At 36.0% G+C, this 72,089-nt stretch overlaps 1 pseudogene; it reads left to right on the forward strand.

Moving 5' to 3' along the window:
* The first annotated feature begins 21,971 nt into the window (after positions 1-21,971).
* On the forward strand, positions 21,972-55,695 carry LOC123000736 (60S ribosomal protein L28-like; annotated as a pseudogene).
* The last annotated feature ends 16,394 nt before the right edge of the window (positions 55,696-72,089 follow it).

Here is a 72,089-nt window from a genome sequence, read left to right on the forward strand (position 1 = left end):
TTTAAATCTACAGCAGGGCTGCAAGAGCACTTGGCTCAGGGTCCCAAACACACCCCGTTCGGGCCTCTCACCACAGATAAAAGGGCAAAATCCAAAAGCAGAGAAAGGACTGGTAGTGAAACAAGAAAGGAATTTATTTCAGTGAGGCCAACACAGGGAAGACAATGGACTAATGTCTCAAAGACTGCCTCCAAAGTGCCAAAAATACTTTCAGGTTGATACAAGCAAAATGTGGGACAAAGGTGAGTGGGTGCATGAGGCCGGCACTGAGGGGCAAAAGATTCCTGTCTTGGAGTCAAGCAGGGGCAGGGTCTTGCTGGCTCAGGGCAGCCTTTTTGGCTGAGGGGATAGTTTCAGTTCCTAGAAGGGGATGCTCTGCCCTCGGGGTCTTCCGTCTGGCCCAGAGACAGGCCCGGAACAAGAATCCATCTAGAAAGTTTGAGGTCCAAATGGAGGCAACTGAAGTCCTCTTTCAAATCTACAAGAAAATTCAAATGCACAATGACAATAATATATGGCTTAAAAGTATAAGAAAATTAAATTCCTCCCCTATTATCCAACTTTGCCCCAATAATCATCCATGTTGGCCTAATCTGAAAACAAAAACAAACAAAACCTTTTCTGAGGCTCTTGGGTGAAAGGAGAATACTAGTTTTTCTCAAAAGATTAAAATAATATTATTTTAAAAAGTAGGAAGGAGAATTTTAATTATACAATGGCACAGACATTGGAAAAGAAACAGAACGGTTACCTATGATGTTGATAAGTACATATGAAATGGTGTGGGAGAAGAATTTTTAAAGAAACAGATTTCACATAATTTTCTTTCTTTCTTTTCTTTCTTTCTTTCTTTCTTTCTTTCTTTCTTTCTTTCTTTCTTTCTTTCTTTCTTTCTCTCTCTCTCTCTCTCTCTCTTTCTTTCTTTCTTTCTTTCAAGATTTTATTTATTTACTTGAGAGAGAGAGATGAGAGCACAGGCAGGGGGAGCAGCAGAGGGAGAGGGAGAAGCAGGCTCCCCGCCTGAGCAGGGAGCCCGATGCAGGACTTGACCCCAGGCCCCTGGAATCATGACCTGAGCTGAAGGCAGATGCTTACTGAGTCATCTAGCCACCCCTTCACATAGTTTTCTAAAACAATCCACACAACTTACAGGTTTCAGCTTGGAGAACAGGGAGCTGGAAAGGGTACTGTTGACACTCTGACAATTCACAAAAAGCTGAACAAACTGAAAATTAGGTATTTCTCCTGAAAATATTAGAAAACTGAAATTTCAGAGTATGGAGTAATCTGAAACCTGGGGAGAGAGAAGGCCAAGATTTTGCTGACCTGGGGCTGAGCTTTGAAGACCATAGAAGCCATTAAGAAGATAAAGCTTTCAAATTTTAAATTGATAAAAGTTGGCTGGCAGACAAATGAGAAACCACTTAGGGCCGGATGGGAGGGAGGGGCGCTGTCTTGCCAGGAGCTCACAGGGAAGATCAGAGAGCCTAAGGACACTTTTCTTGTGGTGCTGACTATAGCAGGGAAAGAGAAGCCACTGGGGAAACTCCACTCCTTCACCTCTACTATCTGCCCCAAGGGAGCCAAACCCTTAATCCACAAAAGTAAGAACCAGGAACACTCTCCCTTCAGAGCACTAGTGGAAAACCATTGCAGGTGGTGGAAATGAACTACCCCTGAGAGGGGCAGGTATGCTTTATGTAATTGTTAGTGGGGAGACTTGGTGGCCATATCCAAATGCAGAGATTTCCAGATTGTAGGTCACAATGAATGTGGAAATTAGTGTATTATAAAATGTGAAATATGATAATGAGTAGGGGTAATCAGATGAAATATGGGAAGGCAGGGATTTGAGTATCTGTATTAGAAGTAAATGGAGCAGAATGATCAAAAACATGGAAGCAGGTAAATCAGGCTTATGATTTATTTATTATTTGTTAGAACTTTAACAAGGCCGTACTAGAGGGCACCCGGTAGGAAACAGGTAAGGACCTTTAGAGCAGCAACAGTGAGAATTCTAGCATACCAGAGTAAATTGGATCAGATTGTCTTTGAATAATGGCCAATGGACCTTCTGGGGAATGCAGTGGCCGAAAATATGGAGTTGACACTTAGCTCCCTGTCATGAGATTAAAACAAGTGGTGAGACTGAGTCTTCATTATCTCTAAACCTGTTGAGAAATGTGATGGTGGTGGGGGATCTCACCATGAAAATGGATATATATTCTAGATGCAACTTTCTGCACCATGGAAAGAGGTGCGCTAAAGAGAAGTACTTGGCCTACTAAGGTACATCTTTGTGGGGCATGGCATAGTATCTAAAATGCATTTATCACATTACAAAAGGGGTCTGGGCATTAGGAAAATGTAAAAGAATAAGTCAGAAGAACGATTTGTTACATAGGTAGAAAGCTCATCTTTTTCTTCCTTGTTAGACCATTTGGGATACAAATGCTTCAGGCGAAGCAAAGTTCAGAGACAGATGAACAACATTCAGTGACAAGTCTACTCTACTCCTTTTGTAGGGATGCGATAATAAAGTTCTACAAACTGCGTGGCTTAACAGAACAGAAATTTAATCTCTCACAGTTCTGGAGACTAGAAATCAGGAATCAAGTTGTTGGCGGGGACATGCTCCTCTAAAACCTCTAGGGAAGGGTATTTCCTTTCCTCTTCCAGCTTGCAGAGGCACTCAGCATTTCCTGGTTATGACACTCCAATCTCTCCTCCATCTTCATGTGACTGTGTTCCTTTTGTACCTGTGTATCTCTGTGTCTTCTCATGCCATTCTCTCTGTGGAGTCTAAACTTCCCCTTTCTTATAAGGATACTAGTCATATTGGAATAAGGCCCACCATAGTAATGACTTTATTTTAACTTGATTAAATCTACAAAACCCTATTTTCAAATAAGGCCACGTTCACAGGTATTGAGAGTTAGGACTTGTACATATCTTTTAGGAAGGGGTCACAATTCAACCCGTACCAACTACAAGCTCCAAAGTAATTTTAAAATTTTTATATTATTAGGAAAGGCAATAATAATAATAACTAACAAAAGGCAAAATGATACTAGTTAATCTTTCTTTAGTCTTTTACGTGTTCTAACTACTGTCCTAAGCAATCTAGACAAGTGTTAATTTAATTACTCCTTCAAGAAATCTTTTGAAGTAGGTACTATTTTTTGGCTCAAGACCACGTATCTGATAGGTGATAAGACCGTATTATCACATAGGCTGTATTACTATGTTGTTAGTGGTAGTGAGTTATTTGGTCATATGAATACAGGAAAGAAAATCCATAAGTAGACCTTTGGCATTAGCATGGTCAGAAATAATTAGAAACTAAGATCAAACAGAGTAACATCAGCGTGACAGCTTTTACTTAGAGTGAAGGACACATGTTTTTTATAGTTGGGAGAACAACTCAGACGTTTGTAGTGAGACACTTTAGGAGTCTAAAGAGAGAAGAACTCATTCCTCCTAAGATCTTGAATGAGAATTTATAAACTTGAGAATTTAATGTTTCAGAGATCTCAACTTATAAGATTAGCTTAAAGACTATTTGGAAGACTTTTTTTTTTTATTGTTACTTATATCCTTATACCAGCTTGATGCGGCCAGGAAAATTATCATTACAAATCATTATATTATTTATTCAAAAAGAAATGGAAGAAAAATAAAGAAAAAGCTTGGAAAGAACACAGAGAAATAGAATTCATAAGAGCAGACTGTTCTTACAAAATTAAACAGACCTTAACCTATCATCCAACAATCACTTCTTTGTGTTTACCCAAAGTAGTTGAAAACTGATGTTCAGGCGATAACCTGCACATGGATGTTTATAGCAGCTTTACTTATTGTTATCAAAACTCAGAATCAAACAAAGTGTCCTTCAAAAGGTGAATGGATCAATGTAATGTGGCAATTTGGACACTGGAATATTATTTAGTGCTAAAAAGCAATGTTCTATCAAGCCATGCAAAGACTCAGAGGAACCTTAAATACATATTGCTAAGTGAAAGAAGCCAAATTGGAAATGATTCCAAATATCCAAATTATGATTCCAGTAACATGACATTCTGGAAAAGGCAAAGCTATGGAGACAGTACAGAGATGAATGGTTGCTAGGGGTTGGGGAAGGAAAGCTGTGTATAGGCAAAGAACAGAGGATTTTTAGGGCAGTGAAAACACTCTATATGCTACTCTAATGGTGGATACATGTCATCATTATACATTTGTCCATACCCATAGAATGTACAACACCAAGAGTGAACCCATTTTATTTTCCTGGATTATCTGATGAACAGTCTGAAAGGAAATTACTTTGTTTGAAACACAAAATGTACATTAAAAAGAAACAAATAAGCAAAAGAAACTAATAGTTTGATTCAATTTAGTTTTATGTTATGTTTAAAACAACAGGAATTTGAAAACTGTTTCTTATTTGATAAATTAATTTACTTGCCAAATCAATTCCTCATGTGACAGAAAATAAATTTATTTATGTTATATGTAAATTTATTTATGTTTTGTACTGTAAATTATGGTAAATTACTGAAGGCCAAGAGGCAAACCAACCCACTCCTTTGTAGCCATGCCTAATTCACTTGCAGTAGAACTAAAGAGAAGGCCAGACATGCTTTAAATTCACCATGACCCTTTCACTCCTGCGCTGTCCATGGTCCTAGGACACAGCCTATTAATCTTGGGAGTTATAAAATAATTAAACATGTTTGGTTATTCAGAAAACCCACCTTTGGTTGGAATTCTACAAAGTAATATAACCTCATATGGCTGAGGGTCTTTTTGATTTGTAATTCATTAAATATCATACTTTCAAGTAGACCCTCTTTTGTTGTCATTCTTAGAACACTTACTTTTCAGAGCATTTTTCAGAATGTTCTCTTATTTTCCTAATTGCAGCTGAAATAACATTTTCAAGCATCAACAGTTGTGTTGTTCCTTACACATTACACTATACTCTTCCAGGAATTAGATTTTATTCCTGAACATAAAAAAAAAGGAAACAATTTTATCTTTTTTTTTTCCTCTCCCATATGTATCTTTACTCAAGAAATGAATTTCAATATATTTCTCTGGAAGCATGGGTTTTAATTATTTTCTCAGGGACTGACAATTCCAATTTCCCAGATGATAAGTTAAATGTGTAATGTTCGATTATATATCACATTTCATTATATGCAACTGGATAATACCCATGAGAAAGTTATTCCCTGGAAACAGACCACTGAAGTACCATTTAGTACACTGTTGATTTAGGACACAACATGGCACTTCAGTGTACAGAAATAGTTAACAAAACATCGAAAATTATGACATTTACTTTCTTGAAATATTTTAATAATGCCAAATTCTTTATAGTTTGCAAAGCAATTGTAAAAGTGTTCTCATTTTGTACTCATAGTAAACCCTAGAGATAACTATTGCTGTCTCCATTTTCCAAATGAAGATATTACAGCTCCAAAGGATTTTCTGTTCCTAAAGTATCTGTGGTTGTTATATGGCAGGGCTGGAAATTTTACACAGACCTTCTGACAGTGAGTCCTGGCTGGTTCCTATCATACAGCTTCCTCTAGTTCTGGATATATGAGGGTATTTAAATCCTCTTCTGAGAGAAGGAAATAGTCTCAATATACAATATGAAGCTACCAGCTTTTAGTGCATCATTTGCGGAATGCATCACACAATACCTTGAAGAGCCCAAAACTCACGTTTTTAAATAAGATAGTGATTGAATGAAAATAAAATACATGTGCTCAAATAGGGTATAAATTATATTTTTCTGTGTCTAGGCCCTCTGAAAAAATGATTGTTAGTTAGCAGAACAAGTATTTCTCTAGCAGTGCAAGCAGACGTTTTCTTCCTGGTGACATGTGAGAGTGGGTGGTGAGTATTTCAGATCAGAACATTGAGTTCTCGTGAACAAAAAAATGTATAATGGCTGGATTTACTTTTTTTCCCTTTTTCCCCTTAGATTGGCCATCATACAGCCTTTTAAAATTAAATGCCAGGCCTTCTTCAAAAAAGAAAACAAAAAGCAATACTAGCTATCTTGACTACAGATAACCTTTATAACAGATTTCTTTATGCTTTATTTTCTCTGAAGAATAATTCAAAATGTTTAATCAGACAATTTTGAAATTACAATTTAATTATAAATAAATTATCACATAATTAAGATAAATTAAATTATAATGTCTCCATTCTGAAGATAAGGTAAAATTAAATTATTGTTGGTTATCATTAAATGCATTTATCACAGCCTCAGGAAATATTTCTTCTCTTAGATTCTACTTAGAAGAAAGCACATGTAAGAGCATGGAAAAGGTCATCTCTAAAGTCAGGAACAGTTGCACATCTTCAAAGAAGACAAGATTCAATATATAAGTAAAAAAAAAATTGGTTCAATGTTTTTCATTTGTATGAGTAACGTGTATAGTAAAACAAGAATTCACTTTGAGACCACATGATTTTTAAGCAAACAAGGCATATATATGTGTATATATATGTGTAAATATATATGTATACATATATATATATTTAACACAGGTCTTCATATTTCAGAGATATTACATTAATGTTTCAATCCAAGTTTGTAGAATTCTGAGTTAGTATCTTCTTGTCAGGAAATCTGAATAGTTTGTTTTTATCCTTGCTGTAGTACAACATGTTAGGTATGTAAATATGCTTAAGTAATTCACATTTCCTGCATCATTTTTCCCTTCTGAAAAATAGGAAAAATAAACCTAAATTATAGAGTTAATTTGGGGATTAAATGATGATACTAAATAGCTTTTCAGCTATTTCTGATAATTTTATTGTTTCTCCAAACTAAGAGGATAAGTGCTAATGAATGAGCATTGTTCTTTGTTTTTTTTTAATAAAGAAATGTAAATTTTTTTAAGATTTTATTTATTCATTTGACAGAGAGAGAGACAGCCAGTGAGAGAAGGAACACAAGCAGGAGGAGTGGGAGAGGAAGAAGCAGGCTCCCAGCGGAAGAGCCTGACATGGGGCTCGATTCCAGAACTCCACGATCACGCCCTGAGCCGAAGGCAGATGCTTAACGACTGAGCCACCCAGGCGCCCCTTGTTTTTTTTAAAGAGCAAAAAGGTGTTAGAAGAAATACATAGTCAGTATTTGCTAAAAGGTGCTCAAAATCCAGGCCTGCCATCCTGACCTCCACACACACCTCTAAGTTTATGTAGTAAAGACTAAAGATCCAATGGACTGAGCGAGGAGGATGTCTTGGACTTAAAAAAGATCGTCAGTCTTTGGCTTTTTACCTCCCGTTGCGTTCTATGAGGGTGGAGATTTTTCCTTATTTCAAGACTAGCTCAGGGAGTTTCAAGAGGTTTGATGAGGTCCGAAGGGGCAGCAGTGTCCAAGGACACAACCTTGCCATCTCCTTGCCAGCCAGATGCTTTCTTAGCCAAAAATGTTTGGCTTGTTTAGGTTATTGTAGAAGAGAAGTGTACTGAGAGTGGTTTTGTGAGCATATGGTCTGTTCCTCTGGAGAATCTGATCAAGGCAAATACACATTTGTGTCTTCTTTTGTCTGGAAAAGTCTCAAGGTATTAGACTGGTTTGGCTGGATTCCATCCGTGGGGCAGAGCAGAGGGACCTGTTGCAGGTGGGAGGCTCTGGTACATTTCTGTGCTCCAGAGAAGAAACAAAATCTGTGTATTCAGTGGTTAACTTGAACGGCTACATCTTTACAAGGAAATGGTAGTGTGAGCGGTCTCCATGACGGAAGAAGCTTGCATCCCAAAAGCCACAATGTACTCCATGAAAGAATAAAAATAATAATAATTTGAGTATATTTGCCATTCAGAAGATGCCAATGGTGGATTACAAAAACACTAGTCCAATTCCCCCTTCTCCCCCAACTGTCTCATCTCCTTCTCTGTTCTCTAGCCGGGGGAGCCGGAGGCAGCCCAGTCAAGAGGGGAAAAGCAGTGCCAGGAAGTTAATAGTGACCTATTTCACTAATGCCTTGCAGAATTCTCAGGCCAGACTTGAGCCAGAGAAGGGGACATGCTTATATTGGATAATAGGTCATAACGTTGACACTAATCTTAGCTAGGGTTTTTTTCAATGTTTGAAAATGGGTTTTCTTTTTCTTTTTTTGAAAATGGGGTTTCTAATACATGAAAGTAACCAGGAATGATTTTGCATCTAAATATACTATCCAGGGGCAAGAAGGCAATATCTGACAGACTATTTAAAGTGAAGGATGACAAGGGGGAAAAATTTTTATACACCGCACACCACTGAGTCCAGCTTTGTAATAATACGAGTTCTGTCTTATCAATGATATTTTAAAAATGTTACCCGAATCTGCCCTTTTAGCCTTGTCTCTATTGATATCACCTTAGTTCAAAGCACCATCTGTCTCACCTGAGTAATGACACCAGCCTCCTCTTTGTGCTCCCACTCCTAAGGTTTCTCCTCCCCTATTCATTTCTGCAGAAGAGGAAACATGGTTTTCTCAGAACATAACATAGGTTATGTTTACCTTCCTTGCTTAAACATTTCAATGGCTGTATTGCTTTATGACAAAATCTAAACTCCCTCCCTTGTCCTACAAAATCTTGTTTCTGCCTATTTCTCCATCTTCTTTTGGAGCCATTTTCAAAACCCCAGTTTAACTCTGCTGTAGGCTTCAATCTCTTATGATCGTCTTCTGGCTCATGAAGGCTCTTCTGTGCCCGGTGCCAGCAGGACCTGCCCCTTCCCTCCATCCCTTCCCACAGCCACGCCAACTCACCACATCTCTCCAAAGAACTGCTTGACCTTCCTACCTAAACAAAGTGTCCTATGCATCTCTCCATCTCCACAAATCATTTTCTCCTTTATAGCATTGATTTATCACTCACTACAACACTAACTAAAATAGCACTCATATGTTCAATGTTTTAGTGTTCGTTTCTTCTCTCAAAAACATCGTGTCCCCACATCTCAAACAAGATCTACACTTGGTGGGTGTTTGAATATTCATGAAATGAATTATTATGTTATTGTTGTTGGTCCTATTGTGTCATTATCAAGTCAAAAAATAGGAAAAATGTACAGAGTAAAAAGAAAAGTGGGAGAAAGAAAATAATAAGAATCAGACATTAATAAAACAAAAATGTTACATTTTGTGAGGCGGGGACTCTAGAGATAATAATACAAAAAGTTGATTCTTTAGAAGAGTGAAAACACAACATGATCTATCCAGGCAAACTAGGAAAAAAGAAAAAGCACAGAGAAGGAAAATTAGCTTTAGAAAATAGAATAATTACATTAGTAGAAGCTATTTAAATCTTTTAAGACAATGAAAATGTTAATGACAATGTATTTGAAAAGGAATAATATATTTTATTTTATTTTATTTTTTAAATATTTTATTTTATTTATTTGACAGAGAGAGAGATAGCCAGCGAGAGAGGGAATACAAGCAGGGGGAGTGGGAGAGGAAGAAGCAGGCTCATAGCAGAGGAGCCTGATGCGGGGCTCAATCCCAGAACTCTGGGATCACGCCCTGAGCTGAAGGCAGACGCTTAACGACTGAGCCACCCAGGCGCCCCATGAAAAAGAATAATATATTTTAGAAAATATATTCTCAACTAACATAAATGAAATATGTAAGTATTAGTGTAAAATATGAATCAATGGCCAAAATATCCTTCCTACAAAAGTTTTAGGAAAGAAAATGATGGCCAATAGTTTTGGAGATGTTTTAACAAGCCTTTGAAGAAACACACAATCCTCATCTTACAAAAGCTGTTCAGAGAGTAGGAAAAGAGGACTGACTCCCGAGCACATTTTATTAGACCCGTATAACCTCAATTATAAAATTGGACAAGAATAGTACAAGAAAATAAAATTGCAGAGCAAACTCATTTATGAACATTGATACAGAAAGCATGAATACACTCTTACCAAATTGAAACCTGCAATGTATGTATATAAAATATATTACATTTAAATTTGTTTTGTTCCAGCCATAGAAAAGAACTTAGTATCAGGAAGTGTAACGGTGTGTTTATACATTTTAACAAATAAATTAATCTCAGTTGTTGCATGGAAATATTTGACAAAAATTCAGCCCCTGTTCATGAATAAAAATAAAAACAGAAACAAAACACTTAGCAAATCCTAAGTCGAAGGTTCCTTCACCTGATGAAAGGGTATTTGTTAAAACCTGTATCAAGCATTATCTTTATTGACGTAACTTTAAAAATATTATAAAGGCCTGTAGTAGTCCTCAACTCAAACTCAAAGTGATCTGTACTAAGCACTGTGAGATGTGTCTGGTGATAAAGTAGAGGTGGTCAGAATCCACAGAGCTCATCCACAAGGTGAGCTGGTCGGCCACGTGCATTTACTGAATATGCAATGTTTCTGGGGTAGCCTTAATGTTTCTAGGATAGCCTCTCCATAAATGTAGTGTTGTGCATATTGTGAGAGAGGGAACACGCACGCAGTTCGAAAATTAATTGGAATGGGAATGCACAGGGAAATACCCAAACATCTTTTGTTGCATTCAATTGAGCCCAAGAAAAATGAGTCTAATTCGTGAAGGCTATTACTTCCCCAACACGAATGCTGCTTCTATTTTATCTTGACAGGAACGCCTCATTTTATAGCCCTTCGCAGATGCTGCATGTTTTACAAGTTGAAGGTTTGTGGGCACCCCACATCAAGCAGATCTATCGGAGCCAGTTTTCCAACAGCATTTGCTCACTTCATGTCATCGGGTCACATTTTGGTAATTCTCATAACATTTCAAATGTTTTCATTGTTATTATATTTGTTCTGGTGATTTGTGCTCAGTGACTAGGACTGGCTGAAAGTTTGGATAATGGCTAGCATTTTTTAGCAATACGGTATTTTTTAATTAAGGCATATACATGTTTTTAGACATAAGGTTTTTGCCCACTTCATAGACTACAGTATAGGGTAAACATAGCCTTGCGTGCACTGGGAAACCAAAAAAATCATTTGACTTGCTTTATTGCAACATTTGCTTTATCTGAGGTGGTCTGGAAATTAACCCACAATATCTCTGAGATATGCCTCTATGTCAGATAGTAATTGTTCAGGTTCAATAAGTTATATTTGATGTTACTTTTTAATTTCCATACAGCCGAAGGATTTCCTTCACTCCATAACAGGAAGTTCCACTAGTTACTATTTCAATATTCTTTCAAATTATTGTTTAAAAAATGGACACCCATGCTAACGACTTCCTAGGCATTTGCAGATTTATATTTGCACTTATGTAAAATTTCCTGGAATTTCCATGGCAGTTAAAACTTTCCAATGTATAAATATTCGAATAGCTGCTAGATACTCTAGATATAAACAGATCTCACCCGAGGGGAACAAGGCAAAATGGTGGACTAAGTACATTATCGGGGCATAAAAGTTTTGTGAACAAATCAAACCTCCTTTTACATGAAGGACCATATTATAAGTGCACCTAATCACTTAGCAAAATATTGATTTTAAATATTAAAAGGGGGACAATGTCTTATTTAAATAAGAATGTTGATTAAAATTTAGAAGAAATAATAGAAATAGAAAAATCACTATTTAATAGTCATTATAGTAATAACTGATTCAGGCAAAAACTGTAAGTTAAGGAAAAATCACTAGATTATAAATGTTGGGATATTCAAAGTGTCTGAAATTATTACATTACAGATTAATAATGACAAAAGGAACAAAAGCTGATCTTAACCAACCAAACTTAATATTAACAATATGGGACCTTAGAGAATTACTAATGTTAAGTATTTATGTTTCCCCTGCTTTCCTGAGATAAAACTGACATATAATATTGTATCAGTACAATGTGTCCAAACATGATGCTCAGGCTTATGTCTAAGATGATTGCCACCGATAAGTTTAATTAACATCCATCACCTCACAGAGTTATTTCTCTTCTTCTTATGGGAACTTTTAAGATCTAATCTTTTAGCAACTTCTAAGTATACAAAACAATATTAACTTTAGTCACCATGCTGTACACTACTTACCTAGCCCTATTTATCTTATAACTGCAAGTTTTTACCTTTTGAACACCTTCACTCATTTCCCCCAACCCGCACCCACTGTGCCTGTCAGCCATTTGTATCTTTTCTTTGGAAAAATGCCTATATTTCTCTGCCTATTAGCTATTTATTCTATTCAAGTAGTATATTTTTGTTGCATTAAAGAATGATGACTTTTTCTCTATATATGATTGATTTTCATGGATCTATACCAAAACTAAAGCAAGGCATAAAAAATTTCAAAAGAGTGTTTTTTTTTTTTAACCAGTGGAATATTTTTTCTTCAACAATATCCATAGGTTCTTAAAAAGAACATCCAGCAAGAACCTCCAGCAAATAAGCATTTTTTTCTTTTTATGTAATTGTTTGTTTTATCTCCTGGTAAAGAAAGATTGGGAATTACGATACCATGTACTACTACTAATATTTTAGACTTTGGTGGGGAAAGGTAATTATTCTTAGATCAACTATGTAACATATTTATAAATAGACATTGATAATACGTCTGGTTTTCGAATGAAAGTCTCTGAACTTTTCACACTAAAAGACACTTTGTGGACTTGAATTCTCAGTCCTGTGGAGTTCATGTGGCTCTAAACTAACACTACTATAATTAAAATTAAATTAACAGATTTAAAAAATTTTAACCTAACATCCAGAAGACCCAATGTTAGAAAACTTCCCTTTATATTTAAAAATTTGTAATCTAGTAGCTTGGCTAAGACAAAACCCCAAATTTACACAGAAGATCAGAGTTAATGAAAATGTTGGTTTCCCCCCTCCAGCTCCACTGACCCACAGTATCTGCTTTTATTAGAGTATCTCAATCTTTGTATGGGAAGATGGTGCTTGATCTTAGATTTTGGTTTAACCCAAAGTGGCAGAAGCAGTTACTTTGAAAATCCCAACTTACTGTAACCAATTGGTGGGTTAAAAAAAGGAAAAAAAATTAGCACGACTCTGCCAAGTGACATAGCATGAAAACATCCATAAACAAAGGGGAAAACTTTGACATTTTTCTGACAATAAATTGGCATCATATCCCCAGAGCAGGAACTTTGGACGGATAGGAAAATATTTCTCTCGTGATTTTATATGTCAGCTCATCTGAGGCTCTGTGTGCTCTAATGCTTGTGTATATGGTTAGTGGATCTAATTGTTATCTAATCTCGAGAAATGTCAGGAAGCACTTGAGCTATCAAGCCAACAGAGAAAGCTTTAAAGAGATGGGGCTTAGATTGCCCTCCTAAAATGTCCTGTGCGTCTTGAAGTGCCAAGCCCAGCCTAGGGCTATCAGATCCCTTAATATGTTATTCTTGAGTATATATTTCAGATCTGCGGAAATGGGCTAATGAGGGCAAGGGCCTAGAGCCTGGCTTAAAATAAAGCTATGTAGGTAGGGTTATATTTCTTCTTAAAGAATCAACATTAAGAGCTGTATGTTTGGAAAACAATGCATTCAGCTGGGAAGGAGGGGATTCTTGTCAACATGGTGGAGTGAACTAATGAGAGTAGTTGCATTAAAAAAATATAAAAATTCTAGTTAATAATTAAAGAAGAAAGAAATTAATTTCAAGTTACAAGTAGAAAGAGGATGAAGTAGAACTGTGAGTGGGAATTAAGGCTACACATTTCCATGGGTATCAAAAGGCGATATGCACATAAATTCCAGTGAGAAAACTGGCCGTGCCATAGACCGTCACATTCAGCAAATCTCACCGAGAGATGACGCTGGGCTTCATACGTTAGATCAGCATTGAGGAAGGGCTGGTTTATCTTGAAAATGAGACTATGAAGTCTTACCACAGTGTCTCAGACATGAGATGATGAAACAGGATGTTTATAAGTCATGAATGAACTGTACCAACTCCAGATCAAAAATTAATTTTGAGAAGTGTTTAGAATTTAGACAAACCATATGGATTACAAAGTATAAATAAAGTACTTTATAGAAAGACTTCATTCCAGGGCTCTCAGATACAATAGAAAACAATGATACGCAAAAAAAAAAATATATTATTTGTAAATAATTTACAAAGAACTAGACATAATAGGAAATATGAAAGGGATTTTAAAATAAACATGTTTAAACTGAAAAATGGACTAGAAACTGTGAGAAGAAAGGAGATCATACAAAAAGAGCAGGAATACTAAAAGCTCTGTAAAATGAAAAAAAAATTCTGTAAACAAAAATGTAGTCATTGAATTAAACAAAAAAGCTAAAAAATAGACAAAATCAAATGGATGATGACTCATCACCTAAGAGAGAATACATAAATTGGACATAAGATATGGAACCGAAGGGAGAGAAAGCAAGTCTTGAAACTGGGGTTTGACAGCACAAGCAATCATATTTAATGTTTTAGTCTGTGTGCATTTTTATGATCTATGAAAGCAACTTAGAAAAATTCTAATTTTTTCTCTTTCAATTTAATTTTTCTGAATTATGAAACCACTGCAAAATTTGTACAGATGACAAACTTGCACATTGCTGTTGTGCACACTGAGATTGCAGGGTCATAAAGGAAAGTGAACCGGCCACCTCTAAGTCTCCACTGGTGTCTTCTCGGAGATGCTTGTATCACTTTGGGAAGGCTCAGGAAGCGTTTGCTCTGAATAGACTTGCTCATCATGGAGTTAGAAACAGGGAACAGAAGCATGATTTGCAAAATAGCAGGTGCCTGGAATGATGTCAGACAAATGCTAGTACGGCACATTCCTTTTTATGGGAGGATGACCTTTGAAGAGGGGAATAGGGCCAAGAACTTTGGTTAATGTCTGAGTCCCAAAAGAAGACGTGGAGTTGTATGGAAGCTTAAAGGATGGAATCTTCATACGACACTGAGTTTCTATGGACATTTTACTTTTTAAAGATTTTATTTAGTTATTTGACAGAGAGAAAGCAGCACAAGCAGGGAGAAGCAGAGGAAGAAGGAGAAGCAGACTCCCTGCTGAGCAGGGAGCTGGACATGGGACTGGATCCCAGGACCCTAGGATCATGACCTGAGCCAAAGGCAGACGCTTAACCGACTGAGCCACCCAGGTGCCCCATGAGTATTTGACAGAAACATGGCATAATATGTCAATGTGTTGACAAAAAAAATAGCAAAACAAAGATATTATGCAAAATGAAGAAGGAGATACCATGAGGAATGGCACAGTCTGGACTAGAAAGAATAGACCGTTTCCTTTAGTTGACTCTGGAGGAAAAATGGAAAATTAAACTAGGGAAGTGGAGATCTTATGTAGAGACATCTTGCAGGCAATCCAAAATTGGGAGTGGAGTTTTAAAGAGAAATCTAGGTGGTAGAGATAAAAATTAAAAATTGACTACACAACACCGAGTAAGAAAAACAGACAGCCAAAGAGATCTAGAGCTTGCGAAAGTGAGGGCAAAAACTGGAAAAGAGAGGAAGAGTTAAAGAGTTGAATCTGTGATAAATAAAGAGAGAACAGATGCTCAAGATATGAGGGTTATTGTCTAATGCAGAGGTGTAAGAAAGAGGAATGAAAGAGTAGGAAACGAGTTCAGGGAAAGAGGATTTGGGCAAAAGGATATTATTGATTTTAATCATTAGGTGACCATCATTGACCTTTGCAGAGTACTTTTTTGCAGTGACAGTGGCATTTCAGTTTTTAAAGTTAAAGTGTTATGCCAGTTATTATCCCCAAATACACTCCCCCAGTTTTCCTGGGCATATGGTTGCACCTAGCTGCTGGCGAGACTAGAAATTTTAGTTCTTTTATTTATGTTATTATATTTGGAGACTTCTTGCTACTGCCTAAACTTTAGTCAAAACAAAACAGACATTAAAATCCCAAGTGGGTTGCTGCTATAACAGAAACCTAAAATATGTGTGGACCCATGAAGATTGGAAAGGTCATGACCCTCGTGATGCCGTCATCATTGGTAACCTGCTGTCTTTGGTAACTTGTGAAGCAGAACACATGGGTATCGAGCCTCAGCTCCCCAACCTCTGGGGAAATGGTTGTAAAGAGCCATAAAGTGATTGTATATTGTCTGAATCTTGCTGCTTTATGCAAATTATTACAATCAAGAAAACACCTCAGGCAAGATTTGACTTACTTTCAAAACAAGAAGAAAGGGAAAGTCCAGAAATATGAGGCTTTGCAGAGTTTGAAAATATAACTTATTTTGTATTCCTCAAACACAGGAGAATAAAAATGTTATTCAGAACATTTATCAAAGCCTCTGTTTATGATTCCTCAGCCAAGAAAAGTTACCTAAACTCGGGGTGATGGTAAGAAATTGAATGTTGCCTTTACTCTAGCCCTATTGTATCAAGAAGTCTTCAAGGTACCTTCATTCAGACAAGTTAGGAAGAAATGGTCCCACAAAATAAAATCTCAAGCCAGACCTGGAACAATATTCATAAATAAACACTGTGGTTTGTTCCTCAAATGCTGTACTAGGGGGGAGGTAATAAATCAGAAGCCCAATAACTTTTGAGAGAATAATTACAAAGGAGTTACAAGTCTGGCCTACAAAAATCTGATTGTTTATTTCTAAAAGAGTTTTCAGCCTCCTAGAATTGCAACAGCAAGGCGTTTGTGAAATTGCATCTCCCGGAAGTATAGACACTTTCTTCAGATCAGGCCACAGGAGATTATGGACACAATGAAGAACCTCCCAGAAATCAGAGTCAAGTGCCAAGGAAGACTGAAAACAAGGTGGTTTTTCTCACAGATCAGAAAGAATCTAACCAATGAATTTCTGCAACATTCAGCAAAACCAGCCTTTACCGTTTCTGCCCAGGATCTCAGCATTGTCATGGACTGATGGACTTGTTTTTCATTCTCTTTTCTCGGTGGACTTTTTTTTTTTTTTTTCAGTAGCATTTGTTTGTTCCTGTTCATCATCATATATTATTCTCACTGTCAGTTTTGGACCCAGGCAAGAGGGAGTGCTGCCTTGGGCTCCATGCACTGGTGGGCCTGACTCCTTCATCCTTCAGCCTTGCTCCAATCATCAGGGTGAGAAGTCTACAGGCCGAGTGGCAACGATGCTCAGCGGGAACCGTGTTCCATCCTAGACTACGTCTCGCATACCTGGGACTCCAGGATACCCCGTCCAAACAGTCTCACACGGGCCTCCAGATTTTTCACAGACATTTTATCCACATCCTGTTCCTGGGAGCTGCCCGCCCCACTGTGGGCCTAGCTTAAGCCCAAGAACTGGCTAACGGGCAGCTCTTCAGGGGAGTTTGATTGTACTCTGGACTTGCGGGCCGAGGGTCATGCAATTGACCAAAAAAGAGGGATGTGAAAAGATGGAATGGAAAAAAGGGTTAGGAGGTGGGGGCATGTATGTCTGTGTTACCACACTCGGGATGGACAAATGAGTCTGAGAATCCTGAATTTCTCAAAGGTGGATAAAAGTTATTTAATAATCCATTTGCTTGATTTATAATTTTTAAGGATTTTGGCACATGCTATGTAAGCTGTTTATATTCGTGCTTCTGTCCCCAGGAAGGCTGGGGTGTGTACAAATGTGTGTGTGGCGGGTGAGGATGAGTAGAGAGGGCAGATCATTCTTCTGTTAGTTTGCAAGTCGCCAGGTAGGAGAGAATCCACAACTGGTCATAATGGACAGCAATGTCCGTTGGCCACGTGGTAGAGGCTTTGAGCTGAATGTGGCCGTTGGACAGGACCTTGGGTTTTGTCCCTCAGCTGGAGAGTGAGTTAAATTTGTTGGAAGAAATGTGCTCAGGTATTCGGTGGCCACAGGAAGGAAGGACCCTGGCAGTCTGCAGGCTGTGCCACCAAATCCGTTCCCTTCTTTCTGGGCACAAGGCTGCGCAGCTGTAAACTGCTTCTCTCATCCTCATACAGCTTCTGTACTCCAGTTCTCATCGGTAAAATATGAACACAAATGAGAGGCATTTAGAAGATCTTACCCTGTTCCTCCTCTTTTTTTCCTGCCTAGGGACCGAAACGTGGATGTGGCAGAAGTTCGTCATCAACCGTCCTGAGGAAGGCAACTTCTGGGAGAAAGGTGGAGTATTCCACGGGGAGAAAACGAAGCCGTAGGAAACAAATCACAGAGCAAAGCCTCACTTGCCTAGGCTCTTTGGACTTTTAATTGTTCCATGTGCATGAGCTAAACTTCCATTAACCGAAGGCATTTGTTTGTTTGTTTGTTTGTTTGTTTTTGTTTTCCAGCAGTTCAGTCTATCGTAATAAAACTGCTTGGGAAAATATGGGTTGATTGTTATTTTTTTTATTGCTATTCTTTTCAAGTGAATGGGTCAACAGAATTGTAATGGTAAAAAAAAAATCTGCCTTACACTGGATAAGAGATGGAGTGCGTAGAAATAATTAATTTATAACATTGTCTTTTTGTCACATGGTTTCTATATGCTTAAGAAGTATGATATTAATCACAATTCTAAGAGGCAGGTTTACATGGTCCATATATGAAGTCTTATCACGCGTATCTTCTCTGTCAGAAAAATATTATATTATATATATAATATCTATAACAATGTATAGAGTATAGATAATATAGATAGTATAGATTATAGGGTAAATCGATTATACAGTAAAGAGTATATAAAGTGCACAGCATGTACAGTAGAAAGGATAATATTATATACTACTCTCCATGTGTTCACAAATAGATTTATGTATATATCACTTTCCACACATTCACAGAAAGTATGTTTTCTGAAAGTATAAGAATATTGAATTTTCACAAGTCACAAAATAACAGAACTTCCAAGGTGTTCTAAAATTAGGTAGAAAATAGTTACTTATAAGAAAACATCCAGAATGCATCATTAACTCTCTGAATGTGTAAATAAATCTGACATTTGCTACAAGCTAATGAGATACATGGTTGCTGTCTAACTTGTCAAGCATTCTTTTTTTGAAATCTTAAAAAGAGAAGCCTTCTAAATCTGAGTCATTAAGGTGAGACTCAGTCAAAACATACCAAAAATCAGAATCACATTCCTGTCCTCTAAGAGTATTTCAGAGGGAAAAGCAAGGACTCCACTGTTGGCTAGATTTGATTTCAAAGCCTCATCCTGTAAATTACTGGCTGCCTCTTAAGCAGTTTACTCCATTTCCTGGAGCCCTGTGCACGGTAGGAACTTAAAAGTCAGAACCAACTATAGTTTGGGGTTAGCTATTGGCAACGCTGTAAATGTACTTGCCCTTTCTGCTTCCCCCTGCATTTTCCCATTTATTTTGACTGCTGTCTTCCTTCCGAATGCAAAACCCAGTGTCCCAATCATCAGTTTAGATTTAGACCGCTTGTGTCCTAATGCCTGATAAAGCAGTTTGGTCTATACTCCATACAACCAAAGTGGATGGATTCTGGATTCAACTCCATCTCAGATCTGTGCCTTTAAGGAAATATACTTGAATTTTGGTATGTGCACAGAAAACCATGCTGTTTGCACTACTTCGATCCAGAAGGTTGGGTTGAAGGGAAGAATATATATAAAGCACGGATGGAAGAACACAAACTGTTATTGTCGCTTATGTGTCCAAAGGAATATTCGCAGAAAAATAATTCGACAATGACATTATAAAATTGCTGTTCGCAAACACTGATTTATAAAGAGCAGTCTTTGGCTTTGTTGATCATTCCCATTATGTATTTGTTTTCTATTTCAGCTACTTTCAGTAATTTACTTACAGTTTCCTTCTTTAGGTATAGTTTATCTTTTTCTAGCTATTTAAATCAGATTTCTATTTCATGAATATATTAGCCTATTTGTTTTTCAAATGTAATCACTTAAGTGCAATAAATTGTCCTTTTTTATAGAGGCTTTTAAAAGTATAAATATTTGTCTAAGTACCATTTGGGCTGCATCCCATAATCTACAACAGTAGTATTTGCATTATTATTCAGTATTAAGTAATCCTGCATTTTCATTGATATGAAAATATTATGTACTAAGATTTATTTCTCCCATGATATTTTTCATTTCCATGTTATTCTATTTTTTTCTGCATGCAGATTACATGTTCATTACATGATTTTCTTGGCATCATGGAAACTATATCCTCTATTTCTACCTTTTATGTGGCTATTATTGAAATTATCAAATCCATTTCACTAAAAGTTTAAGTGAATAAATTTCTCCACCTTCTCTTCAAACAATTTGATGTCCTCATAATACTGCATCTAAGAATGTCCCTCTCCTGTCTCTTACTAACGGATATTATCGTCTACTCTTCTGATTTTAATCTTCTAGTTATCACTAATGGGAACATTCCAGTTTTATAGTGTCAACATGGGTTTAGATTTACCCACATACTTACAGATTGTTTTTGGTCACAGACGACACATTTTCAATCCTTTTTGTGGGTAATTTTCTTTCTTTGTGAATTACATATAAAAATATATTAGAAAGAATTAATGGATGGCACAGTCACTATGTTTTTGTATATATGTATGTATATATATACATATATATATAGGGAAAAAATGATCTTATTTTGGTTTCATTCTGGAGTGAGAATAAAGATAATTAACTCATGTTGTGTCCAATCTAGATTGAATTCTGTGCCTATAATACTTTAAATTTGCATAAAGCTAATTGGGCATCATAAATTTATATACTTCCTTACATCTAAGTTTAGTATAATTTGCAACCTGAAACTACTTTTAACCATAGTTTAAAAAAAAGAGCTGTGCATTTTCACAGTAGCTTGTTTCATGGCCCTTGTGCTGTAGAGAATAGCTTGATGAACTGACAAAGTACGGAAGACAGTGACTACATGGTTTGCAATGATTGTTGTAGGATTTATATTTAACATTTGTCAATGGCAATAGAGGGTATTTAGCTTTAAGAATGCAAATGAAAGACATAGATTTGAGGGAGGTGTAAAGGAAACAATGTAGCTTCTTACATTATAGACTTAGCATCCGCTTCCCTTTTGCCACTTAACTCAGTTTTAGAAGTTGCAGGAGTAATTGGCCTGCTTCAGAAGTTGTGAATAATCAGCTACATTGATTTTAATGTATTAATAATTTAATAATAAAAATACATGCTTTAAAAAATGTGTCTAAGGAAATATAAGAAGGGTTCCATCTGAGTGTGGCATTATCAAGTCCAGATTCTTCACTCAGCATTCATGAGCTGTTTCAAATGAGCCTTTGGGGTCAGTCAAGATTACCTAATAGAAGCAAAATGTTCATAGCTTTGTTTATAGATGAGATGGTACTTTGACTTTGTTTATTTTTTTAAATAATCCTCTAGATAATGGTCCTACTTCAATATTTTTGCCAATGATATCTTTACAACTTAACCCACAATTTTCGCAATGTTGAACTGCTGTTTTGGTGATCATAATAATTTTCCTTTAAGTTACTTAATCGCTCAATATGGATTTCTATTAGTGAATTTATTCTCAAACTTTACTTCCAGCCACCACTGGATATACTAGGAGGCAATTTAAAGGCTTAAAATCCAATTTTGACTTCAACTCTCTGAGAGTCAATTCATTCATTACTAATAATAAAATGACTACTCTCTAAAGCTAAATACTTCAGCGAACATATACGAAGGGTTGGGCACACAGTAGATCAAGAGAGAAGTCCCCCGTTATCTGCAGCGGATATATTCCATGACCCCCAGGAGATGCCTGAGTACTGTATATACTATAAATTTTTTCCTACATACACATACCTATGATAAAGTTTAATCTATAAATTAAGCTCAATAAAATATTAAGAACAGTAAGTTATAGTAAAATAGGACAATTATAATAATAACTTGAAATAAAAATTATGTGAATGTCGTCTGTCTCTCTTGTACTGTATTCACTCTTCTTGTAAGGTTGTGAGATGATGCAATGCCTACATACTGAGATAAAGTGAGGTGAATGATGTAGGCATCGTGACCTAGAATTAGGTTACTATTGACCTGATGATTCATCAGAAGGAGGATTATCTGCTTCTGGATCACAGTTATCTGCAGGTAACCAAAACTGTGGAAAGCAAAGCCATGGGTAAGAAGGGAGTATTGTATGTTACATTTGTTCACATTCCCCTGCCTTTGTACTCCTGAATTTACATTTATTATTTTACTTGTAGGCCTAAATTCTTGGGATACCAGCAAACCTCTAAGATGTCTTGTGGCAGGTAGGTTTCTGCCTAGGATAATATTTGTGAGAAGAGGGGTGCCTGACTGGCTTACTTGTGACTATTGCTCTTGGGGTTGTGAGTTTGAGCCCCACGTTGGGGGTAGAATTTATTTTAAAAAATATTGTTAATATTGTCAAGCTTGTTAAATGCTTGAACGTGTTTTGATTATTTAATCGAATTGCAAACGTTGACCCTCTTTGAGAAAGAAGACTCACTGATCTCGAGGAGCACACAACACAGTGAAGACAGGGGATGAGTGCTCCATACATTGTGTAATCCAGATAATAAAGTATGGTAAAGTCCCAGGCAGGCCTAATCACTAGGCTCTAAGAAAATCATGGGTGCTTCCAGGAAGGCTCTTCATATAGAGTAAATTATAGGAAATCATTATACTAAATGGTAGACTTGCTTCTGTGGCTAGAAACTGAGAAGGGAGATTCAGCAATTCTGTTGTACAGCTTTTTCTATTCCTTATTTGTTCCAAGAAATGAGCATATAATTTGGTGTTGTAGCAAGCACGTGTCTACACGATCCTTTAGTGCATGATAGCTTCTTATGCCAACAAACAAATAAACCAATGAAACAAACAAATAAAGAACACACAAAAACCCCAACCTTGCTATTCTTTGGTCAAGAAACTGAATATGAGTGAATGGGGAGAAGAAACTTTTGACTCTTCGGTTTTCGCCTCCCTGTCCCCAGGCTTGGACAAAGTAATTAGAACAATTTTACTCTGAGGCTCCATCTTAGAGCAAGGCTTAAGATTGTTGAGAGAAATCCAATCTTGTTAGAGAATGGAAAAAAATCATACTTCGACTTTAAAGTGTGAATCAATAATGACAGCGAAGGTATCTGGAGAGAGGAGAGGACAGAAAATGTGAGCCACTGACTAGGGAAAGGACAGGAAAAGAAGAGTCTGGAGCCCGAGGTGGCAATTTTATGCAATATGAAATTGTGCTGGCCCTTAATTCAGAGTCTAGGGGAAATAACCAAGCTTCCTAAAATGTGCTTTAAGGCTCATATATTCCAGGAATAGCATATAAAAAGAGTCTGCAAGACAGAACTTCAATTCTAGTCTTGCAGCATCCATGAGAAAGCTGGATATCATGTGGCGTTAGCCTCTCTGTCATCTTCATCTTTTCTCCTCCTCCTCCTCTTTTTTCTTCTACTCTTCCTTCTCCCTTTTTTTCTTCTTCAGTGACGCTCACAACACTAGCCTCTGGAGGGACCCTGTGCCGAGCACACGGCGCTAAATGTACTTAGTCTCCGTGATTGCACTTGAAGTGTCTCATCTAAAACAAGGGATTGGGGAGAAATGAAAAATTAGGTTAATCAACTTGCTGAGATAAATGGTAGTTAACAATCAGATCAAACAATGAGAACCAAATCCGACGCCTGGCAGGCTCATAAAGTGTTAAACATACAAAGAGGAGGATTTTAATCTGGTGTGAGAGATGCATCCAAATGTTTTATTTTTACCTTTGAAAATGCTGTGCTGCTTCAGGTAATTCAGTAAAATCCAAATGGAAATTCTTTCAAGAAAAGTAAATACAACTTCTTTTATCAGGTGCCAATTTTCTGTTTAACGATAAGCAAAATGGAAGGCGTCTGTTTTAAAACTCTTGGCATAGGAAAATAATCCCTTCTCTTTTTTTTAACAAAAAAAAATTAGACTTTATTCACCTACAGGTAGGAGTCAATTTTTAGCATATTATAATAAAATAGATTTTCAAGAATAAATTAGGTTATTAATTTGTCCAACAAAAGAAAAAAAATTCCATTTAAAGCTTATCCCATTCAGGTTGAATGTATACTGACTTGCAATAGATTATACGCTGAGATAACATGACGTTTCAGATCGTCAAATCACACACAAGAATCTGAGATCTTACACAATACTGTAACTATAATTTCAAAGACAGGAGTAGTCGTGAGGCACCAGGTTCAGCAGCAGTATATCTGGACTACAGACCTAGTTTCCCATTTTCATACTTACCTCATTAGGAAATACTGAGTTCCATATATAATATATCCGTTTTCTAGGTGATACACGCCATCATTGATTACAGAATCTGGAGAGCTACAGTAGCTCTTTTCATAATGAGGCATATTCAATTTATATGTCAGTAGTTTCTGTGGCAAAATCCAGGGAGCTATACACAGCCCTCATCTATGGATTATAGGTTTGCATGTCATTCATTAGCGATAGAAGCCAAACCGGGCACATTCTGTTAGGAAACACCATTGATGCATTTGTTAAATTTACCTGTCATTAGCATATTTTCAAAGAGATTTGACCAGAATGAGTTGTAGATCTCTGGGTAATTCTTTTCTTCTCAATACACCCTCTGACTTCTGTCAATATACCCTTGACACAGGGGCGCCTGGGTGGCTCAGTTGGTTAAGTGTCTGCCTTCAGCTCAGGTCATGATCCCAGGGTCCTGGGATAAAGCCTGGTGTCATGCTTTCTGCTCAGTGGGCAGCCTGCTTCTTCTTCTCCCTCTGCTGCTCCCCTTGCATGTGCTCTCTCTCTCTGTCAGATAAATAAATAAAATCTTTAATATATATATCCTTTTATCTATCTATCTATCTATCTATCTATCTATCTATCTATCTATCTCCTTGACACATATGTCTCAGTTGTCTTTTTATAATTTGTCTTAAAACACTTTCTGCAATATTTCTTTCAAAAGAATAAGCCTCTTAACATCTGGATTCGAAGCATATAATGGGCATCAGGAATTATTACTACTAAGAATGGTGATAGTAGCTGTATTCTTTCTGAGGACTTTCACAGTTTATTTAAAGCTCAATTTCTTTGTTTTTATTTTTTGTCATCCAAAGTTGTTTGAACATTTGTAAGATTGTACTAGATTAGGTAACTTTTCTATAGTCACTTTTAATTTTTTTTGTGACCAATAATTCTCTATAGGTTTTATATTCATTAGAGGCTTCAAATGAGCTTCCAGAAATATTCTTTCATCCTATGAGTCATTTCTACATAAGTTTGATTTTCATTCAATTCTAAGCAATAAACTTATAACCCTTTTGTTACAATATATACATACTGCAGAATGATGAAAAGTATTATTTCATGCATTAATCTTCAATTAAAATTACAATATCATTCTTATTTTTTTCTAGCAGAAGTGACCTTTGGCCATTAACTACATATTTTTAGTGACTGGGTAGAAACTAGATGCCATTGATGAGTAATTCTACATTGTAACAGTTTGTGAACATGTCCATATTCCAGATGTCTAGAACATGCTTTATAAATGGTGACTTCATGTGATATAATATCGCTACTCATCAACTTTCACAATAACATGAAATTATTCCTTTCTCTGCCCGATTCCAACCAGCTGCTCCATAGAGAAGACAAACTCCCTTTTCAGTCTGTGTTGCCAGTGCCACTTGAGAATAAAGGTAAAGACCACACTGTCCAGGGATGTCCTTCACTGAGGGACCATAAATGACCACTTTTACCTCTTAGCAATTCTAACCTTTGAAAGCATTCTGTTCGACACTATTTAGAATAGCAATAGTCTTTCCTGGGTGAAGGTTTAAGCACACTTCTGGCATTATCAAAGGGTATGATGTTCCATTAGAGTAATCCCATTGGTTTATTTACTCATAGCCTATAGATGAGAACTTAACGGCAGCTGTAGTCAGACACTGGTAGTTAAGATCATGGAGGATGGCGGGGGCGGGGGGTAGTGAAGCTGTTTCTTTTTGTTGAATCATCCAGTGAAATTTTTAGTTGTAAATATCTCTGAGAGTTAGAAATTTTACTCTACTTGCAACAAACATATTTGCCATAATTTCATGGATTCCAGTAAAAGATAAGAGACTCCTTGGTCAGAGATAAAGGAAAGGTTATTGTTCACAGCAAAGGCAATAGCTTGAGCATCAGGAGTTTTGCTTTTATTCCTTGAGCCCCAGTTCCTACAGGGTGATGGAAGGACAGCCAGATGACACATGTCCTTGCAGAGGGGTTTGTTTTAGAGAAGAGAAATTCTGATCTCAGAGAATCAGAATATTTTATTATGAATATGATTATCCTTAACCTTTGCTCCAAACGGTTACATTATCTCCATCTCCAAGCCTATAAGCAAATATCTCCCTGGTTACTGAGGGAGATGCTATCTTCCAAAAGAGTCCACTATACGAATGTTCTTGAACGGGTTTTGCAGAACAGAAGGCAGCTGGTACCTTACTTGTAAAACATGCAGACGTGGGTAAGGTCTATGGAAAATTTTCTCTCCCAAACTTCACTTTTGTTGCTATACTGTCTTGCCTTCTGGAGAATTTTTCATTTTGTCGGCTGCTCTAATTTGTATGGCAGAGATGGAACAAAATCCATTCAGTTTGTCCATAAAGTATTTAATTAAGTCTACTACCAAAAGGTCTCCCAAAAGCATAAGGTCAACTTGCATTTTTTACTTCAATCATGCATTTCAGGGTCTCAGAGCAAACTACCCGAACAAATCTCCTTTTAGATCATATGGATTTACCTTAGAAAGCCAGATGCCTTTCTTCCTCTTTCTGTGTTGACCTTTCTGTGGACAGAAAGGCATTAATCCATGTATAGCAAGATGTATTAACAACCAGACAGACTCTGCCTTGGCTGATAGGGAGGAAGTCTAAGACCATTCTTTCATCCATAACAACCTTATAAACTAAGCTGAGTATGAGCTAAATGTCTCCCAGGGCCAAAGTGGTGTCATTTATCATTTCATTTAAAGTCAGAAGTAAAGGTCTACTTGGGTGACTTCTGTTGTAAAGATAGGGTGCACATCAGTAAATCAGTAATCTCTATAGGAAACTCTGCCAATTAACCAAGTGTAGCCTTTGTAAATATCTTTGTAATCATTTGTAGGCTACATAATCTATTAATGCTGTTTCTTTAAATAACTGAATCTCTCTTATAATCATACTTAAGAATAAGTCATCACGTTTCGGGGAAGGAAGGAAGTTAATACTTGGCTTCCACATGAGAGGTACAACCCAGGGTCACACATAGTACCCCTGGAAAGAAGCTATCATTTAAAATCGCTGGAGCTCCCCAAAAGGAACCTTTGTAAGTTTGGGTCACTGCTTATGACCATCTTCAACTCAGCCTTCTAGCTAGATGGTAAGCCTTAGAATCCTGGTTGGGTTCGAACAGATTCCAGTCTTTGTTTATTGTGAGTCTGCCTAAATGCTGTCGGTCCAACTTATTCTGTTTATTCACTCCACCAGTAGGTCCCATTCCTTCTGATTACCAAAAATCAATGTGATTTCCAATAAAGACACTCTTGCTAGTTAAATAAACAGCTTTTTGCCTTAACTAACAACAAAATATAAGGTTCAGACCACATATAGTAATGGGGGCAGCGAGGTTTGTGGTTGGCCCTATATTTGGTCCCATGGACAATAAAGCAATTTGCTTGTGTATGTTTTGATCCCTTTTACCAACTTTGCCTTATTAGAGATTTTTGACTATACTACTTTTACTTTACAAGGAAACTTTTTTGATATTCTTTCTCCCTGATTTAATACCTAACATCACACAAAATGCGATTAGTATCCCTGGCCTCAGAATTATCTGATGCCTTTACTCAATGGGAGCGATTTTGACCATGTCTAGTAACAAACTACCCATGCATGGTCTTTCAAATGGACTATAATTAGCTATATCAGCCAGCTTATAGTAAAAAAACTATCAAGTTAACATACTGGTGAGAAGACTGTTAAAAATAGTTTGTGGAAAAAAATAGTTACTATAACCATTTCCTTAATCAGAGCAGTGATCCTGGAATCAAGCCAAATATCTAACTTTTCAAAATTTGAAGACCATTTCACCCCAGCTACTCCCATTGGTTTTGTAGGCAAGACTGAATTTTGCTATACAATTCTCTAGTTATATATGAATCTTCCAATCTGTTGGTGGTCGTCCTGAACTTCTTCCCACTCTGCCATTGCATCTCGACTACTTGTGAGGTGAAGGCAAAGCAGGATAAGTTTGATACTGATTCCTGTGAATCAGGTTTGGCAATTTGACTATGTGTTATTTTCAGTTATCATTGTGTCCCAGATTTTCTTTCAGAAACATAAAACATGACAGCTAAAGCACTTTTGGGGGCAAGAAAAAAAAAAGGAATGGGAAAACAGAATGAGAACTTGATGCCAAGATGGCTTCCTTCCCATCTTTGGTAGAAAATAGCAAAAGGTATGGAGCAAATTATGAGTGACAAATCTTATCAATAGAAATTGGAAGAAATAGATACAAGAAAACTTCTAAGTAGATGTATATGCAACACATAACAAAAGGGAGATTCGTGAAAAATTATTTTCTCTGGTTGCTCTTGGTAGAACTGGTAAAAATTAGATCCCTAAAAAAAGAGACGAGAGTAGTAGAAGAAAAGCATATGTTATATTCACCTAAGCAGATGTTATATTTACTCCAAAAGTTACTCCATTATGACCACTGATTATTTTTTTAAAGTGCTCAGGTAGTTGAGGACCAAAGACATGTGCCCCCTGAATCTTGAGTGCACTCTATTAAATAGTTAAGACATTTCAGAGGAGTACTCGCAAAAGCCTGGTGAACAATCATTAACATAGATTCTTAGGATTAATGATCATGAGAAACCATCGATAATTCTAGATACTACTCAATTAATTAGATTATTTGACTTGAGATCTGACCTCCAAGTAGCTACAATTTTTTTGGGAACAGATACTTTCTGGTGGAATGATAACTGATGGGCTATATTGAGGAAATAGAGGGATTTGGCAAACTTAGTTTTAGACGGTAGCAGCTACACACACTTGTAATCTCACAAATGAAGTGTACCTGATGTCCCAAGACTGCCTTTGAGATGGTCACATGGACATATTTCATTCCGTGTAATTGATGGAGACTGCTATAAATGCTGTGATAAGGCCTCCCAAGTCTGCGGATATTTATGTATCTTTGTTATAGGAATGACATTTTTAGGAAGTAGTAACTGACCTAACTGACCCTGCTACTACCATGGGGCTGACAGATAGAAACAAGATTCATGGAATTTGAAGAAAGGGGTGAAAAAAAGGAAATGGGCGGGATTTCTACTGAGGACTTGCAAGTCTACTACCAAAATTTATAGGATGGAGTGGCTACACTGGCACCATGCCCACATTTTAAAATATCAAGACAACTTTTGGGGGTGCCTGGGTGGCTCATTTAAGTGGCTGACTCTTGATCTCAGCTCAGGTCTTGATCTCAAGGTCGTGAGTTCAAGCCCCACATTGGGCTTCGTGCTGGGAGTGGAGCCTACTTAAAATAAGTAAATAAATGTCAAGACAACTTTTTAAAAATCTATCATAATCTAGAGAAACCCAAATCAAATTAAGAGAATCATGATTTGGAACAGAATTATGTTAACAGTGGCTGAATTTATCCCCCCACTTAAAATCACAGTATCTGAAACAAATTGACAGAGGAGTCAAAATCCATTCTTCCAACCCTAATGGGACATCATAAGCTAAATTCAAAGGTTTAGGTCAAATAACCTTACAAAACTTGGAGCAGGTGTTATGCACAACTACTTAGGTTTGCTAAATATTGGAGCTCAATATACAGTAAGATCTATTTGTGGGTGACAGAGATGGTGTGAGTTTGAAACTGGAAGTTTACGCAGTTACAGAGTTAAAGAGGTTTAAGAGTAGGTAAAGTTTTTAATTACAAAATGTGACTAGAGATATTGGTCTGTAGGCCCATTGGCTTTATCTAATTTTATAGATTTTATTTATTTATTTATTTGAGAGAGAGAGAGAACACAAACAGGGGGAGTGGCAGAGGGAGAGGGAGAAGCAGACTCCCACAGAGCAGGAACCTCACGTGGGGCTCAATCCCAGGACCCTGGGATCATGACCTAAGTCGGAGGCAGAAGCTTAACTGAATGAGCCACCCAGGTGCTCTGCCTTTATCTGATTTCATAACTGCAGTGGATATTATGTAAAACTGGATCAGTGATGTCCCAGTCATTTTCATGGAGATTATTGACCAAATCTGCTCACCACCTAGTTCCAATTGGCCATGCTCTTAGGAATCTTTCCAATTGTTCAAGTCATCTACAATAACAATGACTAAACAATACAGAATTACAGGAAAGAAAAGACTTTTCATTATTAGAAGTATTCTTGTGTTCTAAGATCTCTAGTAAGTACCATCTATAAATGTTTCTTTTTTAAATTTGGATGTTTTCTTCAGGAAGAATTTTTTTTAAATTACAGAATTCCTGCATTTGTATAGATGGATTATTTATGTTGGAGTAAAGGGCAGTTGATGTTACATCTTTGTATGTGATATAGTCTAATCACGGAGAAGACTCCAATTTAATAACACAAATTCTGTGCATATTAACTAAAGACGTGGAGGACAGTTAATTTCTTAGCATCATGCCATAGCAGTTTTAGCAGTTTACTTATCAATAAGGTAAATATATATATATATATATATGTTTTCTCATTTACTATTTACAACTATGTTAAGAGCTGTTGTCATTACTCTTAAAATTCAAAGGAAGAAATTGATCTCATGAGGTAAATTGACCTTATAAGGTAAATCTTACACGAATTTTTAGAGTAGAGGCAGGAATCAAAATTTTCTGGCCCATGATCTTTTTATGGCATGATGCTAAGAAATAAAGACAAGAAATGAATCAAATAGGGGCGCTTGTGTGGCTCAGTCGTTAAGCGTCTGCCTTCGGCTCAGGGTGTGATCCTGGAGTTCTGGGATGGAGCCCCGAGTCGGACTCCTCCGCTGGGAGCCTGCTTTCCTCTCCCACTCCCCCTGCTTGTGTTCCCTCTCTCCCTGGCCGGCTCTCTCTCTGTCAAAAAATAAATAAAATCTTAAAAAAATAAAAAAGAAATGAGTCAAATAGGTTAGAAGAATTAACATACCAAAACCATTTAAAAATTTAAATTTTATACATTGGAAACAAGGCATCCCTTAAACTTCAAACTGATTGTAATCTGGAAATGTTCAAATGTTACCATAGATAAACAACCCATATTTTTCACAATTATTCAGAAAACAAAATTTCATAGTATATGTGATTTGAAGATTTTAAATGATAAAAATAGCAATTACCATAACTATTCTCTCTGAAATTGAGGTGACACTGCAAGGATTACACTAACAACACGTAATTTTGTATGGTCAGTGAGATATATTTGTGTATTTTATATGCCCACAACTTTCTGACATACTTAGCTCATTTTGAAACTGCCATCTAAACTCATATGGATGTGAAAAATGTTTGATCAGTATTTTATTTCCTCTGGCCATATAAAACTTTTAAAATGAAGGAGTGGTAACCATTGTGATTCCACACTGCATTCGGAAATCTCATATTTTTAAAAGAAGATGCCAAATTACTCTGTAAGATCCATTTTCATTTATTCATGATTACAGGACCTCCTTCTGTTCTGAAATTCCTAGGGCTGGTATAGCATAAGCATAAGTGGAAAAGGAATATACATCTCTTATGGATGGAAAGAATCATTTATGGATCTTTTGTTGGTATACAGATCCAACATCCTCCAGGGAGAGTCACAAATCCCGATAATGTCCCTCTGTGTACAATTTTGCATTTGATGTTCAGATTTAACTGACAGATGTGTAAAATCACAAATAATTGAATGACTCCCTACTGACTTCACAGCTGTATTATAGAGGCTGGAGAACGTGAATTACTGCAGGGACGGTCAGCAAGAAGCCACACAACATTGCCCATATCCATGAGTAAGACACTCATTTGTAAATATGAGCTTGGATTTATGCATATAAAACAACTTTTTTTTCATGAAATGTAATTTTAAGATATAATCTTTAGTTTAGAAAACTGGTCATAAAATTTTTAGTGGTTATGTTACGACTATTATGGAATTGAACTAACAGCATCAAATTAACATAAATATGCTTTTTTCATTGCTTTCAGATTTTATTCTCTTAATTGCTTATGTTTTTTTATAATACTCCACATATTCATTTTGAAATTAAATGGTGTATGACTTTTGTTTGAATTATACTAATAATTCATTTTGTGTATGTTTTTAAATTCCTATTTATTCAAAACTGCAAATCACCAATAACTGAAATTAAATCAGAATTAAATTTGGTTGAAAACTTTCCGAATTTTGCCTGATAACTTAAGTGAACGTTGGAAATTTTGCATACCAGTTTCTCTTCCTAGTCTCTGTATTTTGTATCTGAAGGTTGCAGATGGGTTCCTTTCCTATTGTGCTTATCATTTGGGGAGAAGTAGGGAACATGACACTGTTTCTCTTACTACCTCATGAGGCAAGCTAAGTAGTGTTAGTTTTTTGCTTTAACAATAGTATTTTGTATACATGAATAAAAACATGATCCAAAGAATATCATGTTTATCAATTTGATTAGCTAGTCCATAAAAAGGGAGACAAAGGAGTTAAAAAGAAAGACGAAACAGATTTTTCCTGCTCCGAGAAATGTCCCAAGAAGGCAGAAGGTCTTAGCTTTATAGCTCAAGGAAAGAATATGGAGATGGCCATAAAGAGGTTCCTGCTAATCTCCCTCAACCTATTGCTCTGTGAAACTATGTGGTCTGTAAACAGTGGTGGAGACTGATAGTTGCCTACCCTAAGTTATTTTCTCTCTCTTTTCCTTAATAACACACCTCATTTTTATTTTTATTTAATTAAAAAAAGATTTATTTATCTATTTTAGAGAGAAAGAGAATGTGCGTGTGCACGCAAGCAGGGGGAGGGACAGAGAGAGAATCCTCAAGCCGACTCCATGCTGAGTGAGGAGCCCAACATGGGGCTTGATCACAGGGCCCTGAGATCATGACCTGAGCTGAAACCAGAAGTTGGCTCCTTAACTGACTGAGCCACCCAGCTGGTGGCTGGAGGTCGCCCCTACACTTCTTCTTTAAAAGGGTAAATGACTACTTGTTGCGTAGATAAGATTTTCTAGCCTTCTTCTCTTGAAGGTGTGACCAAGCTCTAGTCAAAGAGATGGATGGAAGTGTCATGTGCTCATTAAAAATATTTGGTGTCACTCATGACCCGCTGCTCCTTTCCTTTCTCCACCTATTTCCTGGTATGCAGATGAAATCATAGAATCCCCAGCAGCCATCCTAGATCATGATAATCAAGCTCGGAGATGTCAAGTCAGGATGATGAACTGGAAGGAACTGGTGTTCTTGAGTGCTGAGGAACTACAATCTCAGCCTCATTCTGCCAATTTCTACCCTTCAATTACATGAGAGAAAAATAGCTTCTATTTTGTTAAAACTTATTTTGGACTTCACTATTTCTTGCATCCAAGTTTAGTACTAATGAAGTCAACATCAAAGCCTGCAGTCATCTCTTGGGAAAGCAACATATTAAAGGAGCCCTACTCTCACCTTCATAAAATTGTTAACTGTGGCCAAAAAAAAAAGAAAAAAAAATGCTCTGGGGACTGGTTGTGCAAACTTCATTTTGCCCTCAAAATGGTCTTAAGATGGTCATAATAGAATCTACTTAAAACCAAGAATGCACAACTATACCAGAGGGGGCTGCAAAATGACCAGCATGAACCATATAAAATATCCTGAAACAATGTAAGCAACATAAAAATATGCCAAATATAAATACAGAGTACTCTGCTTTAAATCCCACAAAAAATTGAAGTACAAATGTCTGCCCTTGTTAAATTTTTAATCCTGGTTTGACTGAGATTGATTCCAAGTTTCTTTTGCAATAGTTGCATTTACATTTAGCTCTTAAGAAAGGGAAGTAACTTCATTACTATATCCAAATATGAACTAATGCATTCCCATTTTGATTATTTGTTGCAACACTTTTAATGCAATTGAAAACATACCAACTATCACTGCATTAACAATATAAAACAAATTAGAAAATCCCAAGATTTTTTAATGTTTTTAATCCATATGATAATTGTTAAAAAAAAAAACTCCTATACCATGCAAGTAATTGAGTTCATTCTCCGCTCTTATTATTAGTCAGCCAGACACTTAGCATAGCCTTAATGTTCTCCTCAAGGAAAGAGAGCAGAAAACAAAGGAAAGAAAACAGAACATCTCAAGTTCAGCCTTGCCGGTATGCAAAATAGTCTATGTAGGTAACCAGAAATGAAAAGTGATGCTATTAATAATAATTAAATAATTACACTTGGGACACCTCGGATTTATGGTCACTCTAAAAGGTACCTGCCCTCTGAAACAAACCTGTGAAATTAAACTCAATCACTCACTCATTCATTGAATAATGATTTTAATGCCAACTGTATGCTTCAAATAGCTCTAGGTCCAGGGATAAAATGATGATCAAGCCGGGCAAGGTAAATACGCTTAGCAATTTTTCATTATTGTGGGAAGGAAAGAAATGATATGCAACTATTAAAAATAATTTTAGATAATGGTCAGATGCACTAACAAACTAATACACATTTACATTGATAGAATGAACGTGGAAAGATAGACAGGAAAAGTGCCATTTAAGCTAAAGTCTTCATGATGAGAAGGGGCCATTGAAATGGAAGTGCCACAAAAGATTAAACTAGTTACACAGCACAGAAAATGCAAATTTATTAAAACAGGGATGAGTTTTCTCTGTTCAAAGAATAGACAAAACTGGGAAAAAATTAACAAATTCAGAGAAATCTACTAAGGTGAGTTTACTGTGGGCTTTCTGTTTACAATAGCAAATTAAATATATTGACTACTTTCCTATTTACTCTCAAAGTAAATTGCAATCCAGTAAGCACATGGAAAAACGGACAAGTTCATAAAAGCCCTGGACACAAAGGGTATCATCAGCTGGCCAAAGATGTTGATTAATGTATAAATGACAGAAATTAGGTGTTTTCATGCTGAGAGCCCACAGCAGAAATTGACATTGTTTCCAGAATAGCCCATGTAGTTTCTGAAATCAAAGTTCCTAGGTAGGAAAGGTAGAATTTTGGTAGAGAGCAAATATCAGGCACATCTCCCTGAGTCAATAACTGAAAGACACTAACAATATAGACAAAGGATTCAAGTTCTTTAAAGTATTCGGTTATTATACACAGTGAAAATCCCAATCAAGGCGCAAGCTACCTGGGCTTCAATGGCTCCTTTCGGATATTAAGCCACGTAATCAGGGTAGTGGTCTCTGACACTCTTTCCAAAAAAAATTTTTTTAGCACTTTCACTAAAATACACACACACGCACGTGCGCGCACACACACACACACACACACACACACACACAACTGCTCTTTGACTCTCCAGTAGACTCCCTCTGGCTATGTGCCTGACCAGCAGACGTGCTAATGATACCAGTCGATGACGGAGGGATAACAGAGAAGATGAACTGGAGCTCAGTATCCTAGGTATGTCATTTACCTGAAGATTCATGCTTGAAGCCTAATTGTCAACAGTGTATGTTGCAGACATTCATAAGATAATAATTTTTAAAAACTATACAAAATAGCTGTGATATATTTTATACATCTGTATTACCAGCCAGTCACAGAGATTTCCAGCACAGTTATTTACCCCAAGGCTAAGTTTTTTACAAAAAAAACTCTTGTATCTGAATATTGATAAAAGTCTTTTTTGCTTTTGTAACTGTTTATATTCTATCTATCTATCTATCTATCTATCTATCTATCTATCTATCTTACCCTATCTATGTATCTAAAGGAAAATATTGATGTTTATCTGTCTTTGTCATTATGGAGATGTGAACGAGGGGGGCAAATATCTATCCTTCCCTTGGACCGGTTGATTTTTGTCCCAACTGAGATTCCAGAAAACAAGTTCATGTTTTAAATGTGTATTTAAAACACTTTAAGGGATATAGGGATTGACATTGCAAGCAAGTGATAGAAATCAAGATGATTAGACAAACCTGAGAAAGGAAAAGTTGATCTTTTAGAAGCGAAAAATGATTGTGGAAAGTGTAATTCAATGAATAAGGTAAACCGCAGATTACTCAAAGCTGGAAAACCAGTTACATGGATATAGACATCAACAAATCATCTGGAACACAGCACATGGAGTGAGAAGATACAAAAAAAGTAAAAAGAACTTAAGAGACATAGCAGAGAGACAATGATGGGTGTCTAGTCTGACGTTGGAGATCTCCTCTGGAGGGTGGTCTTTTGTTGAGCATCCACAGGGCCATTCTATCTTTGCATATTACATCTTTCCATTCTCTTTGTTCTTTCTTTCAGGCTACAGATCAAACTGAGAGGAAGAGTACGTATTTGGTCAAAGTCAAATTTGAAATTACATTTGAAATTTGAAATTACAAAAATGCCAACTAGTAGTAGCAAGAAACATCCTTGAGGTGATGAAAAGCATCTACAATAACACTGCAATAAACCACATTTCCTCTAGAATTAGGAATGGCATAAAGATGCCTATGGTACCTGCCTCTATATAACACTATGCTGAGGCCCTAGCCAGAAGATAAGAATAAGGAAAGAATATAGAGATTGGAAAGACACACGAACTCTCATTAATTTTGCAGTTCTATTATTTTCTGCTAGTGAAGCCAAAGAAATCTAATAAAAAGTAGGGATAAGATAATTTAGCAAGTTTTGGGGTATAAAATCAACATAGTAAAGATAATTACATTCTTAGACAAGAACTATAAACAGAAAATATGAAAAGATATCATTTAGAAAAAAATCCATCTGTTAAATAAATAAATGAATCTACCATTTGGATATAAATACATAGAGATCTAAATAAATTGAGCTATATACCATGTTCATGGGTAGTAAGACTTGGTATAATAAACAGGTATGTTCTTAAGGAAAAAAACTATAAATTCAGCTTATTCCAAAATATATATGCATTGCAATGGACCAAATAAAAGGCATTATCGAAAGGAAGAACAAGGTCGTACAATATATCCTATTAAATATCAAAATACATCCCAATTACAAATTACAAAATGTATCAGTTCAGAGAAGGTGGCATAAATAGTTCCAGGGATGCAAATTAGCAATGTAAAACAATAGAGGCAAATACATGCGTATTACATTAGATGAGCTACTTAACAGTGAGATTGGGTCAATTATTTATCTTTATATAAAAATAAAAGAGACCTTTACCTTATCTCATACAAGGCTATCAATTCTACATGGATTAGTAATCTATGGATTAAAGTTAATTTAAGTGTATTATTTAGGAATAATTAGGGAACCAGAACCAGAGCGAGTGATACAGAAAAAAAAGATTTTTATTATTATTATTTTATTTATTTATTGTTTATTCATTATTTATTTATTTTTTATTATTTTAAGATTATTTTAAAGATAAGATCTTACCTATTTTGCTAAAGCAAAGGAAGTAAAGGCTCAAAAAAGAGCTATTAGAAGATAAGAGAAATGCTAGGACCCGGGGACTGCACAATGGTGCTGGTGAAGCCTGCAGAAGGTTGTTACCTTATCTCTGGTGGGTGGACGTGGAGTTCCTCTAGGACGGCTGCTGGTCAAGCAGAAAAGATGTGTGTGGTTCTGGGCCAGCGGGTCAGAATCCCAGGACAGCTTACTACAAAACGGTTGTTGGGCTCCAACTCCGGACTTCGTGATTCAGTAAGTCTGTAGTGGGAGAATGTGCATTTCTAAGAATTTCCAGATGATGCTGATCCTGTTGGCATGGGGTCACTTTTTGAGAGAAACTGCGCTAGACCAAGGCGAGCAAACCCAGCAGCACGAGCAGCACTAGGAGCTTGTTAGAACTGCAGAGTCTCAAGTTCAATCCACATCTACTGGATTCAGAAGCCATGTTTTTTTGTTATTTATAAACACACTTAAAAAAATACCTTTTTGTTTTAGAATAGTTTCAGACTTACAGAAAAATTGTGAGAATTGTAGTGTTCCCAAATATCTCACACCTGTTTCCCCTATTATTAACATCCAAACATTAGTATGTTTGTTACAGTTAATGAATCAATATTGATACTTAGCAATATTGATATTTCATTATTAACTGAAGTCCTTACTTTATTCAGATTTCCTTGCATTGTCCCCGATATTCTTTTCCTGTCCCAGAGTCCCATCCAGGATATCATAGTGTATTGAGTTGCCATGTCTCTTAGGCTATTCTTGGCTGTGACAGTTTATAGGACTCATGTTCTGATGACTTAGTGGTTTTGAGCAGGCCTGGTGGGATATTTTGTAGTATGTCCCTGACTTGGGATTTACTTGATGTTTAACTCCTGAGTAAAGTGGGGATGGGGGGAAAGGCCACAGAGATGAACTGACATCTTCTTCCCATCGTATCAAGAAGACATACTATCAGTAGGACTTATCACTGCTGATGTTAACTTTGACCACTGGGTTGAAATAGTATTTGTTAGGTTTCTTGACTTTAAAGTTATTCTTTTACCCTCCTTTTCAAATCTTCCTCTTTGGAATAAAGTCACTCTGTACAGTTCACACTTAATGAGTGAGGACTTAAGCTTTACCTTCTTGAGAGCAGAATGTCTGCATTTTTTGTTAACTCTTTTGTTAAATTTTTTGTTAACTCTTGCTTTCAGAGGTTGGAATTCTAGTGTTTATTTCTGTGTAGGCCTAGACAAAAGGTAGATGAATGGTTTATTTCTGTCTAGCAATTTTCATACACCTGATTACCAATGGTTCCACAAATTGTGCACAACTGTTATGTGTGAGTGCACACTTTAACGCATGTGGACTTTAGCTGTATTTGGCAAAAACAAAACAAAAACAAAACAAAAAACAAAACAAAAAAAACTTCAGATGGAACAGCTACCTGTTTGGAAATGAATCAATTGGAAGTTAATGATGCCTCCAAGTAATTTACTCTTTTAGCTGAATCTACAGTATCAGCAGCAGCCCAGATGATAAAAGCTAAAATTCATACAGTACAAAAGCATCAGCCAAGGCCCACCTGGACTGCACCTGCACAGCCAGCTGGGGTTTGTTCGCTCTCACAATTTGTGTCAAGATTTCCCAGCCATATAGCATGGGAATGATGCTATATGCTATTATGCTTCAAAAGATTAAGTGGATGGATTTTTGCATAGGTATAATTAATTTCAGTATGTGCTTTTGTTTTTACATTGACCCTATTTAAGATTTGTGACTAGCAAATATTAATGTGTTTCTACTCTCCAATCACTCCATGAAGTTTATTTCTAGTGGGTGTGCGAAATCATGTGGCTGATTGTTGTTGCATCAAAGATATGATATGGGACTCACACATATCTAATTTTCCATGAAAGATGAAGGATAATATGATACATAATATATGAAGAAAATCTAAATGGAAATGCTGTTTGTGGTTGTAACATTGATGTAAGTTGTTGTGATATAGGTGTTCAGAACATCATTCTTCGCCATTTACTAAGACTAAAAAAATTATAAAAAATAAAACTAAAAAAATAAAATAAAAAAGTTTGCCAACTGGTCTTTAAGGAAAAACAGGTGGCATTCCATTAAAATACTGATGTATCTTCATAACAGCAACGGTTAGAAGAGATTATTAATGGATGAGGTTGAAATGAAGAAATTGTCACATTAGAAAAAGTGTGGAGGTCCTTTAAAAAGTTAAAAATTGAGCTACCGTATGATCCAGCAATTGCACTACTGGGTATTTACCCCAAAGATACAGATGTAGTGAAGAGAAGGGCATATGCACCCCAATGTTCATAGCAGCATTGTCCACAATAGCGAAATCATGGAAGGAGCCGAGATGACCTTCAACGGATAACTGGATTAAGAAGATGTGGTCCGTATATACAATGGAATATTACTCAGCCATCAGAAAGAGTGATTACACAACATTTGCAGCAACATGGATGGGACTGGAGGAGATTATGTTAAGTGAAATAAGTCAAGCAGAGAAACACAGTTATCATATGGTTTCACTCATTTATGGAACATAAGAAATAGGAAGATCGGTAGGAGAAGGAAGGGAAGCATGAAGGGAGGTAAACAGAAGGGGGAATGAACCATGAGAGATTGTGGGCTCTGAGAAACAAACTGAGGGCTTCAGAGGGGAGGGGGGTGGGGGATTGGGATAGGCCGGTGATGGGTCTTAGGGAGGGCACGTATTGCATGGTGCACTGGGTGTTATACGCAAATAATGAATCGTGGAACATTACATCAAAAACTGAGGATATACTGTATGGTGACTAACATAACATAATAAAAAATTATTATAAAAAAAAGAAATGAAGACATTGTCAAAGATATGAGAATGAGAATAGCTAGCTCTTTCCTAAAATGGCATACAATTGTACATCTACATTTTTTAAGAATTACCTCAGGCCTGAAAATCATGGTAATCTCTATTCCCAGATCATTATATCAGCACAGAAATGCTTTTTGAATGCTTGTATTCTGTATTTTGAGCAATGATAATACAGTGGATTTGAAATTCATAACATCATCTATGTGTGCAAATTTAATCTATTTTAGTTAATAAAACACAATGCATATTACATATTCCCATATGGCAATATTAGGTTTCAGTGTTATGGAGCCAGTGTCTCTCTCTTCCACCCCTCCGGTTTTTAACTGATAAGAAATTATTAAGTGAGGTTTAAGGTATCAGGACTTTCAGAGTTTGTGGAGAATAAGAAGGGTCTTTCTATCTCATAAATCAACTTGAAGAACCTGGTAAGACTCAGTCATCATTCTCAAGGAGAAAAGCAAAATAATTTTTTGCAGTTCCTGCTTCGGAGGTCAGGGTGACTTTCCTAGTATACTTACTACATGGATGAAAAAAGTTGAAAGGAGCTTGTTAGCGATACAGCAGATAAATTAAGTAAAGCCTATTTCCTGCTTTTGACACAATGTAACCACACGAATGCTAGTAAAAATATGTGATCTTTTTGGATGAAGTCATAAAGAGTGGGGCAAGAGACAGGGGTTTCGTTCCCACTTCATCCCAATGAAAGGTGGATTGAGGAAAAAATAAGGTATTTCTATATGGTTTGAAGACAATACAAAACAGAATAAACAAAAGTTCAGAAGAGACAGAGAGTAAAAAAAAAAAAAATGACAGAGTAATAGTCCATACTGTAAAACATAACTGTTATCATCAAAGTGCTTGACGATACTTAACAATGTATTAATAATAATTAGAGCTAAAAATAAGGAATTTCTCATAAAAATTGAAAGTAATATAATTTTAATGTTAAATTTAAATTGTTCATTAATACCATGATATACAATGGCTACAAATGATCTAGTTATATATATCAGTTTAAATCATTTATACTATAAGAAATGATACATGTGTTTGAAAAATAATGATTATAGAGAAAACACATGAATATTATTAAAAATGTATGAAATTAATTATAATCAAAGTAGCACATTTAAAATCTTCAATAATTCAAAAAAACCCACTTGGCATTGAAACGTTCCACTTCTGCCTCTGTCTCTGAAACAATGTTCAACAAGCAAGAACATAAGGATTGTGTGGTAGGAAAGTGAGTGAGTATTAGTGCAAAGGAAGTGTGCACACATCAAACGTAGACGTAAATGCAACTATTCCCAAGCTCATTTGGAATCCATAAAAAGGGAATATCCTTAGGTAAATAGTGTAAGGAAGAAATAGAATAAGTGCTTACATATAATTTCATACATATATACATATATATACATGCATAATTGTACATACACATGAATATGTATATGACTATATCAAATGCACCGTGAATGGAAGAAAGGAATATCATTTCAGAAAAAAAAAAAGGGAAATTTTCCAGTACTATGGTGTTCCACTATTTGGGTCAATCACCAAACTGAATTTAGGATGCAATACGGACAATATGGGTTTTTAATCTTCTTATAAATGTGCAAGTTCTTTCAAATAATAAGGAATTATCTGACCAAAATTGTAAGTTTTTGAGACTCCAGAAAGGAAAGTGAGCCACCAAGCTGTTTATTTCCTGAGGATATTTACTAACTAGCAGAACAGGAGTTAGGTTTGAAGGAATAGAAATCAAAATTCCAGGAATGCTCTAACTAGAGATACTAATAGGAAATTTCTACTCAAGTTTAGGCACAAAATGGTGATAGCCTCAAGGCGAGCCAGAAGAAAAACCATCCTACTCCCTTAAGCAGAGGAATCCAAAAGGAAAGTTGTGTTGATGGAAGAGAAAAGAGTTATTGAGAAATATAACTAGAAATTGAGTCCTGTGTGAAATGACAGCCCCAAACCCACTTCCCGGGGTGCTCCAAAACACTGCAAGCCATAAATTGTGTCACTTTTCCCATAATAGCAATATCAATGGCAATACCAATTATTAACATGAATTCCCATAAACCTCAGTGGAGGGAGGTACCTTAAGTCCACAGTCAATAAATTCCCATTTAACATCATTAATTAGTTAAGAAAATTAAATTTTCTGCTTGAAAATTTCAACCAGGAGTTTACTTCTCCTATTTAATCATCAAAAAAAGAATAATGTGGTCTTTTAAATTTTACACCAGATTATAAAACAGCTTTGACACTATATTTGGAGAAAAATTTAAATGTTTGTGTTATCATAGGAGAGTCAGAAAATATATAAAATATAAAGCAAATTGTAAAATATCCTACAAATAACAAATATTACAACAAAAATTAAATTACAGTTGTATACTTTATAATTCTTATTCTGATACACCATAAAAATTTTTCCATTTTCACCTATTTTAAGTGATAATTCATTAGCATTCATTATGTGGCATTAATTCACGATGTTGTGCAATAGTCACCACTATCTATTTCCAAAATATTTTTAACCCCAAACAGAAAATCTGCACGCATTAAGAAATAACTCCCCATTCTCTCTTGACCCAAGCCCTGGTAATCAGTAACTAATTTTTTTCTCTATAAATTTGGATTAGATCAGGACTGGGACACTTGGCTAGTCTATTTACAAACTGGTAGAAAAATATTGTGATAAAATATTGTGAATTATAAAAATAACATAGAAGATATAGAAAAAGAAACAGTATATAAAGGATCAACAAAAAGCACAAAAAGTATGTTTGACTTAAAAATATCAGTAACTTTGTTAAAATAAAGACTCTAAAGTATGCAGTTAAGAGACAAAAGTCAGAGTCAACTAAAAAGAGAATAAAATTATTTTACAATTACGGAAGACATATCTCATATATACACATGCAGTATATAAAAATAAAATTCTGTAGTTATATTATCAATAGACAAATGAGATTTGGGGTGCCTGGGTGGCTCAGTAGTTTAAGCGTCTGTGGCTCAGGTCATGATCCTGGAGTCCCAGGATCGAGCCCCACATCAAGCACCCTGCTCAATGGAGAGTCTGCGTCTCCTTCTGACTCTTCCCCTTCTTGTGCTCTCTCACTCTCTCTTTCTCAAATAAATAAATAAAATCTTTTAAAAAAAAAGAACACTTGATATTTATATATATTTGATTTTTGTTACATATGTGGGTTGTGTTTTCAACTTCATCATATATACATGTATACATACATATATGCAACCTCACCATACATACATTTGTGTATGTGTATACAATGTATAATTCAAAATAATAAAGACGAGAAAAAAAGAAAAAGGAGCAAGTCTTCAACAGATACCCCAAAAAGGCCTATTCAATGGCCAACACATATTTCAAATGGGTTTCAAGGTTGATGACACATATTTTTTTTTAAAGCTGGGTATAACAAATACTGTGAGTTACACCATGTGGAGTGATGAAGCTCTCCCACTCCGCTGTACAGAGCGTAAATGTGTAGTGGCTTTGGAAAACAGGTTGGCAATGTTGACAGTCCGCATATGGTATATGACTCATCACTTCAATTAAAGATAGGTACCCCGAATTAACTCTAGCTCTCCTGCACATACGCACCAAGGTGTCAGAAATGTTTATAAAAGTATTATTCATAAAAACCCCAAACTAAAAATGACTCAAATTTCCATCAACTGAACCACGGAAAACAATTTGGAATATATGAAGGTAATACTTTCTACCAATGGAACTATACACAGCAACTGGAGTTACAGACACAACATGGATTTATTTCCTAAACACGCATGTGAGAGAAAAATGCGAGTGCAGAAGGATACATAACGGACAAGTTCATCTATATAAAGCAAATAAGCCATGCGTAAATGGTATTTCGCTATGTGTGCGTGTGTTGGGGGGGCTGTGTGGTGGATACGCAGTAAAATGATAAAGAATAAGTGGTTAACCATTTGAGACACTGGCCAAAACCTCTAGCCCATTGTCAAATAGAACTGTCATTGATGGTATTTTGTTTCTTTCCTGATCTCAAAGAAAAGTTTCATTTCACAATTAGTATGATGCTTGTTGTTGGTTTTTGGAAATTACTATTTTCAGGTGATAAAGTTCACTTTTATTTCTAATTTGCCAGGAGTATTTTTAATCATGAATATATATTACAGTTAATCAAAAGCCATTTTTGCATTTTATGTGACAGATGTGGTATTTTTCTCCACACTCTATCTGAGATGTATTACAATAATTGATTTTGTAATATAAAAATCAATCCAGTATTACTGGGATTAAACCAACGAGGCTATGATGTATTATTTTTTTATCAGTTTGCTAAAATTTTGCTTAAGATTTCTATTTATGTTCTTGAATTAGAGTTGCCTATGATTTGTTTTCCTGTAATGTCATGTCAGTTATTGGAGGAAAGGTTATGTAAGCCTAATAAAACGATTTGTGATATATTCCTTATTTTTCTATACACTGCAAAAAATTTTAAGCTAGGTGTTTTGCTTTTCCTTTAGTGTTTTTAGGGTTTTCATGGGGAAATCATACGAGCTTGGAATTTTCTTTGTGGTAAAGATTTTTAATGTTGTTATCATTGTATTAATATAAATGTTTTATAATTGAATTAATTATTTATTATTCAATTGCTTTATAATCGAGAAGACATAATTCAATTTCCTTATGGTTATAAGATTTTATGTATTTTGTTTCATCTTTCCTCTTTGCCCATTTTAAGTTAAATTTTATTTTATTAATAAAAGTTGTTAATAATATAGTTGTGACTTATTTTGGTAGCATCTTGTAGCTAATGTCCTACTATCATCTAGTTCTGGTAAACATTCCTACAAATTTTCAAGTTTTTGTCATTTGAAAATAGTAACATATTATAAAATATTTGTTCACATATGTATGGTTTCAGTTTTACTATTTTTTGTTATACCGTATATATAAATATAAGTTTTCAAATATCTTCTATTTGGCGGGTTGTGTTTTCAACCACTGAATAGTGCCTTTGATGAGCAAAATCTTCATACTTATATTTATAAATCTTTTCTTTTATCATTCATGCTTTACACACTGTTTAAAAAATCCTCCCCAACTCCAAAGAAGTTACTGATGATATTAGCTGTATTAACTGCCTAAAAGCTTTATGTATTTTTCCCTTCATACTTATGTATTTAGTAAGCCTGGAATTAATTTTGGGAAATGATACGGTATACGACACCAATTTCTTTTTAATTCAGTATGAAGTAGTACTATCTCCATTTATTAAAAAGTCTGTTCTTTCCTCATTTATCTGTCATGACATGTCTCTCATATATTAAATGTCCATTCAAGTATGAATCTATTTTAGGGCTCTCTTTTTGGTGCCACTGTCTGTTTTGTTACTGGCACCAATTATACATTGTCTTAATCACATTAACTGTGTGAGTTATGATAACTTGTAGATTCTCTCCTTCCACTTTTTTCTTCAAAAATACCTCACCTATTCTTGTTTTGTATATGCATGTAAATTATGTAAGTATATTAATTACACTATATGTGAATAAATTTGTTGAGTTCACTAAAAAATCCTTTATTATATGATTGAGATTACATTGACTCTATATACAAATTCGTGGAAAATTATATCCTTATGAGATGGAATTGGCAGGAACTATGAAGGATCTGAAATTTTATTTCTCATGTAAGCTATCAAGTTCACTTGCCACAATTTCAGAGATGCTGGTCTAGGAGGCATATACTTTTTACTGAACAATAAGCCTGATGACCCTTTGTCCAAGAGGGAGACATTATCTTTGTTCCACTGGAGAGTAAACAAACTTTCCCTTTGCTCAGGAAGGAGACACTCCATCTCTATCTACCAATGCTGTTTATCATACAAACATATTCCAGAAAAAGATATTCCAGAACAAAAAATAGACTTGTGACTGCATGGAAACAAGCAGAAACATGACAAACCAATGAGGTATTGCTTCCCAACTGGAATCTCTCTATCCATGGGATCATAGCATATCTCGCTTTTTATTTATTTCTACATTAATGTATCTAGATTTCAAATAAATATTATTTTTATGGGAAAACAAGAAAATTCTTATTTAGAGAGTCTTCTAAGGGATTTTTTAGGTATAAGCAATTTTCTACATCCTAATCTTCATGGCATTTACATGGACATTCTCTTTATAATTAGTCCTTACATTATATATACATATTTTACAAAATTTGTTTGTACCTTTTATCTCGTGGTAAAATAAAACATTTAAAAACAACCTTAAGATGATAATATCACTAATACAACCCAATAGGAGACAAGACCAATATGGATTTGAGCTTATTCATGACTCTACTGCATTTTTGTTAGTCTCGGTTTATCTCTGGTTTTTCTCCACTCCTAGAGAGTGGTTTCCTGGGGGTCCAAACTGAGATTCCAGGGTTTGGAGAATTAATCACAAATATTTAGTAAATACTTTCATTTGTATGCCTGATGGAAGAGAGAAAAGAAATGCAACCAATGATTCTTAAACTTCAGATAGATAGACTTCTGACATGGGTGCCTTTGTTAGGTTGATATATTTAGACACTGTTCCTTTAAAAAAGAAAGTTTATAAAAATGTACATATATACATTTTCTTGTGTATAGTTTTAAAAGTTCATAGATCTTCTGACGAACATCCACAGATCTGCTGGGACGAACAGCCAGTGTTTGCTAGTGCTTCAAAGTTTCACACTAGTTAAAGACACAGAACATGCTTTTTAAGCAAATAATAATACTTAACAACAATAACATGTAGTATATGCAAAAACACCAGTTGAATGGTATAACCAAGAAAGACTATAGTGATTCAGAGGAATGAAAGTTCAGAAAAATCTCAGACATCAAGGAACGTTTATGGAGGAGATGAGACTGAATGACAAGATGGAGGAAAGTATAGAGAATGGAGACAGCTCAATAGAAACAGCACATAGAGAAGAGGCAGGAATGTAACAAACAAACAAAACAAAAATGAAATTAAAAAAAACCCATAAGAAGTAGGAAGATTGGTAGGAGAAGAAAGGGAAGAAGAAAGGGGGGGTAAACAGAAGGGGGAATGAAGCATAAGAGACTATGGACTCTGGGAAACAAACTGAGGGCTTCAGAAGGGAGGGGGGTGGGGGAATGGGAAAGACCGGTGATGGGTAGTAAGGAGGGCACGTATTGCATGGTGCGCTGGGTGTTATACGCAAGTAATGAATCATGGAACTTTACATAAAAGCTGGGGATGTACTGCATGGCGACTAACATAATATAATAAAAAATATTATTTAAAAAAAAACCCACCAACACCTGGCTATTTTTTAGGCAGGGTGATCAGATCAAATGGGGAGGTCAGTATTTAAGTATCAGCTAATGTGGAAGGACCGATCACATAAAAGTAAGAGCAGTGCAGAAAAATACTCAATGTACTCAAGGAAATGTACTCAAGAGGAGGTCAAGAACATCTTTACTGGAAAAGGTAATGTCTTAAGGTAGAGCTCTGGGAGACGGAGATAAGTGCATAACGCATTATAGGTCGAGTGTGCAACAAGGAGGCAAAAATTCTCTATTTATGGGGGTTTAAAGCAGTCCGATGCTGTTAAAGCACAAAGCATACACCAATCTGGTAGGAGTGACAAAGAGGACTATGGGGTCACAGAGCTACTTGCATATCAATTATTACCTTTAGATTTTATTTCGTGAAAAAATGTAGACATATATAGAGGGAGAAATAAAAACCACAGGGTTGACCTCGAGAAAGAAAGGAAAAATCTTGAGTAAGATGCACTGAATGCTTACATGTTCGTTTGCTCTACAATACCTCATTCAGAAAAACTTGTGATGACTTATAAAAATACATGTGTTCTGTTTGCTCTAAGTTTAAAAAAAACAAAGAAAAATAGATATAAACAGGAAGTTGAGAGGAAAGGATATAAAATTATCCCTACTTGTGGATAAGGACAGAGTTCAAAATTCACATCATAAATTTCTGCATGTCAGCAAAGTTTAAGAAGATCAATTAGCTCTGATTTTTCTAGAGATGAAAGAAAATTAAGTCCATAAAATATGTATGTACTCATTTATTTATGTACCCATAAAATAAACACAAATTTAAAAAATAACCACACCAACATTTGGAATTCAGATCTAGTAGATATAAGTTCTCTGTGTTAATTTAAAGAATATATTTGGCATGGGGCACCTGGGTGGGGCAGACAGTTAAGCATAGGACTCTGGGTTTCAGCTTGGGTCGCGATCTTGGGGTCACGGTATCAAGCCCTACGTCAGGCCCTGCGCTCAGCACAGAGTCTGCTTGGGATTCTCTCTCCCTTTCCCTCTGTCCTGTGCACTCACTCTCTCAAATAAATGAATAAATCTTAAAAAAATAAAAAAGAATATATTTGGCATGTAGTGACTATGAAGCACATTAACAGATTTTTTGGCATAGTTTTATACCAACCTTTTTAATGACAAAGTTTAATTTGGTAAATAGCCTATGAGTATTAAAATTCTGTAATGTCATCTATTAGAGGTAGCATTAAAGGAAGGTACAAATTTGTGAACTTATTTTAATAATTTGAAAAATAGTGGATATTTTTATATACATGGTGTTATTTTAACTATGTCCTTTAAACTTATTATGGTCTCAAATTAACGCTTGGAAATATAATTGTACTGCACTGTGAATAAATACATTTTTAAGTAAATTTACTTCAAGGGGTCTAATGGTACTATTTAGATGACTGGAAATTCTAATTTACTGATTTATATGTTCTTTTTTGATAGCGGGCATACTATTTTGACAATTATTCTATTAATTAACAGTAATGAGAACTGTCAGACGTACTTCACACATACTATTTTTATTAAAGTAACAATAGAATGGCTTGGGAACAAGAGTGAGGATAGCAACCAGCCAGCAGAAGGGAAAGAACATCCAAAGATCTCATTACATTTTCTGTAGAAGGATGCCTGCTTTGGGGACCATTGGATACACACATGGCTGCTACTTTCCTTTTATTATAGTCATAAAGAGCTACTGAAGCTCATAAAAAGTAGCTGGCAGATTTGTAAAAGATATAACAGCTTGTCACAGAGGTTTCCACAGAGTCATCTAAGGAAAATATTCCTTCCAAACCATAGCTAGGAGCTATTTATGTTAGAACTGCCTACTTTGTCACAGTAAACTGACTATTCCTCCTATCATCTGGGCTGTCAGATGGGGACTTGTTCTCTTTGACTTTTCACTTAGTACCAGTCAACAGTGTATATATGAAGTAGGAGAATTCAATGCTTGTAGAGTAATGAATGGTATCTGTTTCGGAGGTGAGAGTCAAATGTTATGTATTTTTGCAAGATATTTAACATCGTGTAGTTATTAATGTGCACCTGTTTTATAGGAGTTCCAGACTTACACATGGAAGACAAGGCAGTTACCTCCATGTTGAAATGTAACTCTTTTTGCTACTGATAACGCACTTTGCCTGAAATTTTCACATTATTAATTTGGTCTTTACTGAACAGAGGATGACTTAAATGTTATCTAGGAGTTAATATGCATTTGGCTGATAATAAATTCACCAAAATCAGTTTTTTAAATCAGTTTCCATACATAAGTTAACCCTTTAAGAGGGTATAAAGTGGCAAAAAGAATTGTCAGGTGGTATTTTCAAAAATTCCCAGATCATTTACTCAACCACAGAATCTTGGACAAAGGAGTTCAGAAAAGGTAGAAGGAATAAAGATTACCCTAAGTTTGCATCTTGGCTGAAGAACTTTGGAATGGGAGAGAAGTAGAGAGAGAGAGAGACAAACAGACTGGTTGGAGGGTTTGCAAAGGGAGCTTAGTTTGGAAAAAATTTAGTCCCCCAGAAGCATTAAATGGTAGCTGAGGACCTGTTGTGTATCTCTTATAAAATGTCACAAGTTTGGGACGCCTGGGTGGCTCAGTTTTGTTAATCATCTGCCTTCAGCTCAGGTCATGACCCCATGGTCCTTGGAAGGAGGGTCCTGGGAGCGAGTCCCGCATCCGGCTCCTTGCTCGGCAAGGAGCCTACTTCTCCTTCTGCGTGCCTCTCCCTTGCTCTCTCTCTCTCTGACAAGTAAATAAATAAAATCTTAAAAAAAAAAGTCACAAGGCCATTGCTCAATTTCTATGTTTCACCAAAGATCTAGGTTTCTTCCAGATCTCGATGCCATCATCACTATAGTATAGCTCTCATTGGCCTTAACTGTAAAAAATCTGAATCTAGAAATGACTCCCACTATAACACCTCCAAATCGCCCTTTGGCCTTCTGACCACATAAGGACTTTAGGGGTTAAGCATCTGGAAATCCAGCAGCAAGGAGGAAAATAGAAGGAGAAGAACACACCTCTTCCTTTAGGACCTCTTCCCCAAAATTACACCATCCCAGTTCTTCATTCATCCCATTTACTAGAACCTGCTTATATGACAAGGGAAGCTAAAAAACTGGCCTTTTATACTCTGTAACTGTAACCCAGCATAGCTTCAGGAATTTTAATAAAAAAGAAAAAGTAGAACATACTGGAATACTTCTTATAGTCTCTATTGCATCACCTTAAAACATAATATTTATTATGCTTCACCTCAATCTTTCAATATCCTCGCACTCTACTTCACATAGATTTAGATATACTTTTTCTTTAAGGGACATTGTTTTCTATGTTATTTAAGCAGTTCAGTTATCTTCTAGGTGAGTGTTTTCCTGGTACAGACGTTTTGATGATGATAAATTGGTGTTAAACAAAAGGATGCTTTAGGAATGAAGAAACTCCATTGAATACGTTCTTAGAGTTACATAAGGAGCAAAACGGGTGTGGTCCCAGAGTCTTATTTTGGTCCAAAAGTCATGATCAATACAGGTATAAAATATGAAAACTATCCATAAGGTGAAATTCTGGATTTCCCCAAATGGGTGATAAGTTAGATATCAATGTTGAGACCTGATTTCCAGAAACAAAATTTCTAGTCTTCCACATAAGCAATCCAAATTGATAAGTATATCACAAAGAACTGAATGTCAGTAGCTCAAAGACAAACCATGTCTACCTGCACAACACTCCCAGAATGCACTGGGGTCTTGCAGCCACATGAAGACGTGTAAAAAGAGCAAGCACCATCACTAACAGATGGCATGCTGAGAAGGTTTTTGCCTCATTTTCCTATTTTTTTAGCTCTTTCATTTTTTTTTTTTTACTTTTTTTCTTTTTAATAAGTTCATTTAGCCAACATAGAGTACATTAGTTTTTGATGTAGTGTTCAATGATTCATTAGTTGCGTGTGACACCCAGTGCTCGTCACATCATGTGCAATCCTTAATACCCATCACCTGGTTACCCCATCCCCCCAAGCCCCTCCCTTTTGCAACCCTCAGTTTGGTTCCCTGAGTCCAGAGTCTCTCGGTTTGTCTCCCTCTTTGATTTCTTCCCATTCAGGTTTCCCTCCCTTCCCTTAGGGTTTCTTGCTCTTTCATAATGGAGAATTCAATACAGTCCCTAGTCTGATGGATTTACACTCCTGGGGAAAACATTAAAACCAAAATTTTGGTGCACTTTTCCGAAGAAACATTGAACCTCAATGTATTCTGAACCACGATAAAATGATTAGGCTCATACATACTTTGGAAGGCCAGTGCCTGACAAATTGACATTGAAGCCCAACTGAATGTCAGTGAAGAAGACAGTACCATGCTGCCCTCAAGAGACAGAGCCTGCCTTGACAGCTCTTTCTGGCTCGTTTGGTTTATTAGTAGTAGTAGTATTGTTTGTTTCGTGCTCTATACAAAGTCAGCATTTAAAAAAAAAAATCATTGTCACTATTTATTTTTCTCCTAATTGTTTGAACGTTTAATTCTTTAATTTCAACGTCAAGGGGATTTGATAGAGTCTCTCATTCTACAGCGCAGTCAGTACACACAGATACACACACAAGCACACGCATGCAAATGCGATTTTTATTTCACTTGTACCAAATTAAAAATTCATAATTCACCAGACGTATTCTCTTGGATACTATCTGGCATTTTTCCTAACAACCTTCAGGAAATTGACTTAGTAGCCCCTTTGGTAAAAATAGTTTGCTGCTCCACCTGGATCTCTTTAAGCAAATAGGATTTGTGAGGACTTTAGATTTTCTCAGATTTTTTATATCAGGTTTGTTACTCTAACATCATAATGCATACATGTTTATACTTAGCTACATTTACAAATGTGGGTCATATGTGCATCAGAAAAGTTTTATTTTATTCATTGCTCTGTCTACTAACTTCATGTTATGGTATGTGAACTGAGTCCCAGAAACCCCTTAGAAATTTAATTTTCATGATTTTTGTTCTTATATAAATCCATAATAAGAACAGCCATTATGTGCAAATAAGAAAAAAATAGAAATGACAAAAGTATCAACCATGACATTTACCTTTTAACTGTTTTTACTAAGAAAATAAAAGTTAAGCAAATATTTCACCCAGTTTTTTAAGAGTAAATGGGAATAGGTTTATGTAATTTAAAATTTACCATAAAACTTATGAAGAATTAAGTAGATATTTTTACAATTATTATGATAAATGTCTGTGATTGGACCCAGTGAAGAGGAAGTAGACCACTTCCGCAATCAAATACAGAATTAAAAAATAAGAAAGAAAAAACTAATAGAGAACCCTTATATCACTTACATTACTGATTAAACTTAAGTTTAAAATTATCTAGTGTGAGAGAAAAAAATATAATCACTGCACTTCTAGTCTAGTCTTTGGAAAATTAAAGGGAAAATTAAATTTGTAGAACAGATCTTTTTACCGACATTATCACTTCCCACATGTATCTGGCAGAAAAAAAAAGATAAAGAGACAAGTTTACCCTACATGCAGGACTTGTGGTCAGCTACTTTGAACTAATTAAGCCATGTAGACACTGCAGGGCACTTACCAGAGAACTCAGATCATCTTTGTCCAGAGAAGGGAATGTTGGAACTCAAGCTCGTGGGTACTTACTGGAAACCTCTTTTTATGAAAGTAGGGAAAAGACATTTCCCCTACCAGCTATGGTTACTACTTCAAGTGTAATCTTATTTCTTTCCAAGGTATTAAAGTGCTATGAACTAGGGCGCCGGGCTGGCACAGTTGGTTAAGTCTCTGAAACTTGGTTTGGGCTCAGGTCATGATCTCCGGGTCCTGAGATGTAGCCCCATGTCCAGCCCCGTGCTCAGCAGGGAGCCCGCTTGAGATTCTCTCTCTCCCTCTCTCTCTCTCTAATAAATCTTTTAAAAAATTAATAAAGTGTTATGAACTATTATTATTATTTATTTTGGTAAGAAATTATGCAATTGTTATAAATAAGAAAATGAATAAAGGACAAACATTTGCTAAAAGGAATCGAATTCATGTGAGCTTAAATTCTATTACCGAACCTTTTCTTGCTTTTTTTTTCCCCACTAGCTACGCAGTTCAGATCATTTGTTACCTTAAAGTGGAAGCCTCCAGAGACAGCTTCTTATGAATACTTCTTGAAAGATCTTTGAGGTCAAAAAAGTGATTTAACCTCAGAGATCAGACTCAAATTCTGTAGAGTGCAGAAAAAGAAAAATATAATTTAATTTCTAGGACATTCCGCAGCTAGGGATTTCAACAGCTATAGGCCAACACATGATTTGTGTTGTAATAACCAGTCATGACAGCCAAATATTTTTTGAACTATGTTTAAAAGTGCTTCACACAAAATCTTTTAAATATGCTTGGTAGCTTCTTTTGTAGCAATTATGGCAGGCATACAAACTCATATACGTGTGCTCACATACATAATGTCTCAAAACAATTTTTCAAATGAGGTATGGATACATGGATGTCCACAGTCAATAGAGTATGTGTTTGACAAAAATTAGGAAAGTAGATAGGAAGATATCACAGTTACATTTACACAATTCTTTCTAATTCTTGTTACTGGATCAGGTCTTGACATTATCCTTTATTTACAAGATTAACATTAATTTATTGCAAATGGCCATTTTACATTGTACACATTTAAGGACCACCTCTTAATTGCTATTGCCTAATTCCTGACTATTGCCCTGCATAAAATGTGTATTTTAATGATGCATCGAGAATTGTTCAATTTGATTCCAAATAGTGAAAGTGAAAAATGTGTTTGCTTCAATGAATATACGTTTTGGCTTTTAGCAACAATTATGCTTTGGTTATTTTTATAGCATAGAAGTAAAATTGAAATAAAACGATCATTTCTTCAAAAAATTAAATATATCTGCTTGCTGGGAACTAGACAATATGTCAATATTCAATTAACTCTACATGAGAATATTAATAATTGTTCTTTTATTATTTTTGTAACAAAAAATTTCTGCTAGTAGATGGCTATTAACTGAGACAACGACCAATGATTTATGAAGCTCTGGAGTCGTCAAGCTTCTTAATGGTAAAATAAGAAAACCGGAAGACAGCAGATGGTTTTAAGCTACAGAAATGCAAAAAGCTTTTTCCTCAATGACTATCTTTCTTGTTAGTCTTACATCTGAAGTACCTGAGCTTTCGGGCACCATGAAATAGAATATGTGAAATAGCGAACTAAATGATTTTGAAGATTAGTTCAAGCTCAAGTTCTAGTTTGCCTCTAACATACGCAGGGTTTCAGAGGGGAGGGAGGTGGGGGATGGGTTAGCCCAGTGATGGGTTTTAAGGAGGGCACCTATTGCACGGAGCACTGGGTGTTACACGCAAACAATGAATCATGGAACATTACATCAAAAGCTAATGATGTATGTATGGTGAATGACATATCATAATAAAAAAATTAAAAAAAAAAAAAAAAGAAGAAGATGCAGTCTCCGTCTTTGCCCACGTCGTGAAAGGAGCTGCCTATACGTCTGCCCACCAGCGATGGATGGTCCTGCAGCCCTGCTGCAGCTTCCTGATCAAGAGGAGCAAGCAGACGTATACAGCAGCAAGCCTAACAACCCGAAGGCTCCTAACTCCTTCCTCTACAACCAGCTGATGCACCGCCAGGCTGTGGGCATGGAGTGGACGGCCCATGGCAAAGGTGTAGTGGTTCCACAGGAACAAGTATCCCCCAGATCTGTGCACGGCTTCCATTCGCAGACCCAGCGCCCTCCTGCGCCGCCAGAAGCCTGGGACGGTGAAGAGGAAGCAGGCTGCCCCACCCGCAGGGCCTGAACACCGCCCCCCACCTCCAAGACGATAAAGATGTCAACCACCTTACAAAAACAAAACTAAAAATAAATAAAACACAGACAAATATTTAATGCGTTAATGTTAATAATAATCAAAGGTGTTTCACTAGTATTGATTTGTAAACAAAAAGAAACATTTAAAAATATGCTAATTCCGGCCTTAGTTGTAAATATATGTGGCAAATGCAAATAGTTCCCTATTCAATAAGGGAAAAAAGAAACCGTTGAGAGGCAATGTGCAAATCCCCTAATATTAAGTATAAAGAACACCAGTAAAAAAATGAAAACACAATAGAACGAAACAAAGAACGCAGAATGCCAGGGAAGATAGGAGAAATGAGAGGCAGATGGTGCAACACACCAAGTCCCAGGCTGTCTCGCTTGTGTTTTAATGCCTGCCAATGACTATATTTTTGTTTGTTAAATGGAAGTTTAATAACTCTCAAACTAGGGAACATATGAACGAGATATGAAAGTTTTTTTTTAAAGGGCCTTCATGAGATACATTTTATTATGAGCACTAGATTAGAGATAAAAATAGAGTCGTTTCCCTGAATTGGGGCACACCAAACTTATTCCATGCCCTAGGGCTAACTCAAGAAGATTCCGGGCACTTCTATGGTGAGATTTAATCTAGTGTACAATTTATTTATGTGCCTCTTTAATATAAAGAGGTACCCAAAGATGGAGTTCACATGCAATTTTATTTTTAGTTTTTGTTTTGATGTAGGTAAAAACTTTTGTATAAGACGTTTGTGTTGCCTCACCAAACTCTTGCCTATGGAATCTGTAAGCGTGAAGCACCTTCACAAAAGTGTGGTACAATGAAAGTGATTCCTCAGCTCCCCTTCTCCTGTACCTTGTTAATAAGAAAATGTTGAGACTTTTGAGAGGGACTACATATCGACCGTTTGGAGCAGAGGCAACAAGTCTTCTAGCAAAGCTATACGCTCTTTATTGCACATACAAAAATAGTGTTAGGATATATTTAGTAGAGATTCCCATCCCAATATATCATAGTCTAGAGGCTCTTCTGAAGTAATCCTATTATGAGTTTTGACATGCTTCAAGACATTAAAAATAAAACGTTTAAAAATGTTTAATTCAAAATCTTTACATATGCACAAAACCTTCTTTTATTGTCATGATGGAAATGCATGTGTACGTCCACATATGTAGGATGTATGCACACACATACACACACACATACATGCATATACTCACATTCGTATGTTCAGGTGAGCGACAGTTCAAAAGTTTGAAAGGAAAATGACATATATGAAAATCCATAGCCAGGAGGCAAGTTCATTGGTGACAGCAGTTTATATACAGTTCACATTAATTCCATCTCTAAGTATCTCCTGGAGACTCTTTTTATGAGCTTATGATATCACTTCTTTCAAACTACTCCATTCTTGAGGATTTATAATCTAAATTCCTCCAAACATTTGAAAAAAATGAGAGAAAAATTCTGAAGGACACCAATAATCTGGCTTTGTAGAAACCAAAATACTAGAAGACAATTTAAAAGCTTTAAAATATTGCAAATAGAGTGATGTTTCCAAAAGTACATTATATAGCTACCATAACTTTTTTTTCTGAAATGAAAGAAGAATATGTGCAAAAAAAGTTATTAAAAAACCAAAATAATGAAATTCATTGAAATGTTATTTGGATGGATGGATGGATGGATAGATAGATAGATAGATAGATAGATAGATAGATAGATAGATAGATAGATAGATGATAGACAGACATAGATGGATAGATAAGGATAATATAGATATATTTTTTCTAAAATTCACGGTTCAATGGAACTGCACTGGATAAAAAGTAAGAGGTGTCTACACAGCAGAAACTTTAAAGAGTTACAATATTCCATTTGGAATATTGTAACGCTCTGTTTCAAACCAACGTTTTCCCTTTTAGGTAACTGAAAGAACATTTTATTGTTCTTAATCTGGCTAACATTTTCACTCATTCACACATTTTGGGGATAATAAAAAGGGATGAAGACAGTAACACGATTGCCTCTAATATGTGAAAGAAAACACCGAATTGTAACTATATTCTTTATGTCAGAACATAGAAATAAAAATAAAAGTATTTTCTGCCTCTGATCTCTTGCAGGTGTACCAGCACTGTCTTTTCATCATCATCTTAACATAAAAAGTTCCTTTTTCTGTGAAAAGGATAACAAAATCTTTAGAGAGATGATGTATTTTCACCTTAGAAGATTCAGATAGATACATGATTTTCTTTCTAGTGGCTGAAATTGTTTCATTTTTTAAAACCATAAAATTTCATAGGGCTTGTAGGAAATGGCAATTCGATTCAGGATTAATCTGTGAGTTCTTAGAAAAATATATTTTTCTTTGTGAATACTTATGGGATAAAAATTGATAGCTATGGACAGATCTCTTTGCTTTCCTGTTAAAAAGCAGTGTGACATGTCTTGACAGGCAAGAGAGAGTTAAGATGATAGGTAATACCTGTTTCTGGAAAATGAATGTAATTTAAAACTACGTGTGCTGTTCTCCTGACCTGAAAAGATTAAAAAAACATTAGCAAGATTTAAAAAAGTATTTCTGACCCTCTGAAAGTTATCCTTATTGTCCACTTTTTGAAATATCTTTTAAACTAAGTTTTTTTCTGTGGCATTCACTTAATAATATCTTTAATATCTTCAGTTATTGAAGAGATTCTATTTAGAAGTGTCATTTCCTCAGAGAAAAGCATATTCCATTCCAATAAATTAGTACAGGCAATATACAAATTGTAGTCTTGTGTTTTATAATCTAGTCTCATACTGCCTATTACATCAATGATTTGCAACATCTTTCTATAAATTCCTGCTTTTATTTTACAGTTTTAAAATCACTGTTCTTTTTAATCCATCTTTGTTTTATATAATAATTTTTGAGAATGGATAAGGCAGGCATTACTATTTCTATTTTAAAGATGGAAGTGCTTATCTACTCATATATGCAAAGCATTGTAGGATGGGAGTTAAAAAACACAATTCAGCTAATTAATATTCATGCAACCTTCAGGAAGAGACAGAAATTACATTTAATTAATCAAAACCTTAACCAGAAAGTCCTCTCCATAAGACCTTGAGTAATATAAGGGAGGCAGGGAGAGGTATCAGGGAGGTGAAAGGGGCAGGGGTGTGGCTGTGCTGGAACCAAGACTAGAGATTTTTGATGTTGGTGACAAAAAGGTAACTGAGTCAACAAACTCTGTCACAGAGATAAGATCAACAGGGGGGGTTTAAATGTTTGGGGTACCTTCACAGAAGTTAGGCTAAATACTCTCTCTCTCTCTCTCTCTCTCACACACACACACACACACACACACACACATACAATTCAGGAGTGCACTTCGTTTCACACATCTGTCACCTTGTTGCCTGCTGAAGACATTGCATGTGGTGATAGTCTGAGTATCATTGGCCAGCACACCGTTGAGTACTGACCTCACTGTTGCTGAGCAGCGCCTATTACATATCTTACATGATACGTAAACCATCCCTCAGTACAGGGACAGGTCCCCTAGTCAGTACTGTCACCTCCACCGGAACAGAGGCTGAAAACTATAATTTTTGAAAAAAACAACTTTATGTATCATACAAATGACACATGTGTGAAGAGTGCAATTTCATGTTTTGATATAAGTGTACATCATGAAGCCATTACTACCATCAAGATAATGAAAACTTGCATCCCCCAGAAGTATATTTGCATGTGAGAAAACTGCTCCAAGCTTTTGGAAAGTACGTACATTGTTGAAAGCCACTCACCTCACAGGCAAACTTTGAAGGGCTGAGGAATCTGCTTTCCTAACTTGCATAATGTTTGGCAATAACAGAATGGAAAGACAAGCAGGATTCAGGAAACAATTGCCTTTCAATTACATGACACTGATGACATTTTTGAACAAGAAATAATAAATGAATAGTAATAATAAAATATATAAGAAGATCCAAGTGAATCATAAAACCTTCTTGAAATAATACATTTAAAATGCTGATTGTTCTAATTAGTACATAAATTGAGGCTTTCCAATGGCTATAAAAATCAAATGAGAAAAGTATCTTGAAGCACAGAGTAAAATTACTGAGTTGGAGATCATGATGAAAAGATAAGGGAATTAGTGGATAAACACTATAGACCCATATTGTGAGTGATATTTATTCCCAAAGGAAAAAAAAATACGATGAAGAAGAGGTAATGGCATCATAAGTAACAGAAAATAATTTCCCATGACAGAAATCTGATCTATGCTGAAAGAATTATCTAGTTTCATGCAGGATTGATCAGAAAAGACATATACAGATGAAAATCTTGGATTCTAAGGTTAAAGAGAAAATCTTAAAAACCACCATAAAGAAAAAAGTTACCTGCAAGGGGGAAAAATATCAGACTGGCATTGGACATGTCAGTGGTGTGACAGAAAGTAAAAGTCAGGGAGAGGGACTCTGTAGAGAAAAGAATAAAAAATCAGTCATTCTACAGCTACCCATAATTCAATTGACTAATAAGAAAAAAGTAATTTTCACACTCCAAGAAAATCCAGTGACATTTTACCCCCTACCTTACCTGAGGAAAATATTTGAGATAGGATTGAGACCATGTAAACATTCCAGGATGGAACTTAAAGAGGAAGATGCACAAACAGTGACAGTAAAAGGACCTCACGATAAATCTGGATGGAAGATGATAGACGGGGAATGTGTGATTTAAATTCTAAATAAGAAGTCTTAAGAATGAAGAGCTATAGTATAGGAAAAATGCCATTACTGATCTGGACTAGGAGTCCGCAAAGTAGGCCTGCACACTGCCTGTTTTTATAAGTAACCTATTATTGAAAGGAAGCCATGTCCCTTCATTTATGTAACGTCTATGGCTGCTTTCACTCCTACTACAACGGAAGTGCATAGTGCTGACAGAAACAGCATGCTCCCCCAAACCAGAAATATTTTCTATTTGGCCCTTTACCGAAAAAAAAAATTGCCAAGTACATTCTAGACCTAAAAATAATAAATCTTCTCAGCAAAACCTAAAGCTTTGAGGCAGAGGATGGTATGTAAAGTCATTTCAATGTCTCATTGGTAGAAAGAGGAAGCAGAGAGGTTACAAGTACTCCAAATACAGTGGCCATATTTTAAATGGCTCTCATTCCAAAGAAGATAAAGAATAGTACAGAGGAGGAAACAGTGCATCTTTACAATAATAGTATTTTGTTTTCAGATAGTCATAGAAAATTATGTGTCAATATTGAAAGAGAGGAAAAATGATTTTCCTTCTACCCTGCTGAGTCTTGGCTGAAACCTCTGCCATAAAGGACAGATTAATAAGAGAAAAACAAACAAGATAGTTAACACGTATACCTGGGATACCTGAGATGCCTTAGAATTCAGGCTTAAATACCAGTTAATAGGGAAAAGAAAGAGGAGATGTAGGCCTTTGGGAGGAGAGTAAGTGATTTTTAGGAAAGGTAGATGGGCCTTAATAGAATAGGTAGGAGACATGATAATTTGTGGCAAAGGTTGTCTGGCTGTGGTATAAACATCTAGATTGTTCTCCTGTGAGGAGTCAATCTTCTCTGATTGATGAAACTCCTAGGGAGGGTATTTGTGACAATTGAGTTCCCTTTGTGGGAACTGTCTTTAGGCAGATAAGGGGAATTCAGAGAAAAACTCCTTTTGCATTTTCTGTTTTTCCAGTACCTACAGCTCAATATAATCAATATATCAAAGTGACATATTTTGGGATGATATGTTCTGAATTCCTATAGTCATCTTTTGGGGTGGGACCTTCTTTTACCCTTCAACATAGAGAAGCTAACAATAGTGCTATGGAAAATAGGTAGACATTACACTTTTAAAAACCCCCTAATGAATAAGAAATTGAAGAAATCAAAAATAAATGCAAAGGTAAGTAAGGAGAATACATAGGAAACACAATGTACTTCAAGTGGTAAATACATTTAAATTTGTAACTGTAATAATTCTTCTGAAAAGTTGAAGTAAACAAGATCACCCTCTAAAAGATACTCTCAGACTACATGAAAGAAAAGGCTATGCTATTGATAAGAAAACTTAGCCAAATTAACAAATTAAGGCCAAAAAATAGAAATGACAAATGAGTAACAGGCAAAGGAAAACAAAAGGATAGGCAAAGTGGTAGAAACAAATTTATCCTCAACACAATAGAAGGTCATCCCATACTTACATAATATTTCTTAACGTGAGATCAGTGCTCCTTGGGAAGAGGAAAGAGCTTAGTGGAATGTTCCTAGACGCTTTTAGGGACTCTGCCAGGAGGGAAGACACAGTTCATCATGTGGTCACATCCACTGCACAAAAGAGGAGACACAGTGGAAAAGATTTCATAACCCAACAACATCTCTCCACTTTATGAAGAGTGTGACATTCTCATGCCTGTCTAAAGACCTTTATGGACTGGACATTTGGAGATCGACACCTAGTTCTGCTGCCAACAGGTGTAGAGAGCTGATTAGTTGTCATAAACCTGGGTTAGCGAGGAGCATTCCAAAAACTAGGGTGGGGTAAATCATGTAATGACTCTGGGGTTATGGTAAGACTTCTGGGTCTACTTTAAGTGAGACGAGTAGCCATTGTATGGTTCTGGCAGATACACACATATTACCATGTGATGTTTTAAAACAATCACCTTGGCTGCTTTGTGGGAGAGCTTACTGTAGGGAGAAGAGCAAAAGGAGGAAGACAAGTGAGAAGGCTTTGGAAGTAATGTAGACGAGGGATGTTGCTGGCTTGAACCATAGTACTAGCAGTGAGAGTAACGAGAACTGGCAGTGTATCGATATATTTCGAGTTATAGCCAACCATATTGGCACATTGGTATAAAAGAAAGAGTAAAGTCAACAATGCCAGTCAGGGTAGATGACAGATAATGAAAAGCTAACAGAAGAAAAAAAATTACATGTGTTTCTCAAACGCTTATGTTGGGAATATTGCTAGACATATTAAAGCAATGGGAGACGTGAAGAAGGAGAATGATAAACCAAGGATGTGTTTTGTAGCACCTATTAAAAATAGAATTAAGTTTTTTTTTTAAAACAGGTGATCTGTCATATTTATTATACAGCATCCATAAATTGTATTTAATGCTAATTAAATGTCATCTAGTCTTTAACTAATGATTTTATTGATTTGCTCTTTAATAAAAATGCATTTGCCTCCTAGATAGTGCTCACAAAGGATAAAAATCTTGATGTATAACTGCAATCTTTGGATTTATAGGAGAAATCATGGAAATAAATGTATTTCTTCAAGTGACTTCTATATTGGGAATGATAATGTAATGGCAGATTTATTTGAAGATTTTATATGTAAATTTTCAAAAACGCCTTATCAAATGCGGATTTGAATCTCAACACCTAAGCATATTACATTCTCACATCTTTCCAAGGGAGCATTTAGATTCAATTCAGGAAACTGTTTTTGCTGGAGCTCTGGGCCCAAATCAAAAATCCCTGGCTTAGACCACTGTCCCCAGAACAGCATAGCCTAAGGTTTTCTTAAGCAGAATAATTATAGATGCCTACCATTCATATATTTATTATGTATAAACCTTTTTTGATTTAAGTATTGTGGTTGTTTATTGGACACAAAAGCCTTAAAGCATAGCTCTGGCCCTTCGGAAGCTCAGTCTACCTGTCAGAGACAGGAACAACTATGTTTCAAAGAAAAACAAATAGTCCTTATGATATTTTTAAAGTTTGTTATGCTTGTTCAAAAATCCAGCCCAGTATGTATCAGTTATATATATTTCGAAGGAAAAATCTTTAGATTAATGCTTTTTACAGTTACAATTTTAAATTACAATCTAAAATGTCTGTGTTCTGTATTACACTCAAATTTTATTATGTTTGTATCCAATATATACAAATTTGGAGAAGAGAACAATTGACAAATGTTGGTTTTTGGAAGGGGACCAATAAATAACATCTAATTTCCTTGTGTTTTAAATTGTTAAAAGTATATTTTCATCATGTAAACTACTTGTACTTAGTTTAGACTAAGGCTTCTTCTGTTTCTTGATACAAAGTCAGGCAAAATCCACATGTGCCTAAAATCCCTGAAAAAATATGTTTTATGTCCTAGACCTAAGACATTTTTAGCATCTTTGATTCTGCTAGCATAATGTGAGTACAAAACTGATGACCATTTAAGATTCAAAATATACCTGCTATTACCATGCACAATGCACAGCCTTTTACAATTTCTTGATAAGATCAATAACTTTGTGTCCTATTTAATACATATCAGAGCGATATGGAGACACTACTGTGTAATTCTCTTAATAAAAATGAATTTCAGGGTTTAAATATAATGACACACAAAATCAAAAGTGACAATAGCTCCATGGAAATATCTTGGATAACGAATGTGGTGGAAAGCATAGGATTTTCAATTAAGGTTGCATTGTATGTTAGAGATCATGGCAGACATAAAATGGCTCAAATATACAGCCATTGCAAGAGAAACCTGTAGGTGAATTCTTTTTTTCTTTCAGCAGATGCATGAATATACACTGCAAATCAAATACTGATGGGATGAGTAACATCATTTAACATTATTTTATTTTTATTTAATCAAAGTGACAAAATATCCTGGTTTGCACCTCCTTTCTTAGCATAATTTTAATGATCCTCACTTTTATTCTCAAACCTGGCCTGGAATAAAGCAGAAAATACATTCTCACCTAACGCAATATATTATTTGGCAAAATAAATAAATAAATAAATAAATAAATAAATAAATAAATGCAAGAAAGAAAAAACATAAGAGAGACATTGTTTTTGCTTTTGTTCAGTTTCTATGAATCCCGTGAAGATTCTTTAGGGCACCAATGCCAAATATTTCATTAATAAATCAACTCCAAATAATTAGTGGTGGATACCTGGGGAAAAAGTGCTGAAAGTATCCTTCTTCCTTTTTAACACACCCATGTAGGTGGTATGGATTAAATATTCTTAAATCCAGGCTATTAAAATAGGAATACTTCAGTTCCTGGTCAATAATAATCATAGTTTGGGGTACCTGGGTGCTGCAGTCTATTAAGCAACGAACTCTTAGTTTTGGCTCAGGTCGTGATCACAGAGTTGTGAGATCGAGCCCCATGTTGGGTTCTCTGCTCAGCATGGAGTCGGCTTGAGATTCTCTCCCTCTCCCACTGCTCCTCTCACTCGTGTTCTCTCTCCCTCTCTCTATAAATAAATAAATAAAGCTTTAAACAATAACAATAGTTTGCTATGATTAAGGTACTATACTATGTTTTTGAAATTATTTTAATACATTTTATAAATGATAACAGGGTGGAAATTGAGCTCATTTAGCTTAAGTAAAACAAAAAGCAATACAGGTATTAAATGGTAACAATGGGATGTGAACCCAGAAATCTGACTCTAGAGGTTGTATTATTAGGCACTATGATATAAAATGCCAACTATCTTTACAAATTGTTCTTGTGTAGAGCCCATGGTAGACAGAATAATGGCCCTCTAAATATGTCCACATCTTAATCCCCAGACCCTATGAATATTTTACCTTACATGGCTAAAAGGACATTGAAGCAGTGATTAATATTTCTGAATTACATGGGTTGGTTTAATGTATCACAAGGGTCCTTACAGAAGGGAAACAAGAAAGTCAGAGATAGAGATGGAAATGTGACAACAGAAGCTAAGTTGATAGGAGAAGAGAGAGAGAAGGAGGGAGAGAGAATCAGAAATTAGTCACTGAATTGTTGTGGTGATAATTTTGTAGTGAAAGGATTCTCACTAATATTCATTCTTTCACTACCTTTCTGGATACATTTTTGGAATTAGCAAATTTTCTTTCATGAGAATAATTTTTTTCAAATAAAATAAATTATTTTTTTTTAAATGGAGAACTACTTCTATTGGTTTCTTTACTCAAGGAAAAAAAAGAGAGGTAGGCAAACCGTAAAAGACTCTTAGTGACAGAGAACAAACTGAGGGTTGCCGGAGGGGAGGTGGGCAGGGGGATGAGTTAAGTGGGTGATGGGGATTAACGAGGGCATTGTGTGATGAGCAGTGGTGCTGTATGTAAGTGAAGAATCACTAAATGCTACTCCTGAAACCAATATTACACTACATGTTAACCAACTAGAATTTAAATAAAAACTTGAAACAAAAAATAAAAATAAAGGGTATTAAGAACTCTAAATCCACTCCTTGCCTCAGCTTGGTGGATGGATGCCATGTATAATCACACCCAAACAAAAGTCTAGGGTTTTATTCTCTGGAGAGGTCTCTGAAATTCAGACATCAGGCTCATACCATAACCTAACCCAAACCTTAACATTACTCCTAACCCTTAACCCTAACCAAAATCCTATGGAGAAGTTCTCTGAACTACAGTGTACAAGGCACATTCCCTCACATTGGCCCTAATCCTCACCCTCATGCTTTTCCTAACCCTATCCCCAACTGTAACCCTAGATGTGAGGGGAAAAGAAAAAAGGTAGACATGGCATATATACACAATGGAATATTACTCAGCCACAAAAAGTATGAAATCTTGGCATTTGCAACAACCTAGAAGGGGCTAGAGTGTATGATGCTAAGTGAAATAGCCATTCAGGGAAACACAAATACCAGATGATTTCACTCACATGTGGAATTGAAGAAGCAATACCAATGAGCAAAGAGATTATAAAAAAAAAAAAAAAAAAAAGAGGGGGGGAGGCAAACCATAACTCTCTTAACTAAAGAGAACAAAGGGCTGGTTACAAGAGGGGAGGGGGGTGGGGGGATGGGTTAATTAGGTGTTGGGGATCGAGGAGGACACTTATTGCGATGAGCACCGAGTGTCGCATGGAAGTGTTGAATCGCTATATTGTACAAATCAAACCAATATTACACTGTATGATACCTGGAATAAAAACCTTAAAAAAGGTCTACTAATTATAAGTAAGGGTGTACTTATTATTGAGGAGTTTTATGAGATAATCTTTCACCACACTAAAGATTTCAACATTCTTGTGGTCCTGACACTCTGGCTTTTTTAGAAATATGCTGCCTGTTCCCACTTGGCGGTCTCACAGTTAATAAGCAAACTAAAACTGTATCTTCTTTCCTCAACTAAAATGAGATCATCAAATAGATTTTAGAAATACATTTATATACAGCTTTAAAATGTACATCGCCCCCAAAAGTGCATTTCTACAAAATAGTTACAGATAAGCATGAGGATTCAACCTATATATAAAGATGATAAATACAGCAAATTATCTCAGGATGTATTGTTAAATAATATTGCCACAATAGATATTAATTTTAAAAATTATATGTCATTCTGACTAGAAATAAAAATATGCATGTTATATGTATGCATATTTAAATATATAATATAAATACATATTTCTGTATGTGCATATATACTTTTTTCATATGTGTGTGCATGTGCATAAACGTGTCTACATACATATATACTTATCAAAATATTAAGGATGATTATGTCATACTCATGCTACTTGTCTCTGTTGTCTAAATAATTTTTAAAAATATGGGTTATCTATAATAGAAAAAACAGTTACTTCCATTTGAAAACTCTCAAAGTGGATAGAAACTGGGTTTAGGATTTCTAGTATAGAGGTGATGTAGCTATTGAAAATGTTCTTGGTAATTTTTAGGTTGTAAATTTTTCCTAACGTGCATTTCTGATGTAGTCCTCACAGTGACCTCTGTGGGAGGCCTTATTAATAGCATGGAGGGATCTGCTGTTTGCCTCCAGGTTGCACGTACTCACAGAGCAGCATGGAATACAATCCTTCTCTGGGTCCTACACAGCTGGTACCACATGCTGCAACTTTTCTGTAAATCACACTTCAGCAAGCAGTTAAAGAAATGTGAACGTACTTCGTTTAGAATTGAAAAACTGTGATAGATAATGATGTTATCCGAAGAGAAGGTTTGGCACAGAGAATGCCTATAAGATCACTGACTAATAATGAGGATAGTATTTTGGAAAGTATTTTAAGCGCAGAGTTTCTCGTAACTGAATCAAGAGGGAATTACATGTCTTGCCCTTCACGTGAAGGTGGTAACAGGCAAATGTGGATTCTAGATTTTGTTGTTTGTGTTGAAGAGCAAAAGTTTAATAAGAAGGCACAATTCCTATGGCCGATGAAAATTAAGAAGACCAGTGCAGGAAATAGGCAGAGAAGAGGCTAATCTCATGAAGACTTGGAAAGGAAGAAAAATAAATAAATATACAAAGGTTGGCATTTCAAAGCTTAGTTAGATTCAAGCTATTGATGATGGCTTTCGTAGTGGCCTGGCAAAGAGTGCAGAAGGTGCTAATCCAACAGGAAATGCCGAAGATGAAGCTGAAAGTGGTTCTAAGGACAAGGTCCCCAGGATGACCACACCTCAGTCCCTGGAACCTGGGAATGGGTTACATTCTATCTCAAAACAGACTTTGTCAAAGTATTTAAGGTTATAAATCTAAAAATAGGGAGCTTGTTCTGGGTTATCCAGGTGGGTCCAATCTAATCAGAGGCCCAGAGATCCTTCTTCAGCTAGGAGCAGAAGAAATGCAGCAAAAATGGAATTCAGAAAGATTTCAAGCATAGAGGACCACATGCAATAACCAGAAAGGCATCCAGAAGCAGCGAGCAGCTTCTGACAGAGAGCCAGCAAGATAATGGAGATCTTGGTACTACTCCCTCAAGGAAGTGGTTTTTGCCAACTCTGAGTCAATGCAATCAGAGTCTTTCCAGAGTCTCCTAATAAGAGCCCAGGGGGCAGACACTGACACTTTGTTTCAGTTTTCATCTTTTACAACTTTGAGGGGAGAAGCCAACAGAACCAATGAGCCAAACAAGACTTCTGAGTTACAGAACTGTGAGGTAATCAATTTATGTAGTTTTAAGCCTCTACGTATGTGTCAATTTGTCACAGCAGCAATAGGAAACTATACAGTATAATTTGATAGAAAGGAATAGGGTCCTTATCACAAAGGAATGATTGTTAAAACTGGAGAAAGGTGGGGTAGGTGGGCAGAGTTCCCATGCGTGTGCTCATGTGTGCATGCGTGTGTACAAACACGATGCAGTTAAGTGATCACTATAAAGGAGTTTAATCAGAATATTTCAAAAGGAATAATAAAGGAGGGGCGCCTGGGTGGCGCAGTGGTTAAGCGTCTGCCTTCGGCTCAGGGCGTGATCCCGGAGTTCTGGGATCGAGCCCCACATCAGTCTCCTCCGCTATGAGCCTGCTTCTTCCTCTCCCACTCCCCCTGCTTGTGTTCCCTCTCTCGCTGGCTGTCTCTATCTCTGACAAATAAATAAAATCTTTAAAAAAAAAAAAAGGAATAATAAAGGGAGTAAAATGAATGACGCACCGAAGTTTGGGTAATGACGAAATTATGGAGATTATTAAAGACCCCTTTGATGAGTAGCAGTCCTGAGAGATGCGATGCTGTGTTCGTTGACGGACATCAATAAAACCAGAAGGCTTTATATGAACAAATGTCTTTCATAACTTTTTAAAGAAATCTCAGCTACTGCAAGACCACAGTGGATTACCATGAGTCAATCAGAACTGCTATCCTTCAGATGGAAATGACGAGTATGTGCTTGCATAATGCCAAAATGTGAAAATGACATCTTGAAAGGGGAAAAGATAAAAAGTAAGTAAGCCATCTTTGTACTTTAATGTTCAGAAAACACGACTCTGAAAACTATAGTATTTTTTGCCTCTTAACAACATTTCGAATTCAATATATGTTTGTATTCTCTATATGTATCTATTGCATTTGTAGCTATAATTATAGATGGGCCTGCATTAGTCAACTAAATTGTTCATTTTGTATTATGTCATAAGTTTTGCTGATTTCAAAATGATTCCTCCAATTCCCTCTCTTCCAGTTTCTAGACTTATGTCTTCCATTGATGTTATACCCCCGGCTCAGATACCAACTTCCACAGTGATGACTTAGCCAAACTATTCATTGCCAATAACTGTAACCCTGAATAATCTCAATCTCAGATCTGCTCTTTTCCAATCACTATATTCTTTTAGCTCATTCTTTCTACTATGCATCAAACCACAGCTGACTTACCCTCCTCACTTTGTCTGTTCTCCCTCCTACCACACTCACGTTTTCACTACCATTTTTACCTAGTTTATGAGTCACTGGTAGTCATCCTGAACTTCAAAGACCCTAAATAGAGCTTCTTATCTTCCTCACAATTCCATCCTTCCCATTACTCTGGTCAGAAATTGTTGGCTTATCCTTGACTCCTTTTTATTTCTCATTCACCACATCCCATCCGTCGTTACTTCTTGTTGGCTTTAATTGCAAAATATGTACAGATAATGGCCAGTTATCCCTATCTCCATTGATACCACCCTGTCAAACCGCCATCATTTCTCATCTGGATTTCTAAAGTCACCTTCCAAATACTCTCTCTGCTTCTCTCCTCACCCTTATATAGCCTTTTCTTAACACACAGTGTCCCTGTGAATGTGAAGTCACATCAGGATATATATACTTTTTAAAGGAAACCTACTCATGATTCTATTATTCCTCTTATCTCTCAGTGTAAAAGCCAGTATCTGCTCACTGAACTGCTTCCCGTACATTCTTAGACTTGATCTACCAGAATCCCCTCTTGCACTCTGCCCCAGTTATTCTGCCCTCCTGGCTGCAGCTGGGACATTTTCAGCTCTTTGTAGCTGCTTTGCTCATCCTTTAGGACGTAAGCCATTGGAAGGCAGCGCAGCTCACTTCTTCATTCCTTTTGGACCTCTGCCAAATGTGACGTTCTCGCTGACACCTTTAGTAGTTTTCTGGTAGAAATGAAGAGTCCCACTTTCCACCCCCTATATCTTAACACTCCTCTTACATTTCTGTTTTTTTCTAAATATCACTTATTACCATCAAATATACAATATATGTGTTATTATGTATTTATTAGGTGACTGTCTCTCCTAATTAGATGGCTAGCTTCACGGTAGTGGGGATTTTGCCTATTTAATTCACTTCCACATATACACAAACACTCACAAGAAATACAAAACAGATAAAAGTAGAGTGAAGCAACTCTAAGCTGTAGATGTACTAATATGGATTGAAAGCTATAACTCAGTAATAAGTGGGAAAAATGCAGACAATGTGCCTTATATGCTACTATTTGGGTGGAATAATATTTATGGGTAGAATATATAGTTTATTCTGAAATAGTCTGGACATAAGCAGAAAGAATGATAATAGGGAGGATACAGGGACTCTGGATGAGTGCTATGAGAGATCTTTTTTTATTGCACTGTCAATGTATATTCCATTTGTTTGTATAAGGAATATATGCATGTATTGCACATATGTACATATAAGGGATATATGTCCTATATCCCCAAATGAATATATTGCTCAGAATAATGAAACTCTATTATTAACATATTTAATATGATCAAAACAGATAAATCTGTGAATCTGTCAACCAACATATATTTATTATCTACTATCTTTAAAAGTTGAAGTAGTTGATTCAAGGAAACTATTCAGATGTAAGTTATGTCCATGTTTCAATAATACATACAATCAAGTTGGAGAGATAAGATTGAATTTTCTGAAAATTTAAGTAAATGACTCATAAGAATTTAGAATTTTATCCAGAAATAACTGTTATAAATAGTTTATGCATGGGCATTTCTAGATTATATAGAATATAAAAATCTACTTTAGTATTCAAGGTATTCATAGTCTAAATGGAAAATGAGAACATACTGCCATGTCCTTCCTCATAATCATGGGGATTTTGTAAAGTTGTTATCACATTGACCCAAATCACTTATAGCAAAGTGTTAAAAGACAGCAATGACAATGGAGAAGCAGAGTTAAAGCAGAAGACACAGTGTCCCTTGAGCTTCATACTTACTCCATTAAGAGCTGTTTTGGGCCAACAGACTTGTTGAAAAGAGCATTCGATTACAGGATATCCCAGGCACAGCTTGCTATATGTGTAGATTATCCCAAGATAGAGTAAGGAAACTTTCATCTTTTTTTTTTTTTTAAGTGATATCACAAGAGAACTCAGGCCTAGAAAACAAATCCATAGCTCAGCAGAAGAGATTCATATCAATCTTGCTGATATCAGCCACAATTCTGGTTGTTAATCTAAAAACTAATTCAGTGCAGGTAAACGGCTCCTTGCCAGACTATGTGGGATGGGAAGGGGAATGCGCAGAGCCATTCATCCCAAGGACTTTCTCTTCTACTCCACTCTGGGGCCAGCTCTTAAATTCTTATTACATGTAAGCTAAGTACAATCTGAGAACTAACTATGAGTACATATGCTTATTCAGTCCAGACACTTTCCTTTAA

This window comes from Ursus arctos, unplaced genomic scaffold, assembly GCF_023065955.2.
Source record: "Ursus arctos isolate Adak ecotype North America unplaced genomic scaffold, UrsArc2.0 scaffold_10, whole genome shotgun sequence".
Classification (NCBI taxonomy): Eukaryota; Metazoa; Chordata; class Mammalia; order Carnivora; family Ursidae; genus Ursus; species Ursus arctos.